General features: G+C 34.6%; 1 protein-coding gene across 3 annotated transcripts; it reads left to right on the top strand.

Moving 5' to 3' along the window:
- Positions 1-26,126: 26,126 nt before the first annotated feature.
- Positions 26,127-48,707, top strand: LOC149552447 (uncharacterized). Of its 3 annotated transcripts, none has more exons than XM_089788011.1 (16): positions 26,521-26,657; positions 27,388-27,508; positions 28,939-29,070; positions 29,360-29,569; positions 29,659-29,769; positions 30,223-30,306; positions 30,437-30,555; positions 30,749-30,850; positions 31,066-31,182; positions 31,408-31,473; positions 31,589-31,655; positions 44,544-44,597; positions 45,178-45,258; positions 48,071-48,130; positions 48,240-48,275; positions 48,370-48,707. In XM_089788011.1, exons 2-16 carry the CDS (start codon positions 27,449-27,451, stop codon positions 48,481-48,483), a joined length of 1,413 nt encoding a protein of 470 aa, XP_089644137.1. In that variant the 5' UTR covers positions 26,521-26,657; positions 27,388-27,448; the 3' UTR covers positions 48,484-48,707. The 3 variants fall into 3 exon arrangements, with proteins under 3 accessions (XP_089644136.1, XP_089644137.1, XP_089644135.1); XM_089788009.1 differs by having other exon boundaries at positions 31,063-31,182; XM_089788010.1 differs by having other exon boundaries at positions 26,127-27,508.
- Positions 48,708-72,089: the final 23,382 nt, after the last annotated feature.

Genomic DNA, 72,089 nt, shown 5'->3' with positions numbered 1-72,089 from the left:
TGATAACTTATCTTCTCCTTACCATTGTCTCTTATCGCCTCTCCTATATAAGGAGGCTTATTATGTACACTTCATATCAATCCATTGGATGTCAATCAAGTCCATCATCAATAATAACATTCTTGCATCTCCATGCAATTATCTTGCCAATCTCTTGTGGAAGTTATCTTGGTCTTTCATCTGATCCTAGGGGTGTTGTAGAGTCACCTAAAACTCTAACATGATATCAAAGCTCTCATGGTGTGAAGACCTCTTCTCAAGAAGTGTAATCTTGGCTTGACTTATTGTTGCTACAACATTGGCAATTTGGACATCACAATTTGGAGGAGATTTCAAGAGTCCTATTTTATGACCTTCTATTGTAGGTGAAAATTTGAGCTTGCTAGTGCAAATCAAAGGTTGGCATCATATAGAGGAGGTCCAAAAACCCCTAAATTGAATTTTGTTTCGTCCAAATTGGACATCTGAGGCCAAATCTAGAGGCATTTGATTTTTGAAAGTGCGATGGCAGCGATTCAAAAAAAATAATTGTAGAGGTGATTTTCAAACAGCAATATCTCCCTCATATGAACTCCTTTTTTCGAGCAATTTTTTTTTTGTTTTGGGGTAGAATTTCACAATCTACATAGTGGTGTAGGTGATTTTGGATCTCTGTCTCTGAATTTTTCTAAAAAGCACAAATACCATTTTCTGCAAGTCTCAAGACTCTATTTGGGCATATTTGGTAACATTTTCAGGTGCAATTTTTTTTGAAAGTGCATGAATTTTCCTCTACTTTCTAGATTTGTAATTAGATTTCAGTGATTTGGAGTGGACATAATACTTTTAAAAATAGGTCTCTTTTGGCTATATTTGCACTTAGTGAGTATTTGGATTGCAATTTTCTTAATTGAGTTAGTAATTTGAAGGAGTTATCAATTGATTTCAGTCATCATTTGATTTCATTATGGATTTTTCAAAAGTTCCATTACTCACTCCATACAACTATCATGAATGGAAACAAGTAGTTTCTAATCAGTTGATGAGTCTTGAATTGCTTAGAATGATTCTTGGACAAGATCTAGAAGCAACTACACCTGTTGTAGAAGGAAGGAAATGGTTTGATAGAAGGGATAAAGCACCTAGCTCTCTTAGATCTACCATCTCCAATGATTTTCTATATCATATTGCATCTTGCACACATCCTCATGATGTCTGGACTACATTGGAAGGAATATTTTGTAAACCTAACAGAATAAGAAAATTCAAATTGGGAAATGAGCTTATAGGTCTAAGTCCATGTGATTTTGACAATATTCAAGACTTTTTCTCTAAGTTCAATTCTGTTAGATTGGAGCTTTCTAATTTTGGTATTACTAAAGATGATGACCAATTGATATTATCTATTCTTTCCAAGCTAGTTCCAGAATATTCAATCTTTGTTTCCACATTCTATGCTACTATGGATGCTCTTGGTAGTGCATACAAAATGCCTTCTCTTGATGAACTTGTAGCTCAACTCACAAGGGAACAAGTAAAGTTAGTACACATGGGTCAATTGAAGCCTTTAAAGCATCAAGCATTAGTTGCAAATAACTCCTCTCCAAAGGCTCCCAAAGGAAAAGGAAACAAACAACACAAGGATCCTAAGCAACATGATAAAAGTGATGAATCTCCTTCACAACATAATATTGAATCCAAGTCCTCTTCAAGAGAGGAAGCATCTAGAAGAAAAAGAGATAAATGTACCTATTTCAAAAAGTTAGGACATGATGAGCATAAATGTTTCCATAAGAAGATTGATGAGCTTACTCAGATTCTTCAAAAGAACAATATCTAGTTGCCCTCATCACTGTCTTCTCCTTCTTCTCAATATTAGACAACTGCTACATCGACATCATCATCTAGAGGAAAAGGACAAACACTCATTGCTTCCACACATCCTGAGCAAGGTAAATGGCTTCTTGATTTAGGTGCATCACATCATATGGCATCTTCTATGGATATGTTTTCTTCTATTGAGCCTTGTACTTCTCCACATATATTGATGGGTAATAATACATACATGAAGGTTTGTGGGAAAGGTTCTATTCCTATGGGATGGGGTGCATTTAATGATGTTCGTTGAGTACCATCCTTGACCACTATTATCCTTTCCATTTACCAAATTACTCATGGGGCACAAGGTAAAATTGTTGAGTTCACTCTTGATTATGTCTATATTAGGGACATGGAGATTGGAGATGTCATAGTTATGGGAGTTGTTGATCATACATCATGCTTGTATTCTTTTGCACATTTTGTTGATAATGATGATGATATTCATGATGTACCTAACCTTTTATCAAGGTTAAATAACTCATGTGAGGAGAAAATTGGACACTTGAATCATTTTTTTCTTGAGACAAGTGTTGAACTTCCTACTCCACCTCCAGCTTCTTTAGACATGAGCTCTACTATTCATTAGGCTGATCTTTATGCTTCATATCTTGCAATGTGGGATGAATTCCTAGATGCTTTTTCAAATGAGTCTCATAATATAGATTTGGTTAATAATCTGAGGGAGTTTCTCTTCGAGATACTTCTTCACCTTCTTTGAAGATTGGATTTCCCAACTCTTCATGTTCTCTTTATTTTTCACATCTCATAGGTCAACTTGATGGTGTGATAGAATCTTTGAGCTTGGAGAGGCCTATTCAATCTCCAGAGTTTCATACATGGAGAAACTACTTCCTCCTTCCTCACTTTTTACATGCAGTGGCTTCTCCATCATTTGATGTATTTATCTCTTCCTAAGGAGAGACATGTTTCTTGTAGGCATTGAATTATATTTTTCTTGTAGGTACTCTTCATATACATTGAAGCTTCTTCATTATGTGGGTGATATCATGTATCCTTATTTCCTTCCTATGGGGGCATTATTCTTTGTATATACACGATGTATGCAATTTTGGGGGGATCTTGAGTACTCCATCCATCCATGCATCTTGTTTTCATCTCTCTTTTTGGAGGAGGGTTTTTTCCATGAGGTTTTCTTTCTTTCTCCACTTTATGAGAGATTACATTTCATGTATTTCTTTGCTTATTGTACATGGGTACCTAAAATGGCCTTGTAGCTGGGACCCATCTTGCATTGTGAGTTTAAGTGCATTCCCCTAAGTTGCACTTAAGGGAGGGTGTTGGTGTAATTAAATATTCACTAATTACACTTACTTAAAACTTACTTAGGATAATGCATTTTATAGTAGTTTGTGATTGAGACACTTAAGAGTTTGCACCTCAATTAAACACATGGTGTAGGAGAATTCCACTCTAGGTGGTCATAGTTGTTATCTCATTCCACCTTTAGTGCACATATCACATTATCATTCTCATCATCACACATACTTCATTGCATAATGGAGGATGATCCACCTTTCATGGACATGTGATTCCACCTTCTGTGGGTGATACCTTATTTTCTTCTTATCATTGTCTCTTATTGCCTCTCCTATATAAGGAGGCCTATCATGTACATTTCAAATCAATCCATTGAATGTCAATCAAGTCCATCATCAATAATAGGATTCTTGCATCTTCATGCAAATGTCTTGCCAATCTCTTGTGGACGTTATCTTGGTCTTTCATTTGATCTTGGGGGTGTTGTAGAGTCACCTAAAACTCTAACGAAATTAGTTTAGTTTTTAATGTTTTAAAATGATTTTATTCATATATTTAAGCTAATAGAATTTAAAATAATAAGTAGTAGATATTTTTCCACAAGTTAAATTGTGATATTGTTATCAGGGTTTAACTATGTAGTTTTTCAATCAAACTCATTGACTCATGTTTAATGAGTAGTGATTTACAAGAATCCATCACTCATGATAATAAATAGAACACTTAGTAGTCATTGGATCTAGGTGATGCTCACATGAAGCACCAAGACTTCCCTTTTTTATGGGAATATTTTTTAGATGATAATTTATTAGTATATAATAAATTAAATAAGTAAATATTATTTATTTAATTTATTACAAAATTAAATTTTATTTTACTTAAAGTAAACACCTATTGGCTTATCTTTGCAAGCACAAAAGCTTGCAACTACTAGTTATTTAATATTTTTAATTAATTTAGCCAATAGGCTATATGTGGGAACTTTGTTTCTATAAAATTACTTTTTCGGCTGGAAAATTGTCTGCCTTTGACTAGAAACCTGACCAATTTTATCTCACTCCAACTTTAACTTTTATTTTTTTGCCTATTTATTTAATTTAATTAGCTATTATCTACAGTGTTAACTCTTTTTTTCTCTTATTTATTTATTTATATTAATTTTTAACTCTTGTATTTAATTTATAAATTAATCTATACTTTGAACTCTCTCTTTTCTATTTATTTAGAAAATTAATTAGAGAATCTCCACTTTTAACTCATGTTTTTCTTTCTTTTTATTTAATTTTGATCTTTAAAATTGATTGAAATTTTAATTTTTAAATTATTTTAATTAGTTTAATTTTTTAATTTTTTTTATCAGTAAATGGCCAAGGCCTTGATTATATTTATTAATTTAAATAAATAAATTACAATAGCAATTCTCCATTCAAACGGGCACTGGTAGGAAAGAACAGAGAAGAAAACCTCCAGTCTAGCCCAAGACATTTTTCCTATATTATTACATAATAAAAGGGGCATACCCTAGTCAAAATTACATCATTTTTAATTACATCATATATTATTGTTTCAATTGAAAAATTACAAAGTCGAACAATCCATTTGTCAAAACCATATATGGCCAATTATTTGGAGCCATTCTTGCCAATGCGCTAAACATTCTATCCGAACAGAGCAAGGCACTCATCCCTTCTTCTTGGCTTGTCAATCAACAAGGTTAGAAAAAATACTACAAATATCCATGTTGATTAAAGAAGACTTTGGAAAGTCACCAAAATTAGTCTGCCTATATTAGTTAAATACCACCAACACATTGCATAATAATAACACTAATGATTAGAAAGAAATACCTACTTCATAGTTTATGAGAAAGAAACAAATTACAAAATGATATCTGAATCCTTCATCCAAAATATTAGCTTAGTAAATAGAACCCTGAGTGCCTAGCACACCGATGAAGAAACAAATAGCACAAAATCTCTAGATATCTAGACTGAAATGAAAACACTCAAAAACCAAACTCTGGTTCCTAATATTCATAAATAACCTAAGAGATTTACAAACAACACTTATTGAGAATAGGAGAACACTCCCAAATAGAGAACTCCAAAGTAAGAATACTAGACATCGCATCAAAAATAACATAACACAAAAAAAATCTAGCTACCACCAATCACACACAACATTACAACAAAGGCCAAACAACTAACACTATTAGAATAAGGCAGATAGAGAGAGCCAAAATATCATAACAGATCTGAGAAGCTAGAAATTGCAAAGAATCTAGCAGGAAATTTAGTAGCCAAACTTGCTTAACAATTTCATAAGCACAAACCCTATCTGCTAGCTATTCAGACATCCATCTTATATTAAACAAAATTTACATAGCTTGAATCACAGAACTAAAAAAAAAAAACATCTTTCCCCTCTTTTGATACAGGTATCATGCATCTGATAATAAGATATCAAAAGGAGAATATAAAATCCAGAACAATTAACTTGTCCAAGTTAGCCATCAAGCCAATATGCTTAAAGGCATAAGTTATCAATTCTGCAAGTTTCAAGCTAAGAAAATATAAAAACCTCATAAATCAGTAGTATTATAGTAAGGAAACCATTCCATGTCTTCAATTAACTACCTTTAAGATTAATAGGCTTAATCTCTAAATAGCAGCATAAATAGAATCTACTAGACCACATTCACTTCAAGTCATTGGCGATCAAGTCTAAAACATAAAACCTTATCATCCATCATCCCCATTATACACTGAATAAGAATCTGAGAGTATCAAGAAAAATAAGCCATCCAACCCTATCTTACATACATACACCCATAAACCCTACCGAAAACAAAAGATGATAACCAGACATGCGAGAAGCAATGAAGCAAAAAAGGCTACCTAATAGCTAGAATCAAAATAACATATAATATAAAAGTATTCATATTAATACTATGTTACTTTACCCAATATGCATAAGAAAAATAGAGTTCTATCCTTAACCAAAATGATACATACCTCCACCACTTAACATGTCTTTGACCAAATATATATGACATAAAACACATAATCCCGTATTCAAAATAGGAAATCCAAACTACCATATACCAAAACCAAGGTAATTACCAATTCTAACATAAAGAAACCCTAACTCAAAACCTAACTATGACTAAAATACCTAAAAGCATAGTTTGTTGCTAAAACAAAATGATGTGTATGCAAAATACATCTAGCAACTCAGCACACTAAATCCGAAACTGATTATGGTCATTCACCAAGGATCATACTGATATAAGCTCCCTCCCTCTCCACAGCATCTCTTACTTTTTCCAATAGATCATAATGACTTCAAGCACATCACTAGGCCTTTTAGCCTTGAAGAATGGTGAAAACTCAAAGGTAGATTTCTCTCTATTGAATTTTTCAATGTTAGGAGTGCAAAACTCCACATTTTCAAGATTATCAAACACCACACTAGGGTGGATATAAGCCTTTTGTAGACTGAGATAATTTTTTAGCCACCCATGACCCATCACAGCAGAGATCTTTCTCCAACCCATCAAAAAATGGAAATAAGATTCCATTTTGGGCCATTCCATGTTAAAGGCAACCCTATCCCTGATAATTAGGGCTGGGTGTCTGGGAATATTGGCTATATTGAGACTCCCTGGGGGTTGATCCATGTACATCTCAGGGAGAGGTACACACATTTCTTTATCCAAACCTATTATAGCTTCCTTAATGCCTCTGCACTAGGTTGAATCGAAGATGTTTAGACATGACCAAATCATGGCCCACTTTTTAAAACTAACCTTTGCCATGCAGCCTATAAAAGTACCTATAACATCACTGTTAGTCCTCTATGAAAATTCATACTTAAAAATACCTTCTCCAATTGCCCTACTCACTGCAATTCTAGTCATGCCATGCCATCTACTACCCTAAGAATTCTATTCCACCTTTTTGGCTTCACATTACCACGAAACACCATAGTACAAACTTTTGAGGTGTGAAACACAAAAATATTGGTATCCATCTTCAAATTTTGCAACCCTACCTAATAGTGATCGAAAAATCTAATAACACATGACTTACTAGATCAAATGATCTTGAATTACCTAGAAAGCTTGGATAAACATGTGAGCTATCCATCACCATGCCATGATTAATGGGTAGGCAATCAACATAGGGCTTAATTAATTAAACACTCAGCCCCAACCTTAGGTGTCTTAATTATAATATAGAGAGTGCTATCTACCTTAAAGGATATTGATGTCATACTATCATTCCTAAATCAAATCTTAAACTATAGCGAGCCAATAATGTGTTAGTCTCAGAATGGTTTTGACATTTGAGTGTCAACACACAACTATTTTCTACATTGGAGCCAAGCACACCATGTATGCCGAGCCACAATATGTGTCGAGTCAGAAAAACCAACAGGTGCCGAGTGATCTTCAAGTGCCGAGTAGCCTTCAGGTGCCAAGTGAGAATCAAGTGCCGAATGACTTTAGGTGTCGAGCATTATACAAGTGTCGAGTGATATTTGAGTGCCGAGTCACAAACGATGCCGAGCAATACAAAAATGCAACAAGAGCCGAGTAAGCTAGTTGGTTATAAGTGCCAAGCATTAGGAATCAGTAAGTGTTGAGTAACACAGAATGTACATATGAGTTTGTAACTTTACTAATTCAAATGTAAACCATTTTCATGGCTGACATATGACGAATCTCGAAGGATTAAAATGATAAGATCAAATCTTTTGTATTTCCTATGCAATCTACATGTAGCCAATAAGAAAAATGGAGAAGGCATGCAACCAATAATACAAGTGCAAGGAATGAGCAGGAAACAAAGATTCAATATGGATCATAGATTCGCATCTAATCCTAAGTCTTTGAATGGCTTTATAAGGAAGATTAAAATTCATTGTATTAAAAAAAAAAACAAAAAATGGAGGGCGTGTAAGGGAAACTATTTTAGAGTGGAGAGTATTAGATCTCAGAGGATCAAGATCAGAGAAAGCAGATCAAGTGCCTGTATTCAACAATCAAAGGATTGTAAGCTTTCAGATTTATTATTCCTAATACTCTCTAGCAATTGTATTAGAAAGGAAATCATATGGTGATAGGTTAGCTTAACAGCTATTTTGTAGATCCTTTAAATAGGTGATTGAATCCTTTAACAGGGTAACACTTTATGTAAAGTGTTTGTAAATCCTCTAACAAGGTCACATTTAAAAATGTGTTGTAGCCTTTAACAAGGCAGGCCTTTAGCAGGTCAGATCATCAGAAGTGGTCAAACATTATTGCTACAGTAATTTTGTGGGTATCATCCCCACCCCAGTTTTACTTTCTTATTCCTGGAGAGTTTTTGGTTTATCAAAATTTCAAGTGTTATGTGGTGATGTACATGTGTTTTTCATAATTTCTTAATGTTGATATGCATGCATGTACATTACAATATTATGTTATTAAGGATTTGTGAAAAAATAGGTTAAAAGCTAATACTTTCGATTCAACCCCCCCCCCGCCCCCCCCTCTTAGAAGCATTCTTTCCATTAAGATATTTCAACAATTGGTATCAGAGCTGCAAGGTTCTCACAAGGAGAAGTTTAACAGCTTGGAGAAAAAGGTCTAAATATAGAAGTCTTCAACCTTGGAAAGATTATTGACAATCAAGTGATTGATGTGCAACTGGCTCTACACAAAGTAGAGGAAGCAAGGGAGGAACTGAGAAAATCCTTTAAAATAAGGAGGGATATAGCCTTAGCTGAAAATGATACAAACTACAAGGAGATTGACACCACAAAATTGTTTGCCAATGGAGACACTAAAGAGTTTGATGCAGCAATAGCAGAACTGATGGAGAAAAACAAAGTTCAAGCAGATGAGATAAGATCTCTCAAGATGGGACATGAATCACAGGCCATAATGTTATGTGAAATCACTAAACAAAAGAAAAGAGCAATTGAGGATAGAGTCATGATGGAAGATGACAAAAGAAATCTTACAAACAGACTTGAAGAAAAATGTACTGAATTAACAAGGATCTCAAACATGCAGATGGATACACTTACCCAAATGATGAACCTTCATCATGAACTCAATATGAAAGATATTGAGATCTCTACTTTGAAGATGCAGAATGAACAACTACAGAATGAATTGAACAGAGAAAAGAGGTAATAGAGAATCTCAACAAGTCAAGTGAAGCCATCAAGTACTTTAAATAGTTGATGAAATTTCCAAGATCTGCCCATGATACATCAGGACTTGGATACAACAACACAGAAGTAGGAGAATCATCAAAGAGTGTTGAGCAAAGAATTGACAAAGGTAAGGATTCTAAACCTACTTGTCATTACTATAATAAAAAGGGGCATACTGCTAATGTTTGAAGGAGTAGAAGAATCAATCAGCCAAACACACCCAAAAACAAGAGTTACTATCACAAGTGCAACATGCAAGGACATATGACATAAGATTTTAGATCCAGAGTTACAAGGACACAAAGATTTGATGGATATTGTCATAATTGTAAGAAGTATGGACATAGAGCATTTGAATGCAGATCAAAGCCTATGTGGACATCAAATCAACCAGCAAAAACAAAAGGAAATGAAAGTCACTACCATTGGGATTACAACACCAGGTATAGTTGTCATTATTGTTAGGAATATGGATATATACCCGAGAACTGCATAAGAACACATTTCAAAGGGAACTATAAAAGATGGTTAAACTAAACCACATGTTTCAGTTGCCTGAAAACTGGTCATATCAGCAAAAACTGTCCTACAAGGTCAGAGGCACCAAAGATTGAAGTAAACAAGGGAAAAGAAAAGATTGATGAGGAACACATAAGAACAGACATGAAAAAAACATGGCAGAAAAAGAATGAATCAAGCTCATCCAATGAAAGGGTCACTTCACCCACAAGGTCAAGTGATCATTTCGCATTCAATTAAACACAAGAAAGAGCCTGCAGGGCTGATACATATAAGGAAGTATCATACATCAGCCCTAAACCATGAAGAAGCAATGCAAAGTATAAATCTACAAGAAACAAGATGCCAAGACAAAATTTCAAATGAAGATACCGAGTTGTCTTTGGATGCCGAGTAAAACTCCAATACATGTCGAGTTCCTAATAGCGATCAAGTTGATAGTTGATGCCGAGTTGAGTAACTCCTATGGAAGCCAAGTAAAGTGGAAATATAGTACAATTTGAGTAAGGTTAAAAATCCTTTAGAGGTTGAGTTTGCAGTTGAGCATTAATGCGATGGAAATAGGGTATATTATTGCGATTTCAATCATTTTTCCTCATCGCAATCAAGAAGAAAAGAAGATAAAAAGAGCAGAGCAACTTCATAGAAGAGAATCCAGCATTCCTAGTAGATTTCAACCTCTTACAATGCATTTTCATTGATCTTGAGGTATTTTCATTTGTGCCGAGCTACGCAATTTCATATTTCTATGTAAAGGAAACCCTAGTTTGCATAAATGGCTTCGAGTTCTAAGAAAACCCAGGACAAAGAATTGTTTGAATTCCAAATAGTATCTAATGAGGTTAGGCAACCTAATTTTTGTCCCATCCCTGAAGTTGCATATAAGAATGATCCCACCAGAGCCCTTTCTTGCATACCCCGAAATGTTGTTATGGTTCAGGATGTAAGGAGATGCTATAATTGCAAGATAGGAGCCATAGGAGACATGGAAATAAGAGAAGCCTTTGCAAAGCTGTGTGTCGATGGAGTCTTGAAAGATGAATACAAAATTGTTGAAAGGAAGGGTTTAACATGAGTTTTGAGATTTCCCACCATATTTAAAAAAGAATGGATCAGATTTGTGTTGAGCAGAATTCATGATGGTAGTCTATGGTTAGAAGATGTCCCTGTCAAAATCACAAAAATAATCATTCATAGGGTAACTGGATATCCTACCCTAGATCAGCACAAGACCTTGAGAAGTGAATCCAAGGAGGTTATTGAAAAAGAACACAGGTGCTCAGTGGAACAAAAGGGGAATGACAATTCACACCATTCAGGATCCTCTAGTTGAGTTTGCTATTAGAGTTATTGCACATAAATTCTATCAATCCAGCAGTGTGCCATGTATTGCAGTAAATGTAGGCTACAAACTGGTGAAAAAGGATCATACTTATGATCTTGCAAAACTGCAATTACAACAAATTAATGAAAACCTAGCTGCCATAAGAAGGACAAAGGGTGCACAATGCAAATTTGGAGCAATTCTGGTTTGTGTATTCTTTTATGTTCATAATGAATTTCCTTCTTTTGGAAAAGTTACATGGAGAAATGATAGAACTATCATATCCCAAATTAATGAATATATAGAACAAATGGGAGACAATTTTGATACCCCGATGACAAGCTATTTTGAGGATTTCAAGAAATCCATAAAGCAAAGGGTGAGAATACCAGTTTCCTTAGTGGAAAAACATATTGATGATATATGCTTCTTAGTTGATATTGACTTCACCTATATCCAAGCAGCAACTCTGAGGGTGAGATGGCTAAGGCCATTTGGTTATGAGATTAACATAGATGAAGCATCTGCAACCATAACTGCATTATTGGCAAAAGAGACAGATAAGAGTGCCCCACACTTTGGCACTTATGATGTGGTAAGGTCAAAGATAAATATGGAATTAAAGACTGCCTCCACATTGAAGAAGAAAGATAAATTGATGAAGAAATTTGGTGAAGGAATAGAGGCTAAAGCAGAAGAAGAAGATGATGATGACAATGATGATGATGAGGATGAATAAGAGCAAGGCCAAATGGAATTAACTCAAGGCCTAGGTGAAGACAAGGAGGAAGGTGTTGAGGAACAAGAAGCCAAGGATGCACCAACCAAAGCCGAGCCAAAGAAGAGAAAGGCAACAGAACAGCCTCCAGCTTAGTCCAAACCAAAGAAAACTGCCATGCCATCACCACAAAAGCCAACAACCAGAGTTGCAACGAGGGCCTCCACTCAAAAATCTAAAGAAGATGCTACAAAGAAGAAAACAATCAAGAAGACACAGGAAGAGCCAAGGAAAAGAAGAAAATATGTGGCTCAACCTGATACTGATGAAGAAGATCAATTTGAAAAGGTAAGCCATTTTTCAGTTGATACATTATGTAAAAAGATTGAAAATGGAGACTTAAGCAACATAAATAAAGTTGATTTCAATAAGTTCACTACAGATGAAAAAAATAGAATAGAAGAATCAATTTATGGAATGATGGCATAGTTCAAGTATACTCCTCTTGAACTAGATGGACAATTTCCAAATGAACTGTCTAAAATTGTAAAAGAAAGATGGCATTTTTGTTTGAAAATGGAGAAGGAGATGAGAGAATCAACCCTAGCAAGCATACTGCATGATTTGACTAAGGAGCAAATAGAGAAAGTAGTCAAAAGGCATAATGCTAGTTTTACTCCTAAGTACAGGGCATTCTTCATTCTCCAAAACAAAATGGAAGAAATTGTACAAAGAACAAAAAAATCATGGAAGAACTTGTACAAAAAGATTGAAGATTTTCTTGAAGAAGAATACAAGGAAGAAGCTACTACCCCATCAGAAGAAAGAAGAAAAAGGAGAGAAGAGAAGACAGGAGTAGAGCAAGGAAAAGAAGAAAAGAAGGAAGAAGAAGAGAAACAAGAAGAGAAGAAGGAAGAAGAAGAGAAAGAAACAAAGAAGGAGGAGACACAAAAGCAAGATGAAACAACAACAGCTGAGCAAGAGCAGCAACTAGACCAGAGTGTGCAAGACACACAATTGCCACCTACTAGGCCTCCTCATATACCCATCACATCTGCAAAAACTATAATAGTCCAAGATGTTCCTGATACTTTTTCTCAGAACATCAATCCATTAATTGTAGAGGATCTCAAAAGAATCCTTGACCAATCCACGCAACAAGCAAGATTATGTGCAGATCTAGTATTGGTCAGTATGGATGAATTAAAACACAATTAGAGATAAGGTGAATCCACAAGAACCACCTTCCTTCATCTCTATAGCTACTAGTGGTCAACTTCAAATGCCAACAGTTGTTTCATCAGGCATAGTTGACACAACAATACAAAAGCCGAGTACAGTAGTAGACAAAGAAATAGAAAAAACATGACAAACTATTACATCTGATCCTATAGCACAAACAAAAGGTGCACTTCCTAAAATTACTATAATTGATCAAGGTAGACAGCGGGAGGAGAAAACAGAGGAAACCCCTAAAGAGCAGGAGGCAATATAAACATTGATAAATTTGCCTACCTCGGGGACTCCTTCACAACAACCACTACAAATATCTGCACTAGGATCAAGTTCTACAAAAGTTGCAAGGGTACTTCACTATGGAGACCCTAAATTAGATGAGGAGATAGTCATACCAAGTTATGACTCAAAAACAATAAGCATTGATCAAATCAATGAAGTGCAGGAAGCCTTAAATAGAAGAAAAAGGCAAGAGATACTCAGGAAGGAGTATAAACAAAAACAAACACTGCATGAGATTAAAGACATTTTTATGGATGCCTTCAATATTCAGTCACCAGATGAGTCCAAGCATATAATGGAACAATTGACAGATATTGTTGACCAAGTGACCAATGCAGACCAAGAGACAAATGCAAAACTTATAGAATGGTCTGAAAGAAAATTTCAAGGGAAAGTTAATGAGAAAATATCTAGTGAAATAGCACTTTCACAGGTCAAATTGGCAAAGGTAATAGACAAAGTGAAAAAGGTACTTGAGAATATATTCTCATTGTACACAAAGTTGTGTGACTTTTCATACTTCACATAGGAAACTAGCCAAAAGATAATGAGCATGGAGAGGAATTTAAATATTTCAAGCATGCAACTACCCAAAGATCTAGCTCAAAGTGAGAAGCATTTTGCTCAAACGCTTCACACTCAAAAATAAATAGTTGTATTAATAGCAGAAGAGGCCACCATCAAGGCAAAACTCCAATCCTCCATAACCCCACATTTGGAAGTATTCCATAAAGAACAGGTCTATGTTGAAATTGTTCTCAAGAAAGATCCTAATCTTTCTACTTCAGAAGGACTTATTCACCTTGCTGCAGAGATTTCCATCCAGCACAAATTATTAGAAATTGCTTTGCATAATTAGGATGCCACTCTTAGGATGATTATGGAGGTAAACAACACATTTTTGGCAAAATATGGTCTTAACCCTTAAAACCCTTTGACATAAGTGTCAAAAAGGGGGAGACAAGATGAATGGGGAGACAAAGAGACAAGTTAAATAGGGGGAGACAAGATAAAAGGGGAGCATGATATACAACATCAATTTTGGTTATCAAAATGGCACAATCAACTTAGGGGGAGTTACAATAGTTTTGAGGTATACATTGTAAGTTACACAATTTTGATCAAGTTTTTAGAACCTCTATATATACCGAGCAGATTAGTGAATGTACTCATAAGGTCAGTTAAGTGTTTTTGTCACTCATGTCAAAGGGGGAGATTGTTAGTCTCAGAATGGTTTTGACATTTGAGTTCCAACACGCTTAACCATTTTCTAGATTGGAGCTGAGCACACTATGTATGCCGAGCCACAATATGTACCAAGTCAGAAAAACTAATAGGTGTCGAGTGAGAATCAAGTGCCGAATGACTTTAGGTGCCGAGCGCTATACAAGTATCGAGTGATATTTGAGTGCTGAGTCACAGACGATGCCGAGCAATACAAAAATACAACAGGAGCCGAGTAAGCTAGTTGGTTATAAGTGTCAAGCATCAAGAATCAGTAAGTGTCGAGTAACATAGAATGTACATATGAGTTTGTAACTTTACTAATTCAAATGTAAACCATTTTCATGGCTGACATATGATGAATCTCAAAGAATTAAAATGATAAGATCAAATCTTTTGTATTTCCTATGCAATCTACATGCAACCAATAAGAAAAATGGAGAAGGCATGCAACCAATAATACAAGTGCAAGGAATGAGCAGGAAATAGAGATTCAATATGGATCGTAGATCCACATCTAACCCTAAGTCTTTGAATGTCTTTATAAGGAAGATTAAAATTCATTATATGAAGAAAAAAAAACGGACGAGGGTGTGTAAGGGAAACTATTTCAAAGTGAAGAGTATCAGATCTTAGAGGATCAAGATCAAAGAAAGTAGATCAAGTGCCTGCATTCAGCAATCAAAGGATTGTAAGCTTTCAGGTTGATTATTCCTAATACTCTCTAGCAATTGTATTAGAAAGGAAATCCTATGGTGATAGGTTAGCTTAACATCTATTTTGTAGATCCTTTAAACAGGTGATTAAATCCTTTAACAGGGTAACACTTCATGTAAAGTGTTTGTAAATCCTCTAACAAGGTCACATTTAAAAATGTGTTGTAGCCTTTTACAAGGCAGGCCTTTAACAGGGCAAATCATTAGAAGTGGTCAAACATTATTGCTGCAGTAATTTTGTGGGTATCATCTCCACCCCAGTTTTACCTTCTTATTCCTGGAGGGTTTCTGGGTTATCAAAATTTCAAGTGTTATGTGGTGATGTACATGTGTTTTTCATAATTGCTTAATGATGATATGCATGCATGTACATTACAATATTATGCTATTAAGGATTTGTGAAAAAATAGGTTAAAAGCTAATACTTCTGATTCACCCCCCCCCCCTCTCAGAAGCATTCTTTCCATTAAGATATTTCAACATAATGTAGTTCTCGAATACCAACAACTCCCAATATAATTTGAAGCGATGCATTAATAACAATGATTAATATCCCTTAGACTAACTATCCTTATAAATAATTTTATATAATTCCTTAAACATACTTATTACAAAACACCAAGAGTAGTTAAAAGAAATAAGTGATAAATCAAGGAATAAACAAAGACACGACAATACATTAAGTCCCTTTACATAATTCCTGAAAATTAGTGCCATCCACCCTTGCATTGGCTAAGGAGTCTGCCTTATAATTACCTTCTCTATAAATATGACATATCCTAGTTTCCTCAAACTTATCGATCAAATGGATGACTTCTTCTAATTTTGAACTGAGTATCTGATTAGGAGTTGATCTATCCTTGATTGCATTTAAAAAAATTTGAGTCACCCTCAATTATGAGTTTTGATATACCTAGTTGATGACATAATCTTAGTCCTTCTTCCAAAGCTACGAACTCCACCAAATTGTTAGTAGTTGGGGATATGGACATAGCTTTTTTGGCCACGCACTTTCCTGAGTCATTATTGACGATATATCTGATGCCTACAATCCTTGGATTGCCTCTAGCCACTCCATCAAAATTAAGCTTCACCCAACCCTTCAAAGGGGGGGACCATTTACAAATTCTCCTTGCTTCCTTATTCCTCTTAGAGTAAGCAAGTGGAGGATTGATCAGATTAGGCCATGACTTTTTGATTCGACCATCCCACAATGAAAAGGAACCGTCTTCCTTACTAGATTTCCTGAGATGGGAATTAATATTTTCCACAATGCTAGCTTCAATTTTTGGAATTAGCTCATCTGCACACATCTCTCTATCACAAAAAATCCTCCTATTCCTCTCTTTCTAAATTTCCCAAATAAATATAGAGGGACTAATATTCCAAAGTTTGCTATAGATGCCCTTACGGAGATGAGAGGGCCATCCAATAAGAAAATCATAAGATTTTTAGAAAAAAGAGAGTGCCAATCTAATTTTTGAATGAGCCATTCCCAACACACTCTCAAAAAAGGGCATTTGTAGAGGAGATGGTCAGCATTTTTGCATTCATTCTTACAAAGAACACATCTTGATGGCCCTGCTAGAATGATTTTACAAAGCCTGTCTACCATTAAAATCCTATTTTGAAAAGCTAACCATAATAAAAAGCCTACTTTTGGCAGACATACTGGGTCCCAACATAGATTAAGAGGCATCTCCACTTCATCCCATCTTTTAGAATTAATCAGAGTTTTATATCCATTTTTAATGCTATATTTGCCATCATTTGATGCTACCTAGATCAATTTATCCTTCCTCTCCATTTGTTTGAATTTTCTTGTGGAAATAATCTTTTTGTAAGCCTTAATCTCCTCAGGATCTAGGTCTACATCTTCCAAGGATTTCCATATCCATGACGATTGATTTCCCGAGTTAGCCTTAATTTTATATTCACTAACTCTCCTACCCCAACAACTAATAAGTTTTCCTTTGAGACTTATAGGAACAAGATTGTTGTCAATTGGTGGATGCCCATCCCACAAGTCTTCCCGAAAGAGTGCATTTTCTCCCTTACCTACATCCCAAGTAAGATATTTTCTTACAAGATGACAATAGTTAACCATAAAATTCTAGCTTTCTGATCCCTTCGGAAGGGACTTCATTCTAAAAATCAAATTGGGATCATCCGTAATAAGACACTTATTATACAAAATCTTGGCTCATTTATCCTCTCTTTTCGAATATAAATTGCATATCAGTTTAGCCCCTAATGCTTCATTTTGCCATAAGAGGTTCTTGATTCCTAACCCACTAAACTCCTTGGGTTTACAAATATTATTCCATTTAATGAGTGCCAATTTTTTGGATTCCTCACAATCATTCCATAGGAAATTTCTAAGTTTGACCTTGAACTTATGAAGAAGATGTTTAGGAAGAGGAAGATAAGAAAGAGGATAAGTCGGGATGGCAGAAAGGTCTGATCTTATCTTCATGCTCTTACTAGCTTTCGTGAGCCATTTATCTTTCCATCTTTCGATCTTGGCTTCCAATTTTTCCAAAGTGTTGTGCCAGACCTTACCTAATTTACATTTCTTTTCTAATTCTATACCAAAATACTTACACAGGAATGAACCTTTTCTGTATCCCATTATCTAAAAAATTTGGTTTCCCACCTTGATATCCGTGTTGATAATTTTTTTTTCTAATTTGGCATCATTTACTTTTTTTCTAAAGGCTCTCATGTATTGCTCAATTATCACCTTTAAATTAAGTGCCTCCCTTTGAGTGCTCTCTCCTAGCAAGATCGTGTCATCATCATATTGTTGGTGAGTAATATTAAGAATATTTTTAGTAACAGTGAGACCTTAAATTTCTTTACTATTATATGCTTTCATTATAGCTCTCTCGAAAGTTTCTACCATAATGATATATACAAATGGGGATAACAAGTCTCCTTGTCTTAGTCCCCTAGATATCTCAAAAAAACCTTCCGATGATCCATTGATAAGAACTGAGATCTTGGTAGTCGAAATACATTTGAAAATAAGATTGATCCATTGACATGAAAAGCGAAAGGCTTCTAAGGTTTTGCAGAGAAAACACCAATTTACCATATCATAGGCTTTCTGAATGTCCAATTTCATAAACATACAAGCCTCTTTATTCTTAATTGTTGAATGAATTGTCTCTTGAATGATTATGATACCATCTAGAATGGATCTACCTAGAACAAAACCTGTTTGTTCCTTGGAGATGATTTTTGGTAGAATTAATTTAAGTCTATTAGCTAAAATTTTAGAAAAGACTTTATAAATAGTGTTGCATAATGCGATAGGCCTAAAATCTCTTGGATTCTCAGGCTTAGACTTCTTGGGAATCAAGGTAAGAAAGGAATGATTAATTTCTGACAACAAAGATCCACCCCTTCTTAAAGCTTTGATTGCCTCCCAAAGATCTTTACCAATAATATCCCAACATTTCTGATAAAAAAAGGCCTGGAAACCACCTGGACCAAGAGATTTCTCTGGATTCATGTTAAATACTACCTTCCTTACCTCTTCTAACGAGATTGGATTATTCAAAATTTTATTATCTTCTAGGGTAACCAGTTTAGGAATAACATCCAACATTTTGTCTTGCTCTATTCTATTAGACCCTTCAAAATTATTCAATATTTTTTAAGAGTGATCCACAAAAATCTCTGCTATTTTTTTAGGTTTATCTGTCGTTATACCCTCATGATTTCTAATACTAGTTATAGTGCTTTTAGCTCTATTATAGAGAGCTGAATTATGAAAATATTTAGTATTCCGAGCTCCTTCCTATAACCACCTTTCTCAGGATTTTTGTTTCCAAAAAATTTCTTCCTTGGTCAGAATTTCTTCTTGTTTAGCCAACAGATCTTTTTCTAACTTATAACTATCATTGTTCATGTCATACTTGATAACTTCTAAATTTAATTCTTTCAGCTTATCTTCGATTTCTAATTTTTCTTTGAAAATATTGTTGAAGTGATCTTTATTCCATCTTATAATTTTTTCTTTGAGTATTTTCATTTTGGATATGAAAATAAACATTTTTGACCCTTCAAAATCACCATGTGACCACCATTCTTTGATATTAGCTAAAAAACTAGAGTTGAAAAACCACATTTTTTTTGCATTTAAACAAATTTTTAGAGGGTTTCTATGATTTGTTAAGGTTCAATCTGACTAGGAGATGATCAAAACCAGCAATTAGAAGATTTGAAGACTAAATATTAAGATTATTTACTTCTAAATCTCCTTTGATAAAGAACCTATCTAATTTTTTTGCAATATACGCAAAATCCTTCCATTTGTTATTCCAAGTATGCATCTCGTTGCTACATGGAATATCTATTAGGTTGAGACCTTCACACCATTCTTTAAAATCCTTCATGGATTGGGAAATCTGTTGGACACCCCCATATTTTTCATTCAAATTTAATATAGTATTAAAGTCTCCTCCTAAGATTATTGGAATGTTATGAAAATTTCCCTATGCTAGTTGATTTCTTTCCAAACTAGTTTTTTCTCTATTTTACTTACTGGCCTGTATATATTAAACAAGATAAACTTAATATCTCATTTCACACTATTAACTAAGCCACTAATCTAATTATTCTTTGATGTTAATATATCTAATGATATTTTTCTATGATTCCAAATGAACCCTAAACCCCCGAAAGCACCTACAAATTCATGCATAAAACAACTTCAGTTACCTAGCTTTTTGCCTAAACGAATTCATTCTAACTTATTCAACTTAGTTTCTAGTAATAGTATGATATCTGATTCAAACTTATTTAGGTTTTTTTTTAAAATTCTTTTCTTGTTAGGGGCATTTAGGCCCCTAACATTCCATGTTGTAATCTTCATGGTTCCATGGGAAGGCTCTTCTCCTTCCCTTTGTTGAACAGATGAATAATTTTTTGCTATTCTCAAGCTTTACCATCTTCTTCTTTGAGTTGCTTAAGAGATGTTTTGCCTCTTTTTGCTAACGTCTTGCCATAGTTAGGAAATTTAACTCCTTCCAAGTTCTTTATTATGCCCAACTAATCCAAGTTTTCCTGTGCACTCTTAAGAGTTTATGTTTTAATGTTGTCCTCAATCTCCTTTTCCTCGAATTCCAACTCTTTAAGTACTTTCTCTATTATGCTTTTTTGTGCCTCAGTCACTTTATCTTCATCTTCATATATTCTATCCTCTATCGATGTATCCTTGAATTTCCTATCTTCTTCTTCAAAAGCTAGTAGGTCCCTTTTGAGATTTGTGAAAGTGTAATTGTCTCCTCCTAGCTGTAAAATTTTTTGCAGAAGCTCTTCTTTTTAAGTCAAGTTATCATTATCTTCATTATCAAAAACAAATACCCCGCTTAGCTCTTCTAAAAGCTTCTCTATATAGTCTTTCTCCTCCTCTTTGAGAAAATATGTTTCTAACTCTTCTTTCTTGTCCACTTTTTGATTCAATTTTTTTTGAAAGTCTTGAATCAAAATATTTTTTGAAATGAACACATCTGACTCATTAGTTTTGATTTCTGAATAATCTCTTTTTGGAGAGGGAGTTTACCAAAATTTGGAAAACCGCTTAGAAGACTTATTATCTGAAATTGGTCTTGCCAGAGATGGTTCTGCCCCTTGTAGCTTAGGAGATCTATCATTTGTTTCTCTTTCTTTCTTTGCTGAGACTTCAAATAAGAGTGCTTGTTCTATATCTTCCATGTACCCTGGAGAGTTGGTTGTAGACTTATTGCTCTCTATATTGGGTACTGGTGGAATCTTTGATATGCTTTCTGCCCTTCTAACTTCTTTCTTTTTCTTACATTTCCTTTCTTTTTTCTTCTATTTTCTATTATCAACAATTATACTCTATAATTTTGGTTTATTATTAGCTTTGGGAGACATTCCCATGCTACAAAAGTTATTGTCCTATTCGAGGGGTTGCAAAGTGGACCCATTAACCTTGCTCCTGTCTAGTGAATTAATCTTGTCCAACTGATGACTTCCTTTTTAATATTCTAGAGATATGAAAATTTTATCCTGCTGACCTTCATTCTTTTGGCATAAGGGATTATTTCCCTTTCCTGCTTCCTCCTGTGATTTATCTTCCTTTGAGATATTTGTTGCATAACTCATGTTTTTTAGCATTTCCTCAGATTTTTGTTCTTCCTGTAACATACTTAGATGCCTACTTTTGATCATGGACAAAGAGTTAATGAGATTTGATGTTCTAGGTAAAAATTTGAAGGACAACTTTCTCTCATCATCCAACCTAATTATCTCTAAAATCTTACCCTCATATCTTTGAAAGTTTAAGTTGTAAGTTGATCTATTTGTGATTATCTTTATTGGTTTAGGATCTGTATTGTTGGCTTTACATTTGATGAGAAGTTTTATATTATTACATCTTTCGAATGAAGCATCCAAATCAATTAGCTCACCTAATGATCTGCCAATTCTTTTTAAAATTCCTATTTGATTTAACTCTGGAGGGATTGAATTGGTAATGAACCATGTTGGAATAGTTAGATCTAAATTTTCCTCTTTACAATTTGGAGTCCAATCAAAGAAATTTATAGCATGACCCTTAAACATAAATTTAGAAACCCTAAGAAATTCTTTTTTCACATCCTCATCACAACAATGAATAAAGACTAATTTATCAGAGTAATACGAGATACTTACCTGGAAGCCACAAAAATCCTCTAACCAGTCAATCAAATTGTGCAACTCTGCTTTAGGGCCATTCTAATAAGCAAATAGGCCCACCTCTTGACATTCTTGCCAGCATTCTTCACTATCTTGATTGCTGATGATGAGGACCTTGTCTTCATGATCTATTGAGTGGTGATGAATAGCCTTAGGAAGCTCAGAATACAACTAATGAGAGAAGGGTTCCCTGCATTGTGGAGGGATGTAAATAGATAAAGAATATAGCATCAGGGGAACCTTCAAATGAGATGGAAACTCTGTAGTTGGATAGAAAGAAAAACCCTTTTGCCTCAAGAAAATAGGATTCAAATTTCGGTTGGCATATTTTGTGGCATTGAAGACAAAGATTTGCTTGTCTAAACTAGCCATAGAGTGTATCACTAATTCTGCTTTGCTCCAGAATTCCATAGGATGTTAGAAGGGATCTTGTTTAGGGCATTTAATTGGGGAATTACCAAACTTCCCTTTGTGCAGATTTGCCAACAGAGAAAAATTGTTTGAAGTTGATACCATAGTGCCTACATATCCTAAATCATCCACTTTTTTTTGCACATTAGGGCTACTCAGGCAATGGGTGTTTGGTATGTAAGAGTGCAGATGCCTATGTCTTTTCGAATTTGCAAATTTGTTTGGAAAATGTCTGGCAATATTTGAACAATTCGTAGTTTTCACATTTTTCACTCTTTTAGCTCTGCTTGCCATTTTGTAATATTTTAGTTTAATTTTTTTTTTACTTCAAATATTAATTTTTAATTTAGCCAATAAGATATTTGTGGGAGGAGTTTCTATTTTTTCTATATTTTATTTATATTTCTCACATTAATTTTAGGAGATTTTCTATATAATTATTTTATTCATATATTTAAGTAAATAAACTTTAAATTAGTTTAATTTTTAATTTTTTAAATTATTTGTTTAAGTTTTAGTTTTTCAATCTATTTTTTAAATTAGTTTTTTTTTAAAACTTTAAATACTGATTTTGAGTTTAACAAATATGATTAGCAATTAAGATATGTGTATGATTGAAGTTTTAGTTCTTAAATTATTTTAATTTATTTTTTAAATTAGTATAGGTTTTCATTTAAATATTGATTTTTAGTTTAGCCAATATGATATTTGTGGGAGTTACTATTTATTAATATTTTTAAAAAATATTTCTCATATTAATTTTTCATAATATTTTTTTTATAGAGATTATTTTTAAATGATTAATTTTTTCATATATTTAAGTTGTAGCTTTTAAATTAGTTTATTTTTAAATTTCTTTAATGATTATATTCATATATTTAAGCTAATAGACTTTAAATTAATAAGCAAGATATATTTTCCACAACAAATTAAATTGTGATATTGTTGTCCTCTCAATTTCTTCCTCTCAATCAATTGATTAGCTATTTGTCCTTTATAATTAAATGATTCTTTAAGTATTCATTTTTCTAAATGCATTTCTTCTAAAATGAAATCAAAATTTTATTTTATAATTATTTAATCCTAATTTCTTGTGAACTACAACTCACTTAGTGTGAGTTCAATCAACTTAGTCTAAGTAAATCATGCAATCAATTGTCTTCTAAATATAACAATCAATTTGTCTCATTTAATTAATTAAATTGTGATATTGTGACAAGGGTTTAACTATGTAGTTTTTGAGTGACTCATGTTTAATGAGTAGTGATTTACAAGAATCCATCTCTTATAATAATAAATAGAGCACTTGGGAATCGTTGGATCTAGGTGATGCTCATAGAGGTTAAGCACCGAGACTTCCCTTAGTTTAGTTTTTAGTTTTTATAATTAATTTCAGTTTATATTTTTTGCTCCACTTTATACGTGTTATTTTTTTATTGCTTTTTCTTATTATTTTTTCATAATAGATTTTAATGGGAATAATTTTTAGATGATAATTTATTAGTATATGATAAATTAAATAAATAAATATTATTTATTTGATTTATTACATAATTAAATTTTATTTTAATTAAAGTAAACACCTAGTACTCATCGTTGCAAGCACAATAGCTTGCAACTACTAGTTAAATAATGATGATTATTATTTAATCAATTTATTCTTGCATTATAATAATTATTTAATTCCATTCCACTCTTTATTAATTTAAATATATTTTTCTTATAATATGTTATAATTAAGTAATAATTAAAATTATTTAATTAACTATATATTCTTTTATAACACAACGAATTACTTTAATTTAGTTATCTCTTTGAATGGTAAAAAAATATTTAATTTATTTTCTAAAAATAAAATTATTATTTAATTAAATTGTTGAAATATTTTCTTGAGAAATATAAATTACATAGTACCTTATTGATTTTTTAAAATTCATTCTCATGAACAAGTTTAAATAATTATATTTAAGAAAATATAATTATTAAATTGATTACTTTAGATAACTTTTTTTTATGCATACGATTTAAGCAACTACTATTTTATTTGATTCTTTTATACTTCTCTTCTCACGCACGCGATTAAATAATTTGAGTTATTTAATATTATTTAAAAATAATAATAATTATTAATTTGATTAAGTAACTAATTCTTTTCTATGAATTGGATAATAAACTAATTTGATGCCTTTTCGAATTCTTCTTAAGAATTAAATAATCAATAGCTTTAATTATTAAATATTATTCTTCTTCTAAATTATTAAATTGGTAAATTGATTAATTGATTTGTATGTTTTGATTATTTAGTTAATTTTACTCTTTTAAATTTTTATAATTAATTAATTAGTAATTTTTATTATTTAAATTGATAACTATGACTTTTAATTAAATAAATTGTCTAAATTATTCAACTATTTAATTTTCTAATTATATTTCTTTTTAAAATAAATAAAATGCTTATTCATTTAATTATTTAATCTTAATTTCTTCCTCTCAATCAATTGATTAGCTATTTGTCCTCTATAATTAAATGATTCTTTAATTTAGTTAAGTACTCATTTTTCTAAATGCATTTATTCTAAAATGAAATCAAAATTTTATTTTATAATTATTTAATCCTAATTTCTTCCCATGAACTACAACTCACTTAGTGTGAGTTCAATCAACTTAGTCTAAGTAAATCATGCAATCGATTGTCTTCTAAATATAACAATCAATTTGTCTCATTGAATTCATTCGTTCATTTTCAATCTTTTATTAGATCTCCACCATTAATCTATATCAAACAATCTATAAATCAATCATCTGTCATCAAACCAAATCATAACTAAACAATCAATATGGATCATTGTCGTCATCATACTCGAATTCTTATCAATCATTCATCATCATTCAAGAACTACAACCTACGAAAATTGAGGACAACAATGAAGGTATTATTCTTTGTTTATTCATTTATTCTTGCTTGTGCTATATAGACTTTATTGCTAAGATTTAAGATCTTATGTGTTTTCTAAGGTTTGTGATCAACTCTTCGATGATTCACATGGATTTCTATCCAACCCCTTACAAAAATAATCACTTGGGGAGAGGATTCAATAGTTGAGTACCCGATAATAAGGTTAATAGACTATTTAACATGCAATATCTTTAACAATATTGTACCAATAGTTGTAACTTTAAAGTTGTGAGTGTTGATGATGATTGCTCATAATTGAATGAAGTGTATTCATTTAGTGTATTCTTTTTGAACACCTTGATAATAAACCAATTGATGTGACATCATATTGTAAGCAAAGAATTGACTAAAGTAGAATAAAAATTTAAATGTAAATTGAAAATTTGAAGCATGTGCTCCACTACTAAATCTTTAAAATTTTAATTTTTTCAAAACAAATTTCACCCTCAAGTCCTTGGCATACATGCACTAAAGTTAAAAAAAAGTCAAATATAATTTTTTTTTCTCAAAATTTTTGTTGTTTTCAATCACAAAAATATGCAGATCGTGAAAATCAAGTCTTGAAAATTTTAAAAAAACTTCACTGTGTTTTTAGATTTTTAAAAAATTGGGTCAAGGATGCATTTGTAAGGAAGACTATCCCAAGTCCTTCATAGACTTAGGTGTTTCGATACTTGAACCTCAAATTTTGGGAGGACCAATGCAGGTTAGATAAAATAATTGGATCTCGGGGCGGTGGAACTGTATAAATTTATGTGTTTCAAGTGAAGAGCTGTATATTGTTCTCCCTAGACAGAGAAGCCATCAATCGCCATTAATAAACGAAGCTTTTAAACATTATATTCCTCTCTCTATATAGAAGAGAGGTGCCCGTACCAAAAATTTGCCAAAAGTGATCCACCACGAGTCACCATTTTAGCGCGACTCACTTTTTTTGGATGCGAAAAGAAGCGACATGTGAGCAACCGACATAAGCAATTTTAGATTAATAGAAGTCGCCGTCTCGGCGAACTGACAACCGAATCTGTCGCAGGTTTATTTGAATGATGTAATTTGGAGTGATATAAATAAGGATTGGGTAAGTAGAGGTTGTTGGGAGTTGGAGTACTGGTTTTTCTAACATCTGGCAGACAGCTGAGCATCCAAAACAGTCGGAGCTGGACTTTGGACTGAGGCTTCTCTTCCAAACAAGAATCCCATTCCAAAAATGTCCATGTGAGTGCCAGATCGACTAAGCTTTAACCCCTTTTTCATAGCTTACCCTGCTCGCTTTCTTTGATACCGCGTCTTGTACGATTCTCGTTTCCCTTTTTTGGGTCTAAGAGCAATGCTTTCTGCATTGCGACCAGAACGATGTCGAAAAATTTCTTAGCTTTTGATCGCAGATTCGCTCAATTGGATATCAAAGTTGAGTATTCCCGTTTTGAATTCGAAATCAGAGTCGAGTAGTCCTGTATTGTGCGTCCCAGTTCATCTGTATGTGATGGTGCCGAAGACTTTCTTCCTCTATTTTTGCCCGCAAATTTGTTCGTGATATGGATGATTTTTCATCCAAAAATATACTTTCTTTCCCTTTCTATTCGGTTGAGCTCCCCCTCATTACTCATTCCATTCTTTTTTTTCAATTATTTTCGAAAAGCTTTTGGATTTTTCTAATTTTGTCTGAATGCATATACAAAATTCACATCTTTTCTTAAGAACATGATGTTTGTACTACTGGTATATGACGCCGTAAGTGTATAGTTATGCTTATCACATTATGTGAAGGGGTTGTTGAACTGTCTGTTTTCCCGGAATTACTGCCACTTGAGCTGCAGTAAACACAGCTCAGTAAAACTAATTAGGTCCCGTAATGTAATTAAAAGTGTCAGACTGTATGCCGCTCATTTATTTTTTATATCCAATTGAGTCGAAATTTGTAGATGTTATGCCATCGTCGGTCCAGGATATGCAAATGTTGATGACGTGAGCCGTTTTTTCTGAACATTGAGCTGAGGCGAGGGACAATGGGCTTCTCTTGCCTGATGCAGAAGATAGCAGGAAAATGCAGCTGCAAACAATTATCTGTAAGTAACCTGTTTGCCGTTTTCCACTAGCTCAAATCCTCAGAACTGGTTGTATTAGTGGCAAATTGTTGTTTAGCTTCATGCAAACGAAAGAGTGGCATAGTATGGGAATCTGGCATTGTGCAGGTTTGTGCGGTTTTCAGATTCCCATTTGATTAGTTTTTCATCTAAATCTTGAAACCGAAATGTTTCCATACTACATGAAGGTACTATCAACTGTATACTTCCTCATGTTAGTGCAGAAACTGTTCAAGGATTCTTTCTGGACCTCCACTAGAAGCATATCCTTCATTTAACTATTACGGTGCTCACCTTAATAGATTTGGCATGGCTATCATTGCTGCATTCCATTCTTTTCATCTATATTTGGAGGTGGTGAATCTCAGGGATCCAATACATTTGTTACAATGTCAAAATACCCGAGCTAAGAAGCCCAGTTGCAAAACCATTTACCAGAAGGGAATGCATCACAATTTATGATGTGTACCTGCCCTGAAAGGGCAATCCATTCCAGTGGACCAACGCTTATTTGTAATTGCTACATAAATCACCCAGTAGGGCTTCTTGTCAAAATGGTTTTCAGAGGCTGTAAGTGATCAGAATTGTTCATTTCTGGTTTCTGCTTACAATTGAACTATGTGGAAAATACAAGATGCTACGGAATTCTTTTGCCTTGTTTTGTTGGAAACTAGATGCCACGGAATTCTTTTGCTTTGTTTTGTAGGAAACTAGGACTTGAATGCAATCACAAGCGTTGTTCTTCAAATGAATTTGGCAGCTACAGATAGCTTAAAGTTTAAGATAGTGATAGTTGAAAATAGAAGACCTCGAAGATGAGCTATGCACTTATCTGTTACTAGATTTTAATGACATGTAATAAGTTGTAGTCAAGAACTCACGTTGGGTAGGAAGCTCATTTGCCTACCAATTTTTCAAATTTTACATTTAAATTTTAATTCCATTCCCAAATTAACATCTAGAGAACTATTCTAACAGTTCACCCAGCAGAAATGAAAGGCTTGAATTATGTTCAACTTCTAAACTTGTCTTAAAATTAATGCTTTAAAGATTCAAGGAGTAAATGCTAAACTCACGCTGATTGTTTTCTCTATCTCAACTTCAAGCAATGCTTTTATTCCTTCATTGTGGTTGCACTGAGCTTGAGGATCTTATGGCACATAGTTAAATAATCTGTGGTGCCTGCACTCTGTCTGGGTCCCAGAGCTTGAAAGAATACTATTTCTGCACGTCTTTGGGGCTCAAAAGAATGTTAACTCTTACAGTTAGAGTAGATCAAATAAACAGACTTGATTTTGTTCTGAAGTTAAGATGGACTGGACATTAATAATTTGTAAGTGGTGGATTGCTGTGGAAGACAGATTTTTGAACCTGTTTAATTTCTTAAGATTTGTTTTACTCTTTGCTTACAGATTGAAGGCCCATCTCAATCAGATTGGACATGGCAAAATATTTGTTGCCGCCACAGATTTCTTTCAGTGACAGGACTTCTACTACTAGCTTTTGTCATTGGCAGCTTTGCTCTTTACAATAGAAATACACAAGTACGATATTCACTACTTTCAATATTTTTTCTTGTTATTCTTTTCATATTTCATTATCAGACATAAGTTGCTTTGACAGAGCACATTTGTAGCATCTTGCCGATAGCTAGAAGTTAACATATACAAGCTACAAATTGTCACTGAAGTCAGTCTGTACCATAAAGATGGTTTCCTTCATTGGTTCTGGCTTCTGAACTTAGGATATAAAAGATATTGAAGTAAGTTTGTTGTTGAGAATTTAAGGGTTTGAGAAATACTAAATGCTGTTATGTGGATATTACATAAACAGATATCGTCAATATGGCAGAGCTCCAATGACATACATGATCACTTATCTGTAGAGTCTAATGGTATACAGAAAAATGTGTCCTTTGCCAAGGCTCCAGCTTCTGGTCTTATAGAGGAGGCTGTCTCTAGTCCTCTGCAGCAGCCTGCTCCTAATATGATGCAGGAGTCTGCCCCTAGTACTATGCAGATGACTGATTCAAAAGGAATTGAGGTTTGATTTTCTATCTTATTCTTGTAGTTGATATTAACAAATGGACTATTAAATTGAGTGTCATATTTCAGTAACCTTTGACTTGTCAGGTAAAGTATGAAGAGAAATGCATTGGTGGAAGCGGAGCCTTGCCAAAAGCAGTTGTGCAGGAAACCTCAGACCTCAAGATGCGGTCATTGTGGGGTGATCCTATGGTGGAGGTAAGTTGAACTTGACCTTTGAAATTATGCAGATGCTAAGAAATGTTCATATAATAGATTAGAAAGGGCATTGAACTTTTTTCCATTGCTTGAACTTTTTTCATGTTGTTTTTTGTTCATTATATCATAATTTAGGGATTTGATTTTATTTTCTTCCTCACTTGCATCCTTGCATCCTTTTAAAACATAACATCCATGCTTTTGAACCACGACCTTTGTTTCTCAGTCTTGGGCTAACATTCAGGTAATAAAAACAAATAACGCTTTAGATAGGCAATTTTAATGCAGTCAACATAATTTAACTCCTGCATTTTTTCTAGTTATCTGGGTAGCTGGAAACTTATAAATACTTTTTGGTTTTGAGTATGCCATGAAATTGTGTATTCTCTTGATTCATCATAATCATCATCTGTGACATATCCATTGATTATTGCACCACTATGTTTTTGACAGGATAAAAGAAAAAGTCCGGAGAACTTGCTTGCAATTGCAGTAGGAATAAAGCAGAAAGAAAATGTGAAGAAAATGCTTGAGAAGGTATATCTTTGGTTATATATTTTATTGAATAGCTTTTTCTGTGTACTTTTGAACTTTGCTCTGAAAGGGAATCGAGTCAGGTTTAAAATTATGATACTAATTTTATAGTTCATGATGATTCTGTTTCCAGTTCTGTCCAAAGAACTTTACTGTGATGCTATTCCATTATGATGGGGTAATAGATAATTGGAGTGATTTGGAAGGGAGTGAGAGGGCTATTCATGTGGCTGCAATTAATCAAACCAAGTGGTAATATTGACAACCAATCTACCACCAGCCTTCAAAGTTCCTTTTTCTTTAGCAATGAAGTATTTGGCAAAGGGAATTATGAGAGCTTTTCTTATGATATATTATATAAAATGCATTCTGAAGGCATGGTTAATGAATTCTTGATTTTTAAAATTTTTGAGATTCTGATTGTTGGAATGCATTTCCATTCAAGGTGGTTTGCCAAAAGATTCTTGCATCCAGATATAGTTGCCACTTACAATTATATCTTCCTTTGGGATGAGGATCTTGGAGTTGAAAATTTCAATGCAGATAGGTATGCATAACTTACACTGTATTTATTTAAATTTGCAAAGGGTTTAACTCATTCATAAGTTAAGCATTAAGCATAGGAATGAGACTAAATTAAGCATTAGAATGAGTGGACAAGAATTTTCTAATATCCTATAGTGCTAGCATCGCTAATGGATTCTGTACAATTTTTTTAATTGTAAATATTTTTATGACATTACTAATATGTAAAACCAGTAGATACTTGGCTATTATGGAGGAAGAAGGATTGGAAATTTCACAGCCTGCTTTGGATGTATCTAAGTCAGAGGTTCACCATGAAATCACAGCAAGGGTTAAAAAGTCAAGGGTCCACAGGTAAGATTTTCTAGTCTATTGATTATATTTGTTATAGAGTTATATGCTGTTAGATCAAACTGCATTACAGAAAAATTCCATGGAGAAGAAAATGATTATTTTTTGGATTTAGAATAAACTTGTCAAATATTCACTCTTTGAATAATATCAGTCCATAGTTTAGAGAATCTAGAAATTCTATGTATGGGATATTGTCCAATCATAAATTTGGTGTGTGGTCTTCAGGAGGATGTATAAAAGTCGAGGTGGTCATCGATGCTCTGAAAATAGCACTGCACCTCCTTGTACTGGGTAAGACTTAGGAATGAGTTAAATCCATTGTTAAAGAGATCATTACAACATATATGTTAACAATTTTTGTGGTGAATTGTACTAATTTGTTGCAATTTTTCTACCTCATACTTAGATGGGTAGAGATGATGGCTCCTGTATTCTCCCGGGCTGCATGGCGCTGTACATGGGGTATGATCCAGGTATATGTTTCTAAACGTTTGATTTCAATATGTTGAAGTATGCCTTTTTTGTTCCACTTGTTTATTTTATATTGATAGTGCATCAAATATAAATTGTGATTTTAGAGCTTGGAAGCATAGAATGAGAATCACATAAGTAAGAGGGATAGATGCTTTCTTTTCTAATTAAACCTTAGAACACCCAAATCGCTGTAATTATGCCAAGATAAATTCAGGATTTTCAAATTGGTCACTGGTTTAATTTTTATTGATGGTTTCATCAAAATAGAAATGACAGAGTTAAAGCTACAATAGTAAGTGATATAGATTAATCATGCTAATAAAACCTCAGAACATCCAAAATTGATGTAATCACCTATCTTTAGATATGGAAAACCACTAAAAACCATGCTTTCTTGTATATGTATACAGATATAAGTATTGGTATGCCATTTTCAAAATTAGGGCGACCTGGGTGTACTTTTTTGTGTCTATAGGGATTGGATGACTTCTTGCAGTTAGCAAAGTTTCCTTTTTTCCGTTTCACTTCATTTTCCATTGATGTTTTTATCAAATACAATTGAGAAATTTGGAGCTTGAGAGTATAGAATGAGAATCATATTAGTAAGTGAAATAATGCTTTTATGCCAAGAAAAACTCAGAACTAACTTGATCACTTGATTATATTTTTATTGATAATTGCATCAAAATATATATGATAATTCTAGAGTTTGAAAGCATATACTGAGAACCACATTAGTAAGTAGGATGGATTCTATTATGTTAATAAAACCTCAGAACATGATGTAATGTGCGTTAACCATCCATAGAAATGAGTTTCACTCAAAACCATGTTTTTCTTGTTTGCAATGCGGGTATAGGTACTGGAATGGCATTTTCAAAATCAGGGTAACTTGAGTATACACTGTGTGTTCTTAAGGGATTGGGTGATCTGTTGCACTAATAGAAAATAGGAACTACCATTGAATGCAAATTTTAAGCACAGGAATGTACTGTAATTGTAGATAATTGAATAATGCTGTACCTGCATCTTAAAAGTAGATAACAACTTCTAGGGAGTCATTTTGGTAGGACAGCCTATAAAAGTCATATAACAATGTCACATATAGTGTATTGTGATGTTTGGCATATTATGTAGGAGTAAATTTTAGTTTCATAAATCAGCGACTTAATAATTATGGTGCCATTTGGTGTTAATCTAAATTGTACAGAATTAAGAATACCAAAAAGAATGAACAAATGTAGAACATAACAGAATTAAAAACAAAATAGAAGAGTACACACAGGGAACTTTTTTGAGTTCTAAAGCAGTTTCGGATTAGAAAGAGGAGTCTTATTTGATAAGCTTCTTTTTTGGATAGAGAACATCTGAACAGTAAAATATTTTCAAACCGGAAAGTGGGTCATCGTAGCCCCAGAAGAAGCTCGTGGAGATTTCTATTCATCATTCTAAATAATAAATTAGATCTCAATGTTTTGTTTTAAAGTGAGGTAAGACTGGTGTGTCTGGGGTTTACTCTGTAAGGCTGATGTATGTTTGTTTGTAACCAAACTTGATAGTCTTGTGCAAATAGAAATATTGGACATGTCGAGAAGGAATATGTATTTGACTTACCTAATTGAATTTGACTTGTTTAAAGAAATAAATTATAAAACACATTTCTTTACTAAGATTCTATGCTAAAGCAATAAATCACACAATGATGAGCAACTAATCCTAATATAATGAGGTGAGATGGTAACATTAAAGTAGGAATGCGGACTTGGCTTCAATTGCGGCAATGGAATTCTTTGGTGAAGATTGTCCTCAGTGACCTCAGTTAGTGTTTGTGATTATTTATGGTTTGGGTATACTCTGATAAATTGTTGATTGTTCTCTTCTTTGCATTTGGTCATTCCACACCATGGGAATGATCTTCATGCATATAGAGTTTAGCTTGATTTGAAAATCCAACCCTAATTGTGGAAATGATGTGCAGATCTTATGTCTAAACTGATTTTTTCTTGGCTTGTCCATCTATGTCTTAAAATTGGCAATGCTAATGGATGTCTTTACGAGCTTTCTATGTGAGGTCTTATTCTTGGTCAAATCCTTGGACAAAAACTAATGCTTTGTATAATGGCCGAAACATGCCAAGCAACCATGTGTTATGCCCATTTTGTCACTTATGAAGTAGATGTTGATGTAAGTTGATGGCAATGATTGAAGTGCAAGTTGTGCATTTGCTTCAAACCACAAGTCTTGCACATATGCTCATTTTGTTACATCTCTTGTGCTATTAACATGTTTTCTCTAGATAGCACCATGATGCATAATTCATAAATGTAAAGCTAGTAGTATGGTCACACATGTTAATCATCAATGTCATTAGTTATGAGCAACAATACAACTCAACACAACTTAGTTGTAAATGCAACAATCTCATGTCCATCAACAATGCCACATTAGAGGTTCTTTGTGCAAGCTTTGGCATCTTTACCATGTCTCCTCACACATTGTCCACTCCAAATTTTTATGCTTTTGAATATTGTGCACAATTGTTCATGCAAGCACATGCTCTTCTTTCATGACTTTGTATTGGGCCATACTTATGCAATAATTGAATTAACATTGTACAGTTGTGCCTTGCATTTCAGCTCCATGTAATTTTGACAATTGGCACCATATAGTTTGAGAGCTCTTGTCATTCCTATTGTATATTCATGTGTGAATATCTAAATGTACACATTTTAAAGTAGGTAGACATTAGGCATCCTAAGCATAGGATAGACTTTCTAAGAGTACCTTGGCAAATTAGATGGACACACATTCTTTTTGTTCATGGGAGCTTGCACTTGTAGTATTATTATCGACAATCTATTCGTATTTCTAGTATACAAATCTCATTTCATGCTCAATTGAAAAGTAATGTATAGTAGGGAGCTGGGTTAGGATTGGAGTTGAAATCAAACCTGGGAATTAGGATGTCATTTATACACTACGAGTGCTCCTTAAGTCAATGAATGCAACACACATGTTGAAGTAAAACTCTTAGAATGTGTAGAGATATAATTAGGTTAGTTTTAATCTAACTACCAACATTTAAATAGAAACATGCTACTTGTAATGCATTATTTGCACTAGGGACAATTGAGTCAAAGTGAGCCCCCAAAATAGAGGGGAAAAGTGCAAGCTTGCAAGGTATGCAATTTTCACCCTTATGATTTATCTCAACTTTGACTTGCATGTGAATTTCTATGAACCTTCATGTTAAAGTCAACAAGTAGTGTAATTTCCCATTAAAATTTTATAACAAACCTTGGCTCACAATTATAATGGTTTGCACGATTAAACTTAAGTATGAAATCCTTATTTCTTCTTGTGATATTACTATCACAAGTCAACTATGTTGTTTTTGAGTCAAACTCATTGAACCATGTTTCAAGAATTGTAGTTCACAAGAATCCATGTCTCATGAGAATGAATGGAACACTTAGAAGTCATTGCATCTGGGTGATGCTCACAGCATGAAGCATCAGGACTTACAATTGTGATATTTCTGTGAGGATTCAACTGTATATTTTTTGATTCAAACTCATTGACCCATGTTTAATAAGTAGTGGTTCACAAGAACCCATCTCTCATGAGAATGAATGGAACACTTAGCCCTCATTGCATCTAGGTGATACTCACAGCTATGAAAATGATATATGAAGGTGGGTATAAAGACACATGAAAAGGGATAAACTATAAATATAGATAAACTATTTAATACAATGGGACATAAGTGGCTCTGTTCAACCTTTTTATTGAGAAATAACTTTTTGTTTGTATTTGCATCTTTGGATCACAGTGATAAGCGCAGGCTACTACCAGATCTAAGGATCATACAGTAATAGCGAATGCTGCTGCTTGTAAGAGTCTGATATCTACCAGTCTATGGAGTAACTTGTCACTATTTCTTCCATGATCATATGTCTTCAAATCAGTCATGGTGATGTTTTGTAAGCTACTTAGACATGAATATCTCAAGTGCAAATAGATCTATTGGTTTGATGACTCCTCCACACAACTCTATCATGCTAAACTGTTCTGCATGTTTTATAACTCAGAATCTGAAAAATTTGAAGGTATGAAATTGCTAGAACATTTGGACAATGAATTCTTTACAAGTACAACCACTTGTAACAGTTTGGATATTTGTGGCCCTGCAACAATTTGACATGGAAGCTTTTGAAGTGTAATCACTGCAACAAACTGGAACAATGATAATTTGCAGGTACAGTTTGCAAGTAATTACTTTCGGGTTTGAAGTTTCTGTAGCAGACTGAAATTAGGCAATTTTGTGATGTCAGTTTGCTAACAGTGCTTTTCAAGGATTTGGCTGCTGCTATGTATTGATTATGAAAATATATTGTAGGCACAGTCAGTAGCTAGACCTAGAAAACATAATTTGGAGGCTGTATAATGTTAGTCATAATCTAAAATAACACTAATGTATAGGTATAATCGTTGGGATAGGTTGTGATATTGCTATTAGGATTTAACTGTGTGATTTTGAGTCAAACTCATTGACCCATGTTTCATGAGTAGTGATTCAACATGAATCCATCTCTCATGAGAATAAATGGAACACTTAGCACTCATTGGATCTAGGTGATGCTCATAGGGGTGAAGCACCGGGACTTCCCAGGAGGTCACCCATCCCAGTACTACTTCAGCCCGAGCGCGCTTAACTATGGAGTTTCCTCCATGGTTAGACCAAAAGCTTGCAACCCCATTTGCAAAACCTTCACCAAGTGCTGTGCCTTATGAACCATTCATTAGAAAGCCCATTAAGCTATTGATAAGTAGGAGATAATTTCCACAGCAAGTCAAATTGTGATATTGCTATCAAGATTTAACTGTGTAATTTTGAGTCAAACTCATTGACCCATGTTTCATGAGTAGTGACTCAACATGAATCCATCTCTCATGAGAATAAATGGAACACTTAGCACTCATTGGTTCTAGGTGATGCTCACAGGGGTGAAGCACTGGGACTTCCCGGGAGGTCACCCATCCTAGTACTACTCCAGCCTGAGCGCGCTTAACTACAAAGTTTCCTCCATGGTTAAACCCAAAGCTTGCAACCCCATTTGCAAAACCTTCACCAAGTGTTGTGCCTTATGAACCATTCATTAGAAAGCCCCTTAAGCTCATCAATTGATAAGTAGGAGATAATTTCCATAGCAAGTCAAATTGTGATATTGCTATCAGGATTTAACTGTGTGATTTTGTGTCAAACTCATTGACTCATGTTTCATGAGTAGTGATTTAACATGAACACATCTCTCATGAGAATAAATGGAAAACTTAGCCTCATTGGATCTAGGTGATGCTCACAGGGGTGAAGCACCGGGACTTTTCGGGAGGTCACCCATCCCAGTACTACTCTAGCTTGAGTGCGCTTAACTACGGAGTTTCCTCCATGGTTAAACCCAAAGCTTGCAAACCCATTTGCAAAACCTTCACCAAGTGTTGTGCCTTATGAACCATTCATTAGAAAGCCCCTTAAGCTCATTGATTAATAAGTAGGAGATAATTTCCACAAGAAGTCAAATTGTGATATTGCTATCAGGATTTAACTATGTGATTTTGAGTCAAACTCATTGACCCATGTTTCATGAGTAGTGATTCAACATGAATCCATCTCTCATGAGAATAAATGGAACACTAAGCACTCATTGGATCTAGGTGATGCTCATAGGGGTGAAGCACCAGGATTTCCCAGGAGGTCACCCATCCTAGTACTACTCCAGCTTGAGTGCGCTTAACTATGGAGTTTCCTCCATGGTTAAACCCAAAGCTTGCAACCCCATTTGCAAAACCTTCACCAAGTGTTGTGCCTTATGAACCATTCATTAGAAAGCCCCTTAAGCTCATCAATTGATAAGTAGGAGATAATCTCCATAGCAAGTCAAATTGTGATATTGCTATTAGGATTTGACTGTGTGATTTTGAGTCAAACTCATTGACCCATGTTTAATGAGTAGTGATTCAACATGAATCCATCTCTCATGAGAATAAATGGAATACTTAGCACTCATTGGATCTAGGTGATGCTCACAGGGGTGAAGCACGGGGACTTCCTAGGAGGTCACCCATCCCAGTACTACTCTAGGCTGAGCGTGCTTAACTACAGAGTTTCCTCCATGGTTAAACCCAAAGCTTGCAACCCCATTTGCAAAACCTTCACCAAGTGCTGTGCCTTATGAACCATTCATTAGAAAGCCCCTTAAGCTCATCAATTGTTAAGTCGGAGATAATATCCACAACAAGTCAAATTGTGATATTGCTATTAGGATTTAGCTATGTGATTTTGAGTCAAACTCATTGACCCATGTTTCATGAGTAGTGATTCAACATGAATCCATCTCTCATGAGAATAAATGGAACACTTAGCACTCATTGGATCTAGGTGATGCTCACAGGGGTGAAGCACGGGGACTTCCCAGGAGGTTACCCATCCCAGTACTACTCCAACCTGAGAGCGCTTAACTACGGAGTTTCCTCCATGGTTAAACCCAAAGCTTGCAACCCCATTTGTAAAACCTTCACCAAGTGTTGTGCCTTATGGACCTTTTTAGAAAGCCCCTTAAGCTTATCAATCGATAAGTAGGAGATAATTTCCACAGCAAGTCAAATTTTGATATTGCTATCAAGATTTAACTGTGTGATTTTGAGTCAAACTCATTGACCCATGTTTCATGAGTAGTGATTCAACATGAATTCATCTTTCATGAGAATAAATGGAACACTTAACACTCATTGGATCTAGGTGATGTTCACAGGGGTGAACCACTGGGACTTCCCGAGAGGTCATCCATCCCAGTACTACTCCAACCTGAGTGCGCTCAACTACGGAGTTTCCTCCATGGTTAAACCCTAAGCTTGCAACCCCATTTGCAAAACCTTCACCAACTGTTGTGCCTTATGAACCATTGATTAGAAAGCCCCTTAAGCTCATCAATTGATAAGTAGGAGATAATTTCCACAGGAAGTCAAATTGTGATATTGCTATTAGGACTTAACTGTGTGATTTTGAGTCAAACTCATTGACCCATGTTTCATGAGTAGTGATTCAACATGAATCCATCTCTCATGAGAATAAATGGAACACTTAGCACTCATTGGATCTAGGTGATGCTCACAGGGGTGAAGCACTGGGACTTCCCGGGAGATCACCCATCCCAATACTACTCCAGCTTGAGTGCGCTTAACTATTGCTATTAGGATTTAACTGCGTGATTTTGAGTCAAACTCATTAATACATGTTTCATGAGTAGTGATTCAACATGAATCCATCTCTCATGAGAATAAATGGAACACTTAGCACTCATTTGATCTAGGTGATACTCATAGGGGTGAAGCACCGGGACCCAAAGCTTGCATGTGGTTGTAAGCTTTGGGTTTAACCATGGAGGAAACTCCGTAGTTAAGTACGCTCGGGCTGGAGTAGTACTGGGATGGGTGACCTCTCGAGATTTAACATGAATCCATCTCTCATGAGAATAAATGGAACACTTAGCACTCATTGGATTTAGGTGATGCTCATAGGGATGAAGCACCGGGACCCAAAGCTTGCATGGGGTTGCAAGCTTTGGGTTTAACCATGGAGGAAACTCTATAGTTAAGCACACTCAAGCTGGAGTAGTACTGGGATGGGTGACCTCTCGGGAATCCCAATGCTTCACCCCTGTGAGAATCACCTAGATCCAATGAGTGCTAAGTGTTCCATTTATTCTCATGAGAGATGGATTCATGTTGAATCACTACTCATGAAACATGGGTCAATGAGTTTGACTCAAAATCACACAGTTATATCCTGATAGGAATATCACAATTTGACTACTTGTGGAAATAATCTCCTGCGTATCAATTCGGATAGGTGTTTGGAAAATGCTAGCAACCTTTGGAAGCAGGTGAAACTTGATGTTTGAAACCCCAGTACAGCCATCTTATTGTCATTTCTTTGAAAGGTGCCAAGTATTGCTGGTTATGATGGTTGACAAATAACCTTAGGCCTGAACCAGCTAATGGAAATTGTGGAAGCTGTTGCTCAAATGAGTTCGAAACCTTAGCACCTGATATTGGTATGTTGAATGGCACTATATATTGTTCGTTCTCCTGTCATGACTTTTTTTATGCTTAGAAGTAATGTCAAACTGTTGCAGTTTGATTATTTGTGAAGTAACAAAATCTTGAATCCTGCTTTCTCAAAGTATATTATGATATAGGACTGGAATCTAGAAGGAAACATGCAAGAATTGAATAGCAATATAGAATGTTAATACTGTCAAAGAATGGTCTCCAAGAATGTTGTGTTTGATCTCAACTTGAATGGTGCTGAAAATGGTCTTTAGCTTGCAAAATTAATCGAATTGAAGCTTGATTCTGAAGCCTAGAAGCTTTAAGAGTTTGATAAATGGATGAAGCATAATGTGATGAATAGGTAAAATCCAAAGTTTCATGTGATAAATAGATGAAATCCAAAGCTTCATTCTGCTTTGATTGGAGTTCAGTGTTCAGTTGGGCATCAGTTTGAATGAAAGACTCAGATTTATTGATTTTCTTCCCTTTTTTCGCTTTAGTTTCTCTCCAATATTCACTTGAGGGCATTATACAAATTTGGGCGCTTTCTTTTGTTTATGTTTTGGTTTTGATGAGAAAAAGATGCTATTCAGGTACTCAAAAGAACTTTAGTGATGGATTGTTTTTTAACTTGATCTTAGCATCATAAAACATTCTAATCTGATTCTCATTGGAGACTTTCTGATGAATTTTTAAATTTTTTTGTAAGAATTTCTAAGCTTTTATTAACATTGTTCTATTTTTCTGTTGTCAAATGTTGTACCGTAATATCTGTCTTTGATGAGTTTTCCTTAATTGTCTCCTAAAACCATTTTCCCCAATGAAGCTTGAAATTGTAATGTTGAACTTTTATCATTTCCATTCACTACTTATCTATTTAAAAGAAGATAATACAATTTGAAAAAATATAAAGTTGTAAATTTTGTGCTCACCTTTTGAATTCGGGACATAACAAAAGAAAAATAGAGTCAAAAACAACTTTTCTTAAGTTTGATATACCTTTTGAATTCGGGACATAACAAAAGAAAAATAGAGTCAAAAACAACTTTTCTTAAGTTTGATATCTTACATGGGGGCAAAATATGAACACATCTTATTGTGCTAGAGAAATTTTCCTATCATTTAACAATTTCCTTATCTTTCTCTATTTGGTGTATAATAGAGCGCTCCTTAGTCTTAATATCTCTTGACATTTTTGGGACAAACATTCTTCATTTACATAATTAGGAACAAGAGATTTCAACACCTATAGACATAGCCTTGACTAGAAAGGTAGTAATTGAGATTGATAACATGATAGAAAAGACTTGGAAATATAATTGAAGGGGAAAAGTTTAGGGGTTCAAAAACTAATACCAACAAGGTGTGTTGATTCTGTGCCCATTGCAAATGGCTTTTAAGTGATCTCAAAATGTCTCTACTATGCTCCAAAAATTTATCAGCTGCTGGTACATGACTGCTAGTGAACACTAAATCAGCGAAGTTAGGTGCATCTTATCCATATAGTGCTAATATGGTAAGTGGTTTTATCGTAATGCTCTCTAAGGTTCTCTAGTGCTCTTACCATAGTATAGATCCAAAATAAATTGGCACGCTTAGTTAATTGAAAAATTAGCCCTCAGCAATACTTTGGAAGTCTTGTGCTTTGATAATAACTCAAGGTTTGAAAAATGACCTCTTCACAGTCCAAGTACTCTGGTATTGAAATATTTGGCAATTACCTTGCTGGAGATAAAAATTGTGTTGGGGAGAGATGAAAAGTCTATGTAGAACTCCTAGTACTGTTAAGGAGGTAAGGAAAGAGACATTGCAAAGGATTTCACTATCTGTGAAATTTCTCTGATGGAATTGAAAATCTCCCCGCACAGACCTGCAAAAGTATAAGGAAAATGCCTTAAGTAAACTGTGAATAGCAGGTAAGAGTTTACTTGTGAAGCTTGACAGGGAATTATCCTCGATCTATGCATTTCTACTTCAAAACTCTACTTTTATACTTGCTTCAAGGCTGACTAAATGTAGGGTTGAAAACACTGGTTTGGGCATGGATTTCTCCTAACCACTTTTATGTTTCGTGCACATGACTAATCTATTTTCTGTTATCCCAAGTATTGAGTAAATGTTTTAGGTGGATAAGCCATTTTAAGATGGTGCCTAAATACCTGTGTTTTTTTTCATTGTGGTGGAGTTTCATAATGCATTTCCAACCTTTTTTGACATAAGGTAGAACTGTTTGGTGGCAAAGTCACTTCCTAAAGGCACCCCCTTTTCTAGCTTATTTCATTATCAATTCCTAGATGTTAATCACTAAATGTGGTGGCACTCCATTGACATGGTTTTATGATCTTTTTGTCACTTTCGATGATAGACGAATTTTATGATGATACTACGACCTTATCTTATGACCGAAAAAAGAGCATTACATGATAGGCATATTTGCTTAGCTTTCCACCACCATGGGTGTGATTTTATCTAGATTTTCCACTCAACTTAGATACAACTTTCTGATACTTAAATCAGTTTGGTGCCTTTTCACTAGTCCTTTATCCCTCCCAAGGGCCCTTTTTGCACTGGCATTGCCATTGCCTCCAGTTGCCAATTCCAACAACTTAATTAGTTTACCTTGTTTTCATGGGTATACTTAATGCTTTTGTCATTTTAAAGACATTGGAAAAGTTTTCAAGTCACTTTGACACTTAGAAGAAACATTGTGAACTTTGAGAGGATAATGCCACTTCAAAATGGAGCCTTAAGGATTGATTCTCATTAATTTCTGACTTTGTGTGATTCTGTAATGGCTTGTCCACCTTTAAATAGCACCTCTTTGATTTATGTTGTTCAATTTAATACTAAGTGTGACTTTTCATCTTGCTTAAGCAGGATTTTGTGTTTTGCTAAAACTTGTCTGCAGACATTGTATTGGATTTCCACCTAGATAATGTATTGGGGCCTTTTTCTCAGCCATTTGCCAATTTTTTTTTGTATTCAAGTCTTTGGCATCCCCATTTCCTTCTTTCCTTTCGAGTGCTACCATCATTCAGGGACTTAATCTTCATTTTATATAGTTTATCCTTGAGTAACCTACAACTATTATTAATTGAAAAAATAGACCACGATTTGATAACCTTATAACTAGACAAGAAAAAGATGTAGTTGACATTGATAACATGACAAGAATGACCTGATTCATGACCACAAACTTATTAAAGACAGATCTTTAGAGGGGTACCAGAAAACCATGCTTGCTTCAACAAATCACACAAATCTTTATGGCCAATAACAAATATCAATGGAAAAGTGTTTGTTGAATAAGAGTAGAACACTCTCTACTTTTCATTCCATTTGTGGATATGTAGGTGGAAAAAGAGAGATGAATTTTGAAGTCCCAACTATGGTTGAGATAGCATACTAAAACAAAGATACATGAAATTTTTTGAGTTAAGACCAAAAGTATTAGAGGGACTGTATATTGGTGTGAAATACCAATGCTAGGACTTTTGAGTTTTTTTCCTAGTTACAAAATGTTCTAGATGTGAGCATTTTTTCCTTCAACAATCCTTTAGGAGGAATTTGGGTGTGAAAGTTCATGGTTAATTGTGTAGCCCATTTTGGGCCTAAGTTTTTGGTTATTTTAAAAAATATCCAATAAAAAAACTTTTCCAATGTTAATTTATTTTTAGATGTCAAATTTCACAGATGCTCTTCAAGTATCCAATGCTAAAACTATGCCCTTTATTGATTGTTGGGAATCCAAACTCAGGTTTCCTTTTCCAAACACTTATTAGCTGAAGGCCACAAGTTGCAAAGAGGGTGGGCACATTACTATTCTTTGTCCACCCATATGTTGATCAACTCCAATCAAGAAATGATACTACACTTTAGGATTCCATTTTTGCATTAGATGAGACCAATCGCTATGCAACATATGTCCACACAAAGCTCTTATTTTCTTGCCTTTTGTAGTTTATTGACTAGAAGAAACCTCCTTGTACACAAGTTGACAGCACTATTTGCACTAGTTGAAATTTTTGTAGCTTGTAGTTTCTCTTACCTTCATGCATGTCTCTAACATGAATGTTCCTGGTTCTGTGAAATGCTTTTCACCCTTCAGTCCTCAAGAATGCCTAATATAAATGGTTCAATTTCCTAGTTCACTTTTGTAACAACACAGGAAAACTATATAGTAACTCTTATAATTGTGTTGGTTATTGTTTAGTCTGCCATTTGGATTTAATTGTGATTAGTATGAAAATACAAAAACACATTCCACAGTGCCCCATGTGCGAGAACCATTGCTTCCCAGCATTGTTTTTTGAAAATAAGTAGATTTGAATTTAGTTTGGGTGGTGTCAATCGAAGAATAATCAATTTACTGACAAGAATGAAAGAAAGTTAACATGGGAATGCTTTCATAAAAAAAGATTGGACCAAGACATGACCCAGCTTATTTATGCTCTACTAAGTCTGACTTTGAACTCTCTATCTTTCCATCTTCATTGCAAGGATTGTCAAGCTTGGGAATTAGAAGTGGAGAAGCTAACCTTTTGTGGTAGTTATTAATGCACACACACATATTCTCAATGATTTTAAATTCATGAAAAAGTTATTGTAATTTTTATGGAATTTATTTAAAACTAAGAAACTATAGAACTTTAGCTTGATAAACTTAATTCTTCATTGAAATTTGTGCATGAGCATTCTTAAATTTTTGTGAGTAATTTTAGTTGCATCTGCTGCCAGCATTACAACTTTTTTAACTAATATTTTGGTTTTTGTAGAATGATTTGATCCATGGTTGGGGACTTGATATGAAGCTTGGCTATTGCGTACAGGTATAACAGTAAAGGGTTCTTGATTATATTATGTTCACTTTGTCTATGGGTTTCACTTTCCTTTGAGATAGGTCATGTCTATTTTCCACATCCTTATTTGGTCACAAGAATCATCACATTTTAAAATTATGAAGAAAAATGACCTCTTATGTATCACATGCTATTCTTTTTCTTTATTCATTCTCTTTTAAATCTATTATTTTCTACTAAAAAGTACCTAGTTGGATTCCACCTGAGGCCATTGATGGTGTTGTGCCATTTTTTCTTATAGGCATCTTATTGTTTAGGAGATACAAAAAGCCAAAAGGTTTTCATTTATTTAATTGATACCTTATAACACTAGATTTGAGGGCCTCTCAGATACTTGATCTCTGTTCAATTTGATGAAAGAGCAGCCTCTTTAGATCTTTGAGCATGCTTTTACATTTTCATTTGTTTACCTTCGTGTAAAATAGATGCTACTAGTTTCCTTTGTACCAAAATATATTGTTCAAAAGTTGCATTAGTCTAGACAAATAATGTAATTTTTTTGCTTTTGTTTCATGTGGAATCTTACATGGTATAAAATTGTGTCTTACAGGGAAACAGAAGCAAGAATGTTGGGGTGATTGATAGTGAATATATAGTGCATCAAGCAATACCATCTTTGGGAAATGATGACGTATGTGTATGATCTAACATGGCGCTTATTCAAGTTTTTACTATATTGTAATATTACTCCATAGATATTTTATGATCTTCATACAAGCAAATTGCCCAATATATGATGAGAATTCTTTGACATCTAGGCATGCATGTAGCACTGCTCTCTAAAAAGCAGACCATGTCAACTTGTTATTGAAACCCCGATTTTTATTATACTTGGACTATCATTTACCCTTCACAGCGCCTTCAGTTAGGTGACAAGGACTTCCAAACAGGGGCATTTTACTTCACACCTCACATGCTTTCTTACTTAAGTAGTATGGCCTCCTTGTGAAGAAGTACAACTCAAAAAGCTTTGATTTCTGCCCACAAATCAATACAGCCTGGAAAGAATGAGGTCATTAACCAAAATTAGCTGAATATTAAGGACAGATACCTCAAGCTACTTATACATTGATGGTATGATGATTAATAGGATGGTACAACCTATCCTGGAACCCTCCAAACAATTTTTAGAAGCCCTTAACAAACAGCACGAAAGCATTAAACAAATTGAAATACATTCCATTTTTTGCAACAAATTGGAAAAAACTTTACTTGTACGTGCAATAATGACTCCTGAATGAAAGCACCAAGATCAACTAGGGGATTTTATCGTTGTAACCAATTTTTTCAAGAGGGTTTTGATCCCCAAGAAATTTAGAGATAGATGTAATTGCTCTCATATGTAGTGCTGATATCATAACATGACCACCCTCAATGATGAGCTCTCAATCTCCTTTTATAACATTGTGAAATACATAAAATATTAGTTTCTCATTTCCCTTAAAAGCTCCTTTTTAAATTAAAATAATGTTTTTTTAAAATCAGAGCAAAGACCCCCTTTGCCTAGGCATTCCCCTGAAGGCACAACTGAAAACACTTTCCAGTAAATATTATACCTTAGTTGCCTATTTAGTATTGTCCTTGGGACAATTTAGGTTGTAATTATTTTAATTATTCATTCAGCCAAGTTGTGGAAAGCATCAAAAAGAGATAGATATGAAAGGCTGACAATATCATAAAGTCACTTGAGGACATATAATGGAGTCTGGATGATGAACTGAGGCAACTTGACAACAATCTATAATAGGCTGCTTCTCCAAGATGTTTGGAGAGCTTCCAAAAGGACTTGCATTACATTTTGAAAGCATCACGAGGCTTACTAAGATCATGGAAATTCCAATAAAGTTGGAGTTCTCCATTGTACACCAATTAGCCTATGAGAAAAGTTGGAAAATAGGTTAATTGCCCTCAAATCGTTTATGCCTGGGAAGATTTTGAGCACTTTTATCAGGACCTTATGGTGTAGTGGACAAATGTGCGTGGGACAATAGTAGTTGTATGTGTTCCCCCCCTTTTGACCTCTATCGAGTCTTTCATTATCACTGAACCTTGGGTCTATTCCCCAGCTGAACCATGGTCATTATCTCTACCAATCCTCTTTGACAAAATTCTTCTTGCCTTGCCTCGTTCTTCACAAGAATCTTTGCCAACTTCTTTTTCTTGTTGGGTAAGGGTTGCTTCTCTCATTGCCCATTTGTATGCTAATCTTCTCATTTTTCCTGCCCATTTTATCCATTTTTCTCACAGGTGGGTGTTTCTTCTTCCATTCCTAGTTTGGCAATATGCTTTCTTTTATCTTCTTTGCTTGATCCTTCTCTTACTTTCATGTCATTTTATAAAACAAATAATCATTGCACCATCATAATTTGCTCCATTCCATGTTCAACCATAATAGTAAGTGTCTGCACTCTCTAAGGAATGTCATCTTTGCCTTCTCTGAATAAGAATGTATTGACACCACAGACTAGTCTTGCATAGGCGCAGTATTTTTGCGAAACATGTCTGCAAGTGTTGAAACAACTTTTGAGTGGAGATAAAATTTCAATGCCTCTTCAAGTAAAATTTTATAATTTGTTGCAGCTGATACTGCATCCTAGAGAAATGAAACAATGAGTGTTTGGAACTTTGGAAGCTTCCTCATTGAGAAAAATCCAATAGATTAGCTGAGCATGCCCATTCCTTTTCTATTTTTTGCACTACTTTATTCGCCGTGTGAGATGCATTGAGAGCTCAATTTACTGAACCTTTGTGGAAATGACAAAAGACATGTAATGAACAAAACCAAACTCTTGACTTAAGACTCAGTCAAAATGATAAGATTTTAGCTCAAAATTCTACTTGATACAATTTTTTTTATAGATACAAGAAGTTTCAGTATAGTAGTTTTGTGACTTGTCCATCTCAGTTTAGTAGTTTTGTTTTTCGTCAGTGGTGGTTCTCCACATTTGTCACCAAGACACCTCATGTTGGGTAACTTTGTTAAGCGCCTTTACACTACTGTCTTGTGATATATTTCTGTACCTTATATTTTGAAACTATTCGGAAAAATAGTCTTGTATTTAGTTTTCTACCGTGTAGGTGAAAACTGTAATTGCCCGATAGCAAAAATCTTCATAGAGGCTTTGTCAAAAATAGTAGCAAATTAACCCTGATCAGAAAGGAAATAGGAGACAGATAGAAATACGCCTTGTGGTCTATTGTTTTCTGCACATTTTGCCTTGTGGTTGTTTTTTTCTGCACATTTCAACTTTCGGGAGCCCAGTCTTGTAGATATCATTAGAAAATTTCAACTTTATTTCAATGGCATTTTGCCTTGTGGTTTGTTTTTTACTGCAATTTTCAACTTTCGGGAGCCCAGTCTTGTAGATATCATTAGAAATTTCAACTTTATTTCAAGGGTTTTGCATCAGCATCATGGTTTAATTTGTTATTTTAAAATGCAGGAAAACTTAAAGAATCCTGAGGTTCTTTCTCAACCGGAGACATCAAATGTGAAAAATCCAGTAAGGATCCCTTCCATCCTTGTAGGAAATAAAAATCTTGTATGAAAGGACTATTGATTACATTAGATTTCTTGTGCAATTTATGAAATCTTGTGTATGTTTGAATTAGGGTCATCGCAAAGTGAGCTTTAATAGAAGAATAGAGGTATGTTACTTAGATCTTTTTCCCTTAAAACCTCAGAGGCCGGAAAGTCTGCCATGAATGAATTACTGACGATTAACTGTTGAAATTTTGGCAGACGAGAAGACGATCATATAATGAAATGAATATCTTCGAGAAAAGGTGGACTGAGGCGGTTGAGCAAGACAAGTGTTGGATTGATCCTTATGGGGATTCAAACTCCAAGCCCTAATTCAAATCAGATGATCAAACTAGTTGATCCAGTGTTCAATTTTTTTAAGATATGGATAATGTAAATATGAGCTCATAATTCTTTTAAAATAAGGCAGGCATGTAAGAATATTTTTTATTGTTTTCGAATAATCCTCCTCTGGAATTTTATTCACATGTAAAGTACTTGCACTGTAATTCTTTAATGAGAAATAAATGCTTGCAATTCTTGATGAATTAACAAAATTAAGTCTTATTTTCAGAGATCCGATGTTATTTTGTGATGCTGCAAAATAGTTCTTGTAAATCTACAAATAATAAGCCTTTTTAAGTGGTACATTGTCACTGCAATTTTAGGCATGTCTAGGTATTTCATTCAAACAATTTTGTACGCTGATCATTAATATTGATTCCATAAATTGAGTGACGGGCTAATATTCATAGAAGATTGCATGGGTACAGTATTATAACTATCATGAGACAATAGTAACCGATATTCCCCACATCGTGGTTGCAAATTCTTATTAGGCTAGTTGAGGCAGTCTTTTAAGTAACTTTAATTTGTATTTGGTCTAAGGGGTGGTGTTTTAGGTTAATTGCTTTGGGTTCGTCCTTATAGTTCTCTTCACTTTGTTTTATCTAGTAGTGGATTTTTTTGGTTTCCATCACGTGAAAGGTTATGGTGGGGCTAGAGAGAATCTGTAGATTGGCAAAGTGCACACAACAATACAAGGAAGGTAAACCCTACCTTTAATCCTATAATATCTATGTGATTTCAAGTAGTCCATTTATGACCATCTTCATTGTTTAAGTTATATTATCATTATAACTTATCATTATTATATTTTTCTTTAGATTAACAAGTTAGCATGGACATAGATTTTTGTAGTTTGCCTTTCATGGAAGATAGAAGTAGGTGTATTTAATTACCATATTGAGTAATATATTCTAAATGAAAACTATTGGAGGCATCCTCTTGGAAATGGATTAGCAAGTTGTACCTTGTAAGACAGTTTTTGTGATAAAGTTTGTTTTGGTAAATATGGAGCAAAACAATGATCTTGACACTATAGATAATATGTAAAGCAAATTTTTCAAAATTCTAGAGGTTATTTTCGAAAGAATGTTTATATTATTTTGGTGATTTGTTTGTTGATTTTTAAAATATATTTTTAAGGCCATATTGAGTTTTTCGGTCTATAGTTTTTAGGTTGCTCGAAACACAATTCAAAGATTTTTTTAGAGTTAAGGTTTTCACAAAGAAATATTCGATGAAAATAATATTGTTTCTATGAGTTATTGATGGTTGAGATAAGGGTGCATGGAAGCATTAATAATTGTTTCCAATAATATATGAGGAGGCTAAAAGTTTCTTCCAAATTCATTCTCTAACCTACAAATCAATTTGTTTTGTGTAATGTACTATAAAATTAATTTGTTGTGTCATGTAGGGGCTTTAGTAAAAGAGAAGAAAATGAATTTCCATAATTCTTAGAAGAAAACTTGATGAAGATAATACATCAACAAAGGAGAGGGATCATTGATTTTAACACAATTAATGTGATACAAACTAGACGCCAAGGATATACCCAATCTCAGAGCTTGAGTTAGTTTTCCAAAAAAACATGAAGAAACTTAGGATATGAACATTCATATATTACTTCTTTAAATTGAAGTACTTTCTTGTTGAAGTTGTCATAAGTAAAGATGATATATATATATATATATATATATATATATATATATATATATATATATATATATATATATATATATATAGAATGCACAATTAATTAGCATCAAGGACAATACCTTTTTAAAAGGTAGCATATTGTGCCCTAAATCCTCTAGTGTGCATAAGGATATACACATTTGTAGCTACCTAAGCTCTTAAATTACATTATCATTAATATATTCTTATCTAGATAGTTAGGCCATTTTGGCGACATTCAAGGTATGAGTAGATTATAAATAAGACGTTAAGGTTAGTTATCATCATCAAACTATAGGTTGGTTATCAACATCATACTAAGTATTTTAGTTTGATTAATGGCTATTGGAGGTATCCCTTCAAAGAGGATTAGGAGTTTTACCCTTAAAAGTGACATATTATTATTATTTTGGTAATGGGCCGGTGTCTAGATTAATTATCATTTGTTGTAATTTATAATTATTATGTGTTAAATTTTGAGTAGACTTGAACCTGAGACCTCCCACATAAGAGGTTTACAAATTACTGTTGTGTTGTAGGCCCTTGTCTAAAGTGGCATATTATTATTAAGTGATTGTAGCAAATTTCTTTTAACACAAATTTTAATAGCCATATACTAAGATAACTTTGATAGATATGTTATTTAGGTTTCTAACAAAGCTTACTATAGTTGCAAGGATGGTAGATTACATGTATTTAAAATGTTGTGAACAAACCAATGTTATTTTGGATTATTTTTCAAATTAATTACTTTAGTTTCATAAATGTTGATAATTTGAATTATGTTGTGAATATTTGTTTGGTTTGTTTAACTACTTGTATTTGTGATAAAAAAAAATAGTTTATGTGAACTGAAATACATAAAATAAATTATTCAAACATTCTACAACCAATAACTAACACTACTTTAGCAAGCAATGTTTTGTTAACAGTAAACACTAATATACATAGCTATATTAACTATTAACAATCATGTTAATCTATCAATAAAATGTTGGAGATCTAAAGTAAATTTGATGGAGCTTCATACATGTCTTAACATAATATTGATGATCTCCTTTGACTAAAAATTATAAAATACACACAAATCCTTGATATGTGTGATAACTAAAGCATGGTGTGACGATGTCCTTTGACTAAACATTATATAATACACACAAATCCTTGATATAATTGGCTTAACAATCGCAATATTTTCTCACAACTAAGATATCTAGTTAACTCACATAGTCATACCACCCCCCGAGGGAACCCATTTTTTTTCCTTTTTTTGAGAGCTCAATGGAATATGATTCAAAGGAGACCACACAATGAGATCCAATGCCATATTGGGGACCTTCAAATTCTTAAGAGGATACTTATGGTGAGTAATATTCAGTAGATATATCCCCCCCTCCTTGCACAAAGATTATGATTACTTTTGGAGGTGAGTTAGATAGCTTCTATTGTAAGGTGTCTAGTAAGGGAATCTATTCACAACTATCCCCTATAGCCACAAGTACGATTGAGGTCTCTTAGCCCTAAGAGTAATTAGATACATTAGTGATGCCTCTAGGATTGAGGAATCTCAACCCTACACATATAGAAGTATATTTCATTGCAGTCTCGTAAATATGATTGTGACATAACATGCATTACTAGTACTAGGTGTTGGTCCCAATTGGTATTGAGAGGGGGGTGAATCAATACCATCTTCTAAACCAATTAGAATCTTCACTTCTTTGTATATACTAATTAACAACTACTAAAGATAGCTAGTAAAATTATGAAAATAGTGAAATGAAAGCATATAAGTTCATATACAAAAGAATTCAACAATTAACACACATATTTTTGTACATGCAAACCCTCAACGAGAGGATGAAAACCATAGTGGGGATAATATACCCACTAGCCTTTTACTGTAGATAAAAGGTTGCCCTGTTAAGAGCTATAAATTGTTCCTTCTAAGAACCCATCTTGCTAGGAATGTCTATAATCTGTTGGATGTAACATATGCTTACAACTTCTTAATAATGCTCTATTAGGAGCTTACTAATTTATTACAATGGTTAGAGAGAAATCAAATATGATCTAAACATGAAGCACTTTCATGCTTAGTAGATCTCTAGTCAATACCCTTGAGATGTCATGATCTCCCTTTGTCTAATAGGTGTACTCAGTGATCTCCTTTGTATCACTCTTCCTTTCTCTTCTCTACTTGTCCTTATCATATACTCTACTACCTCTGGTTAGGTGTGGCTCTTTGTTCTTCAACTCCCTCAACAACTTTCATCTATCATTCTGCATTTTCTTCTCCACGATCTCAAAGTGACATTCTTTTCTTTCTTCTCCAACTCTTAATCTTTCTTTCTTAGTAACCTCCCCTTTTTTCATGCTTGTCCACACTCACTCTCTCTAGTTTTTTTGAATGTGTGAGGTCACCCTTAATCTATAGGTGTCGACACCCTTGGACAATATCCTACTCAAAGCTACTAAGTTCAAAATTTGAATTCAAACTATTTTGAGTAGTCCATGAGCAACTCATGACACCTACTTTGTAGTTCCCAAAAGAAGGATTGAGGTTGTTAAGCCCTACATGTTAGCATGAATGCTGATGATACTACATTGGGGGAGTATCCTAAGCATTGGAGAGTATTGATATGTTGCATTCATGATTTTATTTGTCATTGATGTCAACATAACAATGTTTCTGTTAGAGATTAGAAGAATAACAGTCAGAGATCTTATGTTGCGCAGTAACCGAGTAAGGGTTAATTAATGCATAGTTAAAGACATGTTCCTTAGAGTGTCCTAATGATGTGGTTAAGAGGACAAAGTTTGAATCGAAGATGTAAAAAAGTTGTACTTAATTTACAAAGAGCAATTTAGAGACAAAGTATTGGGAACACAGTTCCTGATGCTTGTTAGCTAGATTACATCTGAGATGCAGTATGAAGATGTGCAGTTAGCTAGTGATAGAGGTCAACTAGGTGGTGATGTCAATGAGTGCACAAGACATGGAGTCACATGTATAAAGTTTTGTATAGACTGTGAGGCAACAATGCTATTGTAATTGTAATTAATTATATTGGTGTTTGAAAACAATACCGGGTTTTCAATTATCCCATTGAGAAACTGACATATCTAGGGGCAGCTAACTCCCATTTTCAACATGCCATTTCTGACAACAGGCCAACTATAAGGCATGACCCTTCTTCTACTTCAGGCTCTGCTAAACCTAGGCGGGTAGACCTCAGATTCAAATGATACCATACTAGTGCAAAAACATATCCCTGAATCTATTAAGCAGATTTTACCCTTATTTCTCCTAATGACTCATGAAATGACATAGATCTACAGTAGCTAAATGCAAAGCTATGAATCTCATAAGCCTCGTGAGGGTTAAACATTTAGGTCCTTCAACACAAAAGGGAAAGATCGTTTGATTAATAATGTTGAATTCAACAAACCCTCAGATATGCAACAATAAGACTTTAATGATCCTGTAGCTGACCAGTGCCTAATCTATTGGAAAAATCCATGAATCAAATGTATGCATATGTATATCTGATACTTATGTATATATTCAGATATGCTATCTATCTATTTACCTTGTAAATAAACATCTATGCTCAATCCAAACCTCATTCTTACATGATATCCTTCTCAACAAACTTACAACCCTGTTGATTCACTGAAGCATTTACATAACTACTTGAGTCATAAGAAACAATAAAACAACATACAACCTTAAGGGGCTGCAACTATGACCTAAGCTCTTTGTTCAAAGATTATAAAACATTGAAAATTCACTGAGATGGAGACAAGAATCAGAATAAAACTAATGAAATCCTTGCTCCTTTGTATTATTTCCTTGAAATTATACAGTCAAATGCATGAAATTAAAACATAAAATAACCTAACATATATGAACTTGCTATATTTATCTTCCTACTGCTGTTCATACAAGAGAAATTGCTGAAAAATATATGGTATCACAGTATGGGAACACATCAAAACTAGATCCAAAACCTGGTATCTCAGTAGTGACTAGTTTTTCTCCAAAGACTAGAACCTGTACAATGAGAAAGAAAGGGAATAATATAGGAAAAGTGAATTCTCGGATTTGATCAGGAGACGACAAGTGTCCCTCCAAAATTCCCTCCCAAGGAGATGGAAAAGCCTCTCTCTACCTTCTCTCTTCAACTGAATATCAAAATCTCATCATTTGGTCTCTACAAGGCAGAAATATCTGAGATATTTTATCCATCATCGTAACTGATTTTTGATGCCAAGGTGAACTCACAGTAAAAGGCGATAATCAGTTATATGACCTTTAGAAGCCAAGAAAACATCTCAGAATTGATTCTCTCTACATTCCGATCCTAACAAGCTTTTAAATCTGCCCTCTAACCAATTCAAGTGCTCAATGGTGAAAACTACTTGTTCTGCTGCCAATACCCTGGGAAACACAAATTTACTTGTAGCATGAACTGGTGAATACCTGTGCATAATCTGACCCCAAATTTGGAAAATTTGCTTCTTCTTGGTTCCAACGGTATGCTACACTGCATATTTCTGATAAAAATCACCCCTGTTATGGTAGTTTGAAATTCAGGGTCATGAGCCATGAATAGTCATTAAAATGAAAAAATTAAAATTTTATATAGTCAAAACTATATAAAACTTTAAAATCATTTAAAATTTTCCATGTTTGAAACCATGCGTTTGAAACCTTTTTTCAAATTTTCATGTTCATTTTCACTTTATTTCCAAAGTTTCCTGTCCACGCCACTTGTCAAAACCTGATAGGCTCACAATAATTTGAAACCCCCTTTTAATTAATTAATTAATATATTACTTAATTCATCAAATTCAATCATCCATTTCCTGTAGAATCATGAGCATGCAAATTTTCCTTTACATTCTTATGTTTCGAACCTTTACGCTCATACGAGGGGCTTCTTTTACATCTTTAGGGCGTAAGACTGGGCTCTTTGAAATTTTCATTCACGACCATACGGGCGCGGAACCCTTTTACGTTCTCACAATGAAGCCTTCCTTTTAAGATCTCATGGCACAAGCGTATTCTTGGAGGCATCTAAAATTTTGTTTATGCTCTTTAGGGTGCATGAACCCCGTAGCACCGGAGAACCTAATATTTCAATTTCACCCATACGCAAGCGTAACAATGTAGAAGTTTTAGAAGTAGCTTACTCTCATACACATGGGCCTTCCTTTTAAGATCTCACGACACAAGCGTATTCTTGAAAGCATCTAAAATTTTGTTTACGCTCTTTCAGGCGGATGAACCTTGTAGCACCGGAGAACCTAATATTTCAATTTTCGCCCATACGCAAGCGTAACAAGGTAGAAGTTTTAAAAGTAGCTTACACTCATACACATGACGTAGAAGTTTTAGAAGTAGCTTCCGCTCATACACATGGGCTTGTCTTACTCTCACACGTGAGAAGCGTCAAAATACAATACTTTAACCCCGTCGGCCCCACACATGGCCGTAGCTTTTCGAAGGCTTTTATTGGTGGACAATAAACATTTGGTGTACGTTAGTATTTACGGGTTCAAAATCCCCTTCACGCAGGCGGTGTGGGACTAGTCGCTTAATTGTGCCCTTCCTTTGTGCTCACGGCTATGTGTTCCTCTGTTGTTTGGTGCAGGTTTCCTCTTCACGCCATTTGTTCCTTTGCCTTTTCCAAGCTGAGTCTGATTCAAACTCAGGGCGTATCCTTTATGCTTGGTGGCTGAACTTAATCTCCCTGCCGCTTTGCCCCTTTCTGCAATCGTGTGGGCTATTTTATAATTGTCGACACCTCCTCCTTTACCTGCGAGTTGCTTGCGTGACCTTCTTTGCATGTTACTTCTGAATGCCAGTTCCCTGCCTTGTATTTGATGTGAGCTACTCCTCACATGGCTTCTTTGTCTGGCGTGAATCTCCCTTTCTAACTGCGCTGCATTTTCTTCATGGCTTGGGTGTGAGTCTTGGGGTCTTTTTAATGCGCAAACCTCCTCCCTTTTGCTTTACCCCTGCCACCTACATTGAAGAACTTCAATGCAAACACTTTGCATGGACGTCTCTATGACTGCCGTGAGCTACTCCTTGTACGCAGCGATGGCCTTCTCTCTGCCTCCTGCATAGCATTATGCAATCACTTGACTCAATATCACCTAGTTCTAATTCTGAATAAGCTTGTTGGCTTGCATCAACCCCAATCCCAATAGAATTTCTGACACAACAAAGTGTTGCAGCTGTTGCGGAAGCACGAGCTTCTATAAAACCATGCAAAGGATTCCCTCCAATCTTATGAGCATTATATGTCTCATCAAAAGAATAGAGCTTATCAATATCATCTATCTACCTCAATCCATTCAGCCTCCTTCTGAATTTTATTTTCTTTTTTGCTTTTCAACGCATTAGCTCCCAGTCGTGGGTCACATCCAGTCTTCATGTGAATTGCAAATCAAATTTAACATGTCTTGAATCCATCTTTCGTTGCTTCCTCCTCTTCACACGGGTTTTCCTTCAACATACGCATGGGTTGCTTACTACTCCTCTTGATTTCGCATTGATTGTCTTCAAATGGTGAATTTCTTGTGGTGGTGGGCTTCTCTTTGTACTGTATATACATCCTTCAGTGTTGCCTTTTAAAAACGTGCTAGCCTCCTTTCCAAATGCTGGCCGTGAGATGCCTCTTATAATGTGAGTTTTGCTGCCCCTGCTCTATTTTTAATGGCATTAGCGCCTTTTTATTTGCTTTATAGCCCCTTTTAAAATTTAGAACTCCTTTATATTCTTCATGCATATTCCCCTAATTTGGGTGCTTGTACCAAAAAAAAATCAAAATGCAAGCCTCTACTAGCTTTTACACAGGATAGAATGCATATTGCTGATGTGAATTCGTTCTGGCAAAACTCCTCTGGGCTATGGACACCCCTACCCTGCCATTGGGTTAGCTTTGCTCCATCTTTTAATGGCTTTTCCTTTTGTATTTGGCGTTAACTACTACCTTTATAAGAGTGGAAATTGTTTCAGTAGTTGCTACAATTTCCTTACTACTATCAGGCACATGCAAGCGGCCAAGAGTTTTAGTCATTAGAATCTGTGATTCATGCTCACCTTCAAGAAATCATGATACTGGTGGCCCCACTACATTGGCTTCTCTTTTGACTACAGCTCCTCAGTTATTTGGTGCCTCTTTTCCTTATGTTTCCCTTTTAATTGTTATCATAAAAATCAACCTTGTATAGTCTTCAAGAAACCATTTAGCCAATGGGTGAAAGAATGGAAAAATTATAGAAAATAGGCAGTTCAAAATAATTCACACAATTAAATCTATGCTAGAGTTTGTGTAAACTGACACAACAATCATGTACCCCTATTTATCCAATGTGCTCGCAAGTTTGAAACTCTTCACATTGATGCGTGTGGTATTCACGCCAGATCACTTAATACTAATAATGCTACAAACCCTTGCCAGTGTAATCATGGGTTTTGTCTCTTTTAATATGTGTAGAGAATCCTCTTTCATTAGATAACAACACTCTTATGATCTCAAATCAACCCATCAATCTAGAGCAATTAGTCGGACCCCAAAGTGGGTCCGGCTAATTTTTTTTTCATTTTCAAACAACTGATGTCTCAAATTGATCTACTGAGATCTTCAAATTGACTGAAATTAATAATCGAGCATTGAATCATCGTTAATAACTCATTTTATCCCTTTTTTGTAACCTGTCACTTTTGCTGCAGGAGGTCTGTTGGCTGGCCTTAAAAATTGATCTAAACACTTGATCGGGCCCTAGAATCTGACCCACTGATTGTCTGTTTCGTACACTTCTACCCTGTCGAATCTCATCTCATGATAAATTCGAGGTCAAAAGACATTCACTGTCAAAGTTGACCTCTTAGAATTACTTGTATGTAAACATGTTAGAAAGCAATAAACTGGGTTCAGATTTGGCTGTGAAAACTGGGCAAATGGACACTTAGGGAAACGAAAATTGGGGCGTTGGTTCTTTGTCACGAGGTGAATATGAATATACAATTTGAGCTCATGATGAATAACTAAGAGCAAATGGTGATCAGTCAAAGTGGGCTACTCAGAATTATTGACTGGAAACAATGTTTGAAAAATGTTTATTGCAAATGCAATTGACCTATAAAAATGTGCAAACGGATTCGTCAAAGCTTGAAAACTGACACACTTGAAGTATTTTTGGAGGAAAACACATTGGTACAATCCATTCGATCTCACTAATCGCGGATCTCAAGTTATGACATCCCGAACATGGATTCCAACAAATCTACAAATGTTGATACCAGTAAAAAGATAAAAATTGCGTTTGAATCACATTTGAAAACTGATCAAACGGATTCGTCATAAGCTGAAACTTGAAACATGACAAGTCTCTAACCTCTACAATACAATGCAAAAGAAAATTCATCATTTTGGTCAATTGGTCAAAAGTTATAACTCATCAAACAGGGCTTCCTAGAATTTAGGACAATGTGCATCAGCATGAAAAATTTAAATGACCAACTTTGAGGGATTCCAAATCTAGTCAAACAAACTCAAAACGGCTTGAAATCTGAAACATAGGCTCTCAGGTATGGACACTAGACATTTCCAAAGTGATAATTTGTGAAACATTTTTGGGTGCGAGATATTCAATGGCAAACACAACCTGCTATCGCTGTCTGACATAGGTGAAAATGCAAAATTAACAATTGCTCAAAACAAGATCTTACATAATAGCTCAGAATGGAAATTTAACTTCATGGAACACATAGATGCACTAATTGAAGGTGCTAGAAGCATTAAACACCTCTTAGGCCTCAGATTGATAGTCAGGTACAATCTCATTTAAAAGCATTTATAGGGCTCAATTTTCTCAACAGTGCTCAAAATTCAAGCTACAATTTTTAGTGCCAACAAATTATATATCTTATTTTAATTAATTGGGAAATCCTTAAGGTTGACTCAAGGAATTATTATCAAGATATGGTATAAAGGAAAGATGTTTTCGTTGATTGTAAGTAGTATAAAGAATCTATTGTGAATTGTATTTACGAAGTGCGAAAAGGAGTAGAGTGTTGATTGAATGCGTGTAAGAGATCTAAGGGATTATTTGATGTGCACTTCATGATCTGGTTACAAGATCTGAAGGAGAAGAAGTCTAGTTAATAGGATAGAGATAGAGGAAGGAAGTACAATTTAGTTCTATTATTCTATAAGGAATAATATAGAGATCATTTGGATAGTGGGTTCATTAGTCTTTCCCTTGAAGTTGTATGGGTAGTGGGTCCAATTGTCTTCCACAACTCCTAATAGGGATTCAAGGTCTCATAACAAGGACTCATATGTACTAAATGTTGTAACAAACTCCTAACAGGGTCTATCCTTTAACAAGGAATATTTATATTAGTACATCATCTTGTAGGTACCATCCCCACTGGAGTTTTCCCTCTGATCAAGGGTTTCCCTAGTTAACATATCTGGTGTTATTGTGTATGAGTATCTTGTTGTGGTTTTAGTTTATGTTACTCATATGGTTAAAGATTGTTTAAAGTTTCTATTTGTGATATTAAATGGATAATTGATTCAACTCCCCCCTACCCCTCTTAGTTATATTAGTGGACTATATATTCTAACAATTGGTATCAAAGTGTCAGGTCCTTGAAGGGTAAGCTGAACAACTTTGAGAGATTGATGGAAAATCTTTTTAGAAAGGATAGTCCTATATTTTATGGGGCCAACTATGATAGTTGGAAGAAGAAGATGAAGACTCATCTATTGTGCATGGGTCCATGATATTGAATTTTGACAAAGAGTAAGAAGACAATTTTTGAAGAAGCAAAGCTAGAAGATTGTAGTGAGGAGGAAAGAAACATATTCATGTGTAACATGAGAACAAGAGAAGTTCTACTATCATCCCTTCTAGAGAATGAATACAGTCAAGTAAAGTCACTTGAAACATCTCATAAAATTTTGAAAGCATTAGAATCTACTTTTGAAGGTGATGATCATGTTAAGAGAATGAGGTTACAAAGTTGGATATGTGCATATCAAGATGCTAAGATGATGGAAGATGAATCTATTAGAAGTTATATTGGTAGAATATCATAAATGGTTGTAGGAATTTGATCTTATGGTGGAACCAAAGATGATGATGAAGTCATATGGAAGATTTTGAAAAGTTTGACACCACCATTCAAGCCTATAGCATAGATGATACAACTAGTGATGCCCTGCATTAAGGATTTCACCAAGAAAACTTTTCTTGGTAGATTGGAATTAGTAGTAGTAGATTTGAGATAGTCTAGTCAAATGGAAAGAGTTGAAACAACCTTTAGTGCCCTAAACATTCAACCTAATTTGACAGGGAGTGCAAGCACCTTTGGATATTTTACTGGTAGCAACATAGCTGATGAGGACAAGAAGATTGAGGAAGGAATAGCCCTTCTGGTGAGAAGAGGAAAAGATGGTAAGAAAATCTTTAAATGTTAGACTTGCAATGAATTTGGTCATTATGCATCTAAATGTCCTAAAAGAGAGAAAAAAAGAAGAAGGAAAGTTTAATCCTAGAAGAGACAGAGATAGAAATTGTTTATATGTAAATGAGGATGAAGAATCTAATGAAAAAGGTCAAAGTGAAAGTGACGATGAATTAGGATTTGTGGATATCAAGGAAGATGATCTTGACAAATAAATTAGATAAGAAAGAGCTCTAGTTACCCAAGTGGAAAAGAAATTTGATTGGATAATTGAAATTGGTTGTTCACATCACATGATTGGTGATATGAATACGTTTGTTAAGTTCAAGAATCATGATGGAGGTATTGTTAGAGTTGGTAATAATGCAGCCTATCATATTACAAGGATTGGATCCAATACTCTTGATGGTAAAACTAAAACTAAGGATGTCTACTTTATTGATGGATTGAAACATAACTTGTTGAGTGTTGGATAGTTGATGGATACAGGTTATCAACTATAGTCTACTAAGAAGACCTGCACTATTAAAGACAAAAATGGTAAGATGATTTGAACTGGCACTAGATCTAGAGGTAACATATTTCAGTTGAATCCTATTGAGATGACATGTTTGGTAGAAAATGTTGATAACATTTGGTTGTGGCATAGAATATTTTGTCATATAAACTTTGATAATATCATGAAGGTTAGTAGTAAATTTGTAGTCAAAGATCTACCTAAGATTGTTAAGCCTACTAACATTGTATGAAAGGAATATATTTTGGCTAAGTAGATGAAAATGTCTTTTCCTAACAAGAAGTTATCTACTATAGAGAAATTGGAGATTGTTCACATAGATTTGAGTGGTCTTGCAAGAACAAAGGATTCTATGGTGAAAGGTATTTTATGATTTTTGTTGAAAATTTCACTAGAATGATGTGGGTAGCATTTATTAAAGAGAAATTTGAAGCTTTTAAGAAGTTTAAGATATTTAAGAATATATTTGAGAATGAATCTAGTGTTAAGATTAAATTTTTGAGATCAGATAGAGGAGGAGAACTTACCTCTAGAGAATTCAACATATTTTGTGAAGAAAATGGAATCAAAAGACCAACTATTTGCACCTAGAACACGTGAGAAGAATGGGATTGCTAAGAAGAAATGAGTCTTTAGTAGAGGCAGCTAGAGAAATGGTATTTGAGAATGATGTTTCTAAGACATTTTGGAGAGAAGTAGTGAATGCAATAGTGTATACTCTAAATGAAGTACAAATCAGAAAAGGTATGGACAAGACACCTTATGAACTATGGTTTGGATATTCATCCTCAGTCAAATATTTCATAATATTTGGAAAAAAAATGTTACATTAAAAGAGATGATGTTGGCTACTCTTTGAAAAGTAAGGCTAACTATAGAACTAAGACAATAGTTGAGTGAGAAAATGTAAGGATTGATGAGAAGTTTGGAACCAAAGAAAAGATGATAGATTATAATTCAGATGAAGTGGTTAATTATGGAATTATTAGGTAGAATACTAAAGTTTCCCTTAAGGCTAACAATGACTTGTAGAATGATGTGCAAATTGTTAAACAAAGAGAAGAGCAGAGATGTGAACCTAGTGAAGAGATAAGAGTTGAGATGTCAACTCCTACCCCTAATAGAAATCTAACAAGGAATCACCCTCCTGAGCAGATAATTGGAAGTTGTTGCCCCACTTCTCATCATGCACCAATTTTGCAAAGTGGAAGTTAGCTTGTATTATGTTTAGTCTGGTTGAGTTGGTCTTTTCTTGCTCAAGTAATAAGTATCTCCATCGGGTTTTCATCTTTTCCCTTCTCCTGCATTGTATGGCTGTGTGGCTTTCCTTTGTCATCATGAGTCTTTTTGGTAGTTTAGGACCTTTCTCGATGGAGATTCTTGAATTATGTTACTTCAGATGAACTTACTTGTAGCTCATTTTGTTTCGAACATATAGAAAGTTGAACTGGTAGAAAATCTAGTTTTGTCTTCTCCTTGGCGGGTTTTCGCACCTCGAAGGTGAAACTCTGTCGAGATTCATAAATGCGGTTTACAAGCCTAAATGAAAAGAGGTAAATTATGTTATGGATAGATCATTCAAGTATTGCCATGTTTTCACTGCGGGAATCATTCAAAACTCACTAAGATGATAAAAAAAGCATCGGTGGAAAACTCAGAAACAACTTCTCCTTTGTGGGTTTCGAACCAAGAAGTCAGTTTTTTGAAAGGCATTTGTGGAAAGGTAAAGTGGGTCAGTGGGTCCCATCTTTCACTTGTGAAGTCAGTTATATATTTTTTGGAGGCTTAAAGTAAAGTGATTAGGGCAAAGAAGGTAAAACGAGGGCACAAGCAAAAAAGTTGAAATCACCTTCTCCTCTATGGGCTTTCTACCCTCGATAGCAATTTTTCGCATATAATGGAAAAATTGTTCCTACAAAGCATAGTAATTGTGTAAAAATATCATGGGATGTTTTGGGAAAGATAATTGAAGCAAATCAGTGAAGTTTGTGATGGTATTTGAAAAAGAATCCAGTCATATGGATTTCTTCCTAAGGAGTACTCCATTTCTATTTCTTCAAAACAAGGTAAAAATGGGGAAGAAAGTTTGTAATTAAAGAAAGTTACCGTTGTGCCAATGAGAATAGTGAAAATGTTGGAAATGATTGAAAAGATCATGAATGAAGAATAATGGAACTAGTAAAAAATGTTTTCAATCATTGTTTTGTCATTGATGTCAAACTTGCTACTTGCAGGAATGATAATTGCTTAAGTGATCCAAATACTATCAATTGGTTGATTGACAAGGAGGAGGCAATCAATAAGATGTAACTAGAGCACCTAGAGAAAGTTTGAAGTTATGATGTTGTAATGAAGTATAAGGATTAGCTAAGCCATTGATGAAATAATGTATTGATGACATACTCTAAGACACAAGGAATGGACACACTAAGACACATCAAAGATGTAAGGTTTAGCTAAGTCATTTGTAGAACTTGACTAAGTTCATTTGTGAGTGCCGAGCAAGCTAGTTAAAGCCAAGCAAGTTCAACTTCAATGTGTGCTAAGCAATCCTTCAAGTACCGAGCATTAGAAAAAGGTGGTGGATGCCAAGCAAATCAAGAATCATTCAGGAGCTGAGTGATTCAAGAAAATAGTGGAAGCCGAGCAATACAAGAAAGCTTCAGGGGCCGAGTAAAGCAAAAACTATAGAGGATGACGAGCAATCTAGAACTAGATAGTGCCAAGCATCAATAAATGTATTAGAAGCCAAGTAACACAGAAGGTACCGAGCATCAGTAAATGAAGTAGAAGCCGAGTAATACAGAAGGTGCCGAGCATCAATAAACCAATGATGCCGAGTTGCTACATTATTGATAAGACAAAAAGATTTACCAGATCAGTAACAATAAGTTTGTTACATTGAATTTTTTGAATGAGTTGGATGATAAGGATGATGAGTAAATGTCAGAGAATTTCATGTAAACCATGCAAACCAATTTTGAACAAATACTGATGGACTTATCATGAAGTTTTTGGAAGAAATAATTTGGAAGGAAAACAATATCATTCTCTCAAATCAAATCGAATTGATGAGTGGGAAGATTTGAGTAGGAAATGAAGAACATAACTTATTTATAAGGAGTTACAGGTCAGAGATCGAAAGTGTAGAGGGAGTTGGTCATAAAGTGTGGTCGTGCGAAGAAGCCAAGAGAAGGCTAGTGTGAAGTGTCAAAAGGAGGACACAGTGAGGAGTAAGCACAAAGCATCAAGACTCTGAGTTGATCAAGTGACCATAGAGTGCATTGGAATAATGAGTGGAAGAACTCAAGGAGACAGATCTTGAAGGGTGAACAAACTGTCAGCACTGCAAGGAAGAAAAGCCAAGCAAAGAAAAGAACTGAAGAGTGATCTGAAATCTGCAAGGTTAGAGTTTCTATCTTTATCAGGTCAAAACCTTTCTAATACTTTCTTACCATCGTATTAGACATTGAAATCCTACATTGCTAGGTTAGCTTAACAGCTAGGTGGATAAGCCTCAGGAAAAGGATAGAAGATCCCCAAGAGAAGGATAAGAGATCCTCAGGAGAAGGATAGGAGATCCTTAGAGAGGGATAAAAGATTCTTTTGAGAAGGTGACTATGAATCCCATGGACTTGGGTGGCCTAACAGCTCTATGTAAATCCTTTAACAAGGTGACATTCTAAGTTGAATGTTCTTAAGTCCTCTAATAGGGCACACTCCTAATAGGGTGTAGAAATCCTTTAACAAGGTCACATCTGACAGTGTGTAAAGCCTTTAACAGGGCACGCCTTTAATAGGGCAAACCATAAGAAGTGGTTGAAATCTATTGCATAGTAATTTTATGGGTGTCATCCCCACTCCAGTTTTACCTTCTTATTCTTGGAGGGTTTCTGGGTCACCAAAATCTTTTGTGTTATGTGGTGATGCATGTTTACTTGTCATGATTGTTTAATGTTTAATTGCATGCATGATAATTTCAATTATATTCCATTAAGGATTTGACAAGAAAGTAAAAAGGCTAGAAAAATTTGTATTAGACATTATTGGACTTTGAATAACTGATTCACCCCCCCCCTCAGTTATTCTAAAAGAATTCTAACAGAAAAGATAGAGAAAAATCCGTTAGAACCCTCATATTTACTAATTCAACGGATTTATCCTTAAATTTTCTTGTGTGGCGCAAATCATGAAAATCAACGGGTAGATCAAGGGTTCTTATATAAAGATAAGTGGAATAGATTTTCAAATCACTACTTTATCTTTTGAACTGTTATGCTGAATAGTGCTTCTGAAAATTTTCAAAGTTACAAGGTTCACTCGTTGCACTATTTGTAATTATTAGATTTCAATTGACCTTTTATATCAGACAAAATGGCAACAAGATTCACTAGTTTTGATGGATTGGGTGGAATCAAGTCTATATGGCATAATATCATAGACACTTCACTTCACTTCTTTGATATGCGAGATTTCCAAAGGAGACTAAGGACAGAGCCAGTTCACCCCACAATGGAGAAACTTTGAGGAAGTGGATTAGTAGAGGTAGCCGAATTTCCAGTAGCTATACAAGCTCCAGAGTTGATTATTGAATGCATCAATCATTACAATCTAGATACAAAGAAAATCTTACTACCAGATCAAATAGTGCTAATCTTAATTGATAGGCAAGCAGTGGTGAACTGCCTATGAATTCTAGAATGAGAAGAGTTCTCTGAATTAACAATTGGAGGAGCTATGTCTGAATTCTCTCTGAAGAATATGGTGTGGTGAAAGGAGATCACAAGCTCATGGTTCCAAAAGGCAAGGGGAGCTAAGAGTAAGGTCCCTAAATCCCTTTTCGGCACTGATCTCAAGCTTGAGATTGTGGACATTCTGGTCCTCTTACATCAACTTAAAGGTGAGGTATAAGCCCTTAATTTTGTAGAACAATACTTCTTTTTGGTGAAAATTATTTTCTCGAATACACAATATATTGATTGGGTGTATGAGGTAAGTGAACATCTATCTAGGGCTCTCAGTGTGGCTAAGTTCTACAATTCATTTTATATGTCTTCTTTCTTGATATATATGTTGGCCTTCCTACAATTGTGGCTGGGAATCCCTAGATTAGAGGATTTTCCTGATGATGTAAAAAGATATGAATTTTATCCATGCCTGCAGTTGCAAAATAGTTATGCGAAGTATATCCAAGTAAATGATGCATTCACAATGAGAATATGCAGGGAACTCCAAGGATGTCCAGAGCGGAGATTCAATCCAGAAGCAATGGTAGTCATCAGTCAATTTGGTAGTTATTTCATTCAATTCTCATCTTTTTCTTATTTGTGTCTTGCAGTGTTTGATGGATTTCCTTTGAAGTTGCCTAGATACTCGAACAACATGATTGTACTCATTGAGATCGTGAGGAAAGTGCTTTAGGTGAACATGTTGAGTGAAAATTTTTAAGAAGAAGGGGTATGAATTCCCAATGAAAGTTGGGGCCTACAGTTGTGAGACTCGGTCAGATGCTAAAAACATGTTGAAGACATTTGAGAAAAAGTACAAGTTAGAGGAGTATGAAGTGGTGAGGCCTATGTTTGACCCAAATGGGTATGCCAGAGATGTGCTTCAAATTGGAAGTGTAATCAAGCATGTTGCTACTATGGAGGATTATTGGGCAGATTGTAAAGATGAGTTGGAAAGTTGAGATCGGACTTTTGCTAGATTGATAGTGGATCAAATAAAGACATATGGCATTAACTTAGATGTGGAAGGGCTAGAATATGATGGAAAAATATGTATAGTAATACATATTTGAACAATTTGAGAAATACTCTAATTAGTTCTGAGCCATATGTTGATATGGAAGAAGACCTTGATGTTATGAAGGCCCAGATCATCAAGAGAATCGGAAAATGGGTTGAGTGGACAAAAAAAAAGAGTTGGAGTAAGAGCAAGACTACTCAAGCTTTTCCAGCCACTACTACTCCCACTTCTTCTTAGAGTGCCACACCAAGTGTTACAACTACAACTTCTCAAGGACCAACTCAATCTGCAGGAGGAGGTGACCAACCCCCAGAGAAAAACATTTCAATTGCTCCAACTTGCCAAGGCAGTCCTCTACCAATTATTGGAGCCCAAGCTAGCACTGAAGAAAGGAGGACTGAAGAGCCATAACATGGTGTTACTACTTCAATCTCACCTTCCCATGTTACTACTCCAGTCTCACCTCCTCACATTACTCCAACTCCATCTCCTCATCATAGCCCTGGTCCATCTACAAGTGCTCCTCTTTTGAAGCCAACTAGTTCCCCCATTAAGATAGTAGATATTGGGGATGAAAAGAGTAGTAGCAGTGAGTCCACTAAATCTGATGAAGCTGCAAGGAAAACTCAAGAGGAAAAGAAAGCCCTGAGTTCATCTAGGCTTCTTTTTCAAGATCCAAAGAATCCTTTTTTTGCAACTACAATGGCAGTGACTCCGGTGAAGAGGAAAATGTTTAGTATAGAATCACTTGGGGCTGCTTCTAAAGTGATTAGTACAAAGTCCTGGCTGGAAGAAACCCTAGAAAGGAAGAGAAAGAGGAAAGAGGAGAGCATCCCTACAAAAGATACTGTGTCTCAAGTAGTTTGCTCTGGGTCTACAATAGTGAAAGCTAAGAAGCAGAAAACTTTATCAATACTTGGGCAAGATCTAGAAACAGCAAAGCCAAATAAAGCAAGCAGAATTGAAGACATGACATTTGATGATTTCACTCTACATTCAATTGATCTTGGAGAAGCTAGACATGATACAAAGGTGGGCCTATGGAGATCAAGTAATGAGGTGATACAAGAACAATTGGAGAGCCTCAAATCGTCGAAGATCAAGATGAAGGCTGAGATCAAAGAATTGAAAAGGTTTATCAGGTAGTTAGTTGTTCCATTGGCAACCATTACTAGTGTGCCTACTACTGAGAACCCCATAGTAGAAGAAGTGCAAGCTTTCATCTCATAGCTTCAAAAAGATAGGCATTTTGGCTAGATCAAAAAAGAATGGATTGAAAAGCTCAATGTAGATGGAACTACTCTGATCGATCAAATTGGAAATGTTATCCTTCGATTGGAAACTGAAAAGGATAATATCATATCTAATCACAACACTTTGGCTACAGAGAAGGCAAGATGTGATGAATGCATTGCCCTCCTAAAAATGATCATCCAAATGAAGACAAAAGAGGCGGTTGAAGCAAAGATTTTGAAGAAAGGGACCAAGCCTCTGTTCGAATGGCTTCAAAGCATGCAATTTAAGTTGGAGATGATTCAAGAAGCCGAAGAGGGACTCAAAGAAATAGGGGAAAAGGTGAGGAAGCCCCAAGATAGAGCATTCAAACTCATGCAAGGATTACACACTGACCCAAAAACTAGTGGGCAAGGGAAAGCTCTTATTGGGGTAGAAGTAATGAAGAAAAACTTCTCCACATACTTGAGTAATCTAACTGGAATGACTTCAAGTAGTCAAAATAGAGTATTAGAGTTGTAGATGCTTGGTGGATGCATACATGTGGCTGCTCAAGAATTGACAAGTCAGCTTTATGCAATAAAAGTGCTGGCTCAAGAGCATTCGAAGTGGCTCTTAAGATTCACTAATGTACATGTGCCTAGTCACGAAGAAATGATTCCAATTATAGTTGTTGCTAAGGCATATAGAGTGAAAACTGAAAAGGGAAAGAAGCCCAAGTGATTTAGTTGACACTCCCTTTTTCATTTTCTATTGTAAAGTTTGCAAATTTTGTAAATTTTGTAATATGACAAATTGGCATCTTGCCATTTTTCATCCTCAAAAGATGAACCGATTAAAATTCCTATCGTAATGGTCATCTCTCAAACTCTATATGTATAAAGTTGAATGATTAATGAGATGTTGAAATTTTTTTGGGTAGGATACTTGATGTTGCAGAGTTAATCGAAGAGTATTTTATGTCAATTATTTTCTATTCCGGTAAGTTGATAGTTGTTAATTAGCTAATTCTTTCTCTTAAACTAAATTATAGTAGGAAGGAAAGGATGTTTCATTCCTTTGTTTCGAGGTTGTGAATAAACCCAGTAGGATGTGCTATGGAATATTCAGAGAAAGACTCATTAGAAATTTTTTAATTTCATTTATACCTCTATTAATAGTTGATGTAGATTAGTTAAGTGCTGAGTGTATGAATTCATAAGATGTGTGAGTTCTACCATTTGGCTCATAGACTAGAAAGTTTGACTTGCCTGGATTAAGTTCTGTTTAGGCTTAATTCGGTTTGCCTTTTTTGCTCTCAAGTTAAGAGCATACCTTGTGTTAGTTTTAGGATCAAACACAATTCATTGTATATCATTCCATAAGGGAGCTGTACCTACCAATTCAGAGAAAAGCCAATAATCAGAGAATGACTTTTCAACTGTTGTAACCAGATATTGTTCACAATTTGGGCACTAAGAGTCATATTCCTAAGAAACAAGAAAGGACAAATCTATTTACCAAAAAAAGTAAAGACAAAGGAGTAATAAAAAGGAACAAAGTAAATGAGGAGATATGTTTGATATCTCAAGTTGAACCAAAGTGTGTAGATAAAGCAGTCAAGGATAATCATTGATCCAAGAAATGAAGGAAGAATTAGATCATATAATAAAGAATGACACATGGGAATTAGTTCCTAAACCAAAGGACAAGAATATGATAGGAACAAAATGGGTTTTTAGGAATACAATGAATGAACAAGGGGAAGTTATGAGGAACAAGGCTAGACTTGTTTGTAAAGGTTATTCATAATAAGAAGGCATTGATTATGAGGAAACAAATGCACATGTAGCAAGGATAGAAGTAGTAATGATGTTCCCGGCTTATGTAGTGAACAACAAATTCAGGGTTTATCAGATGGATGTTAAGTCTGCATTTCTAAATGGAGAATTAGAAGAAGAAGTCTATATTGAGCAACCTAAAGGTTTTCCTTTATCAAAGGACAAAGACATGGTATGCAGATTGAAGAAAGCTTTTTATGGTTTAAAGCAAGCACTAAGAGCTTGGTATGCAAGGTTGGACAATTACTAGGCAAAGCTTGGATTTTCTAAAGGTACGGTAGATAGTAACTTGTATCCAAAAGAAATTGAAGATGGTTTATTGATCATCATAATATTTTTTGAGGCAATGATGAAACTAGTGACAAATTTGCTAAAGATATGAATAATGAATTTGAAATGAGCAAAATAGGAGAAATGAAGTTTTTTCTAGGATTGTAGTTTGTGCAGAATAATGATGGTATAATCATCTCACAAACTAAGTACCTGAAAGACTTGTTGAAAAGGTTTGGTTTGAAAATTTGTAAACCTATTGGTACACCCATGATAACTAGTCATAATTTATCTAGCAAAGATGAGACACTTGCATTAGACCAAAAGAAGTATAGATTAATGATTGGAGATTTACAATATTTGACTCATACTAGACCAAATATAGAAAATGTAGTTGGGATAGTAGCTAGATTTCAAGTGAATCCAAAAGAATATCATTTTATAGTAGTAAAGAGAATATTTAGATATCTAAATGGGACATCTGATTATGGAATTTGGTATGATAGAACAAATGATTTCACAATTTGTGCATATATTGATGCTGATTAGGTAGGCAATATGGATGACAAAAAGAGAACTAGTGGTGGAGCATTCTTTCTTGGAGGAAGATTAGTTTCTTGGTTAAGAAAGAAGCAAGATTGTATTTCATAAAGTACAACTAAGAGAATGTTGTAGTAACAAATAAATGTAATCAAGTTATGTAGATGAAGCAAATGTTGAAGTATATTAGAATTAAGATTGAAGAACCCATTATCATTTACTGTGATAACACAAGTACAGTAAGTATATCTAAGAATATTGTATTGCATTCTAAGACTAAACATTTATCAATTAAGCATCATGTGCCGAAAGAGAAAGTAGCAGAAAAGGAGATCACCTTGGAGTATGTAAGTACTAAGGAACATATTGTAGATATCTTTACGAATCCTTTGCCTAAAGATACATTTGAGTAATTAAGAGGTATGCTTGGGATTATGCACTTGCCTACTTTTGAGTAAGTGATGTAGAGAGTGCATCAGTCTAGCGGTATAGAGAACTACTATTTGACTGGATTGAATGCTAATGCTTCTTGAATAGAGGAGTATTTGATATGTACTGAGTCATGGAGGACTCTTGGTATTTGGTATTGAACAATGTCTTTGGACACTTGAGCTAGTTTATGTCTTGAGTAGCTGATTTGAAATTAGTATGTGATAATTGGTAGTGTGATTGACACCTTTGACATTGATGACAATGGGGGAGAGTTAGGCATGAAAACCATCTCCTAAGGCATAGAGGAGAGTGTGTATGAGAAGGACTTCTAAGAAATGGGGGAGAAATATCTATTTAGGGAGATTTAGAAAGATTCATGTAAAGATGCAAGAATATGCACCTATTATATCATGAATTATTTAGTATGAAGTAAACAATTGATGTCCAAAGAAGAAGATGAACAGAGTAGTGTTTCAGAGGATTTCAGATTTGATTGATGAAGAGGATTTGAGAAAATGAGAACAACAAGTAGCAATAGAAGTTTACTTGGTATTTGTTGGTGTAAATAAGTATTTACTATTTATACTTAAGTTTACTTAGATTAATGCATTATTTTATTATTATGCATAATTTTATTGTTTCTTAGGTGAGATACTTAGGAGTTTGCATACTCTTATGAGTTTTCATGTTGACAACACTGGAGTAAGCAACTCCAATTCAGCACATGGTGTCTACAACACTGGAGTTTGCATCATTAACTTAGTTTTCATGTAGACAACATAGTTATTTGCACTCCCATCTTAGCACATGTTGTCTACAACATTATTTTGTGTGCTACACCTTTGTAGGCTTATCCTCTCAT

This window comes from Cupressus sempervirens, chromosome 6 (genome assembly GCF_028749045.1).
Source record: "Cupressus sempervirens isolate cs-2001-9-10 chromosome 6, ASM2874904v1, whole genome shotgun sequence".
NCBI lineage: Eukaryota > Viridiplantae > Streptophyta > Pinopsida > Cupressales > Cupressaceae > Cupressus > Cupressus sempervirens.
Note: the sequence above shows the minus strand (reverse complement) of the source record. Positions and strands in the feature narration are given on the sequence as shown.

Bases quoted from the DNA above. Each gene is read 5' to 3' on its own strand.
- LOC149552447 (XM_089788009.1), top strand. From the start codon at position 27,449: ATGGGCTTCTCTTGCCTGATGCAGAAGATAGCAGGAAAATGCAGCTGC. The intron at 29,770-30,222 runs GTAAGTTGAACT...TGTTTTTGACAG, and splicing joins GGGGTGATCCTATGGTGGAG to GATAAAAGAAAAAGTCCGGA. The intron at 31,183-31,407 runs GTAAGATTTTCT...TGTGGTCTTCAG, and splicing joins AAAAAGTCAAGGGTCCACAG to GAGGATGTATAAAAGTCGAG.